The following is a 72,089-nucleotide window of genomic DNA, read 5'->3' on the forward strand; positions in this document are numbered from 1 at the left end:
TTGAAGTTCTTATTGTACAGATCTTTTACTTGCTTGGTTAAAATCACACCGAGGTACTTTATATTGTTTGGGTCTATTATGAAGGGTGTCTTTCCCTAATTTCGTTCTCGGCTTGTTTCTCTTTTGTGTAGAGGAAGGCTACTGATTTATTTGAGTTAATTTTATATCCAGTCACTTTGCTGAAGTTGTTTATCAGGTTTAGTAGTTCTCTGGTGGTACTTTTGGGATCACTTAAATATACTATCATATCATCTGCAAATAGTGATATTTTGACTTCTTCTTTACCAATCTGTATCCCCTTGATTTCCTTTTGTTGTCTGATTGCTCTGGCTAGAACTTCAAGAACTATATTGAATAAGTAGGGAGAGAGTGGGCAGCCTTGTCTAGTCCCTGATTTTAGTGGGATTGCTTCAAGTTTCTCTCCATTTAGTTTAATGTTAGCAACTGGTTTGCTGTATATGGCTTTTACTATGTTTAAGTATGGGCCTTGAATTCCTATTCTTTCCAGGACTTTTATCATGAAGGGGTGTTGAATTTTGTCAAATGCTTTCTCAGCATCTAATGAAATGATCATGTGGTTTTGTTCTTTCAGTTTGTTAATATAATGGATCACGTTGATGGTTTTCCGTATATTAAACTATCCCTGCATGCCTGGGATGAAACCTACTTGATCATGGTGGATGATTGTTTTGATGTGCTCTTGGATTCAGTTTGCCAGAATTTTGTTGAGTATTTTTGCATTGATCTTCATAAGGGAAATTGGTCTGAAGTTCTCTTTCTTTTTTGGGTCTTTGTGTGGTTTAGGTATAAGAGTAATTGTGGCTTCATAGAAGGAATTCGGTAGTGCTCCATCTGTTTCAATTTTGTGGAATAGTTTGGACAGTATTGGTATGAGGTCTTCTATGAAGGTCTGATAGAATTCTGCACTAAACCCATCTGGACCTGGGCTCTTTTTGGTTGGGAGACCTTTTATGACTGCTTCTATTTCCTTAGGAGTTATGGGGTTGTTTAACTGGTTTATCTGTTCCTGATTTAACTTTGGGACCTGGTATCTGTCTAGGAAATTGTCCATTTCCTGCAGATTTTCAAGTTTTGTTGAATATAGGCTTTTATAGTAAGATCTGATTATTTTTTGAATTTCCTCTGGCTCTGTAGTTATGTCTCCCTTTTCATTTCTGATTTTGTTAATTTGGAAACACTCTCTGTGTCCTCTCGTTAGTCTGGCTAATGGTTTATCTATCTTGTTGATTTTGTCAAAGAACCAACTTTTGGTTCTGTTGATTCTTTCTATGGTCCTTTTTGTTTCTACTTGGCTGTTTTCAGCTCTGAGTTTGATTATTTCCTGTCTTCTACTCCTCCTGGGTATATTTGCTTCTTTTTGTTCTAGAGCTTTTAGGTGTGCTGTCAAGTTGCCAACATATGCTCTCTCCTGTTTCTTTCTGCAGGTACTCAGAGCTATGAGTTTTCCTCTTAGCACAGCTTTCATTGTGTCCCATAAGTTTGGGTATGTTGTACCTTCATTTTCCTTAAATTCTAAGAAGTCTTTAATTTCTTTCTTTATTTCTTCCTTGACCAGGTTATCGTTGAGTAGAGCATTGTTCAACTTCCATGTATATGTGGGCGTTCTTCCCTTATTGTTATTGAAGACCAGCTTTAGCCCATGGTGGTCTGATAGTACGCATGGGATTATTTCTATCTTTCTGTACCTGTTGAGGCCCGTTTTTTGACCAATTATATGGTCAATTTTGGAGAAAGTACCATGAGGAGCTGAGAAGAAGGTATATCCCTTTGCTTTAGGATAGAATGATATATATATATATATATATATATATATATCTGTTAAGTCCATTTGGTTCATGACTTCTCTTAGTCTGTGTATGTCTCTGTTTAATTTCTGTTTCCATGATCTGTCCATTGATGAGAGTGGGGTGTTGAAATCTCCTACTATTATTGTGTGAGGTGCAATGTGTGTTTTGAGCTTTAGTAAGGTTTCTTTTATGTACGTAGGTGCCCTTGTATTTGGGGCATAGATATTTAGGATTGAGAGTTCATCTTGGTTGATTTTTCCTTTGATGAATATGAAGTGTCCTTCCTTATCTTTTTTGATGACTTTTAGTTGAAAACTGATTTTATTTGATATTAGAATGGCTACTCCAGCTTGCTTCTTCAGACCATTTGCTTGGAAAGTTGTTTTCCAGCCTTTCACTCTGAGGTAGTGTCTGTCTTTGTCTCTGAGGTGTGTTTCCTGTAGGCAGCTGAATTCAGGGTCCTCATTGTGTATCCAGTTTGTTAATCTATGCCTTTTTATTGGGGAGTTTAGACCATTGATGTTGAGAGATATTAAGGAATAGTGATTATTGCTTCCTGTTATATTCATATTTGGATGTGAGGTTATGTTTGTGTGCTTTTCTTCTCTTTCTTTTGTTGCCAAGACAATTAGTTTCTTGCTTTTTCTAGGGTGTTGATTGCCTCCTTATGTTGGGCCTTACTATTTATTATCCTTTGAAGTGCTGGATTTGTAGAAAGATATTGTGTAAATTTGGTTTTGTCATGGAATATCTTGGTTTCTCCATCTATGTGAATTGAGAGTTTTGCAGGATACAGTAACCTGGGCTGGCATTTGTGTTCTCTTAGGGTCTGTATGACATCTGTCCAGGATCTTCTGGCTTTCATAGTCTCTGGCGAAACGTCTGGTGTGATTCTGATAGGTCTGCCTTCATATGTTACTTGACCTTTTTCCCTTACTGCTTTTAACATTCTTTCTTTATTTTGAGCATTTGGTGTTTTGACTATTATGTGACAGGAGAAGTTTCTTTTCTGGTCCAATCTATTTGGAGTTCTGTAGGCTTCTTGTATGCCTATGGGTATCTCTTTTTTTAGGTTAGGGAAGTTTTCTTCTATGATTTTGTTGACAATATTTACTGGTCCTTTGAGCTCGGAGTCTTCACTCTCTTCATACCTATTATCCTTAGGTTTGATCTCCTCATTGAGTCCTGGATTTCCTGTATGTTTCGGACCAGTAGCTTCTTCCACTTTACATTCTCTTTGACAGTTGAGTTGATGATTTCTATGGAATCTTCTGCTCCTGAGATTCTCTCTTCCATCTCTTGTATTCTGTTGGTGATACTTGTATCTATGGCTCCTTGTCTCTTCCTTTGGTTTTCTATATCCAGGGGTGTTTCCATGTTCTTTCTTGATAGCTTCTATTTCCATTTTTAATTCCTTCAACTGTTTGATTGTGTTTTCCTGGAATTCTTTCAGGGATTTTTGTGATTCCTCTCTATAGGCTTCTACTTGTTTATTTATGTTTTCCTGGAATTCTTTCAGGGATTTTTGTGATTCCTCTCTGTAGGCTTCTACTTGTTTATTCATGTTTTCCTGTGTTTCTCTAAGGGAGTTCTTCATGTCTTTCTTGAAGTCCTCCAGCATCATGATCAGATATGATTTTGAAACTAGATCTTGCTTTTCTGGTGTGTTTGGATATTCTGTGTTTGCTTTGGTGGGAGAATTGGGCTCCAATGATGCCATGTAGTCTTGGTTGCTGTTGCTTGGGTTCCTGCGCTTGCCTCTTGCCATCAGATTATCTCTAGTGTTACTTTGTTCTGCTATTTCTGACAGTGGCTAGACTGTCCTATAAGCCTGTGTATAAGGAGTGGTGCAGATTTGTTTTCCTGTTTTCTTTCAGCCAGTTATGGGGACAGAGTGTTCTGTTTTCGGGTGTGTAGTCTTTCCTGTCTCCTGGTCTTCAGCTGTTCCTGTGGGCCTGTGTCCTGAGTCTACCAGGCAGGTCGCTTGGAGCAGAAAAGTTGGTCTTACCTGTGGTCCCACAGCTCAAGTTACTCATGGGGGGCTGATTTTTAGCTCCCTGTGAGGGCAGCAACTAGCAGGGCCTGCACCACCTTTTCCTGGGGGCTCCGGTGCACCAGGGTCCCAGGTGGCCTTAGGTATTTTTCTCTGGAGTGAGATATGTGGGCAGAGTGTAGTCTCTTCTGGCTTCCCAGGTGTGTCTGCCCCTCTTAAGGTTTAGCTCTCCCTCCCACGGGATTTGGGTGCAGAGAACTGTTGACTGAGTCCCTTCAGGTCTGGGCGGTGTCTGCAGCGCCGATTTCTTTAGTCTTAATGATGATCCTGTAAGAATTCCTAAAATTGTATCAGTGATTATTAAGTTCTTTTTTAGTGGGGATGCTATTAAGTGTCTTTCTGATAGTTAAAACTGCAGTGAAAACTCTGCCAGTCTCCCAGGTGTCACCAGTTAATTGCTCTTAGTAACCAGACTTTCTCCTACTCAGAACACATTCCAAGAGGTTGTAAAACAATTATCAAGGGTCATAAAAAGAGAACAAACGATTTATTATAGGTACAAGGACAGAGGATAAGATATTAACTGGGTTTATCTATACATAACTTCACTAACAACTATGGTTTTAGACCTTCAGTGAACCTGTAAAGAGCTGACACTGGGGGTTGGGGATTTGGCTCAGTGGCAGAGTGCTTGCCTAGGGAGCGCAAGGCCCTGGGTTTGGTCCCCAGCTCTGAAAAAAAGAACCAAAAAAAAAAAAAAAAAAAGCTGACACTGGTGATGAATGTTTAGCCAGATAATCACTCCTGATGGATATTCATGTAAACATTCTCGGTTGTAAACCTCTATTTCAATTTATGCTTTGATCTTTCATATGAACCTTTGAAGAACTTCCAGATCTTTCATCCAGAATGAGTGAGTTCTTTCTGCTCCCATGCTTGGTCTTTTGCTCCGTATGCATATATAAGTATGGATGTCTGTGTAAGTATGTAATTGTGATAATGTATGCACGTGTGTGTGTAAGAATGTAATTGTGAGAATGCATGTAAGCTGGGCCCAGCTGAGTTTGAGTGGAAATGTATCAATGCACATTTATGGAATTTGTGTGTGGAATTATATATGTTTATGCATATTTGGTTATGTAAAAGTTTTTCCTTCTGCAAGTGCTATTCACTTCTCTTGGTTCAATAGAAGTTTATTGCTCCAAACTTCCCCCTGGCCTGACAAGCAAGAGGCATAGAGACAAAAGGGAAAAGGCTCCAGCAATTAATCCTCTACTTGATCTCCAGCTGTTTTAGAATGAGGTACTAAATGCCAGAGACTGCAGTGTTCTGCCTCAGAGGAACACAGAAGGCGGGTCAGTTAGAGTAGCAGAGCATAGTGACTTAGACATAGATAAGTAAATCAGCTACAGTAACATAGTAACTTAGACTTAGATAAGTAAACTTATTATTATACAGCAACCCTAAGTATCTTGTAAGACAAAGTCTTACTCTCCACTGACGCTTTTCCCTATCCGCTGCCTCAAGAAGAACCAACAGGAGAAAGAAGAACAATGTCAGGGCTGGCCCCTGACATACTCACTAATATGTAGATTCATAGTACAGAATGCCCAAGACACAGTCCACAGAACTCAAAAAGGTCAACAAGCTGAAGGGTCCAAGTGAGGATGCCTCAACCCCACTTGGGAGGGAGAAGAAAGCAACCACAAGGGGAGAGGAGGGAGGGACTCGGAGAAAAGGGGACAGGGAGGAGGGGAACATGATCTGGTATTGGGTGAGAGAAAAGGACTGAAGCCCTGAGGGCCAGCAGAAACAATGGAAACAGGTGACCTCAGGAGGAAGGAAGTTGGGAGGACCCTCCAGAATGTACCAGAGACTTGGGAAGTGACAGACTCCCAGAACTCAAAGAGAGTACCCTAGATGAAATGCCCTATAAGGAGAGAGGGAACTTGTAGAGCCCACCTCCAGCAGAAAGACAGAGTATCAAGAGAGGGATAGGGTTGCTATCCCACAGTCAAAACTCTAACCCATAATTGTTCCTGTCTGAAAGAAATGCAGGGATGGAAATGGATAAGAGCTTGAGGAAAAGAAGGTCCAGGGACAGTTCCAAAAGAGCATCCAGCTCAAGGGGAACCCCAAGGCCTGACATCATTATTGAGGCTATGGAGCACTCACAAAAAGGAACCTATCACGACTGTCCTCAGAAAGACCCAACAAGCAGCTTAAAGAGTCAGATGCAGATAATTGCACCCAACCAATCAATGGGAGCTGCTGGCCACTGTGGCTGAACCAGGGAAAAGCTGGCGGAAGCTGAGGACGGCAACCCTGCAAGAGGACCAGCACTCTCAATTAACTTGGACCCCTGAGATCTCGTAAACACTGGATCGCCAAGCAAACAACAGCTGAAATGAGGCCTCCAACACATATGCAGCAGAGTACTCCCATGTCTGGGTTCAGTAACAGAAGATGCATCTAATCTTCAAGAGACTAGAGGCCTCAGGGAGTTTAGATGTCTGGCAAGGTGGGTGGGGTAAGGACATCCTAGTGGAGATGGGGCAAGGAGGATGTATGGGATGTGGAATGGTAGGAGGGTGGACCAGAAGGGGAGTAAAATCTTGAGTGTAAAAATAAAAAAAAAGTTCCTAGAGAATTCTTAGACCTGCAAAATAGTCTGAAATTTATAAATAGTAACTTTAGAGTTGCATTCTTAGGGCAGACCCAGTGAAGGAGGGCCTGAGGCATAAAACTAACCAATGTCTGGAGACCTTGCCTCTGACTCCTGCATTTTAGGTCTTCAACAGAATCTACAAAGGAGCATCAGCTGTGGTAAAGTGAGGCCCCTGGAGGAGGGCAGAAGTCTTATTTATCAGATTTTTTAATATCCAGATGAAATTCAGGTAACCTGTCCAATAAAGGAAGGCATAATTTACATGATAAAGGTTAATTAGATACATTTAAATGTTATTATTAAATTTTAATTGAATGTATATTCCAAATACATGTGTGGGCATGACATACATACACTCAGAGGCCAGAGGAGAATGTTGGGTGCTCTACAGCATTACTCTTTGCTTTACTTTCCTGTGAGGTTTTTTCAGTAACCTGGCAACTAATGAGCCCTTCCTCTCTCTCTGTCTCTCACAGTTCTTTTTTTTTTCTGATCAAATATCTTTATTTTTTTCTTTTTCTCCATCTTTATTAAATTGGTTATTTCTTATTTACCTTTCAATTATTATTACCTTTCCCGGTTTCCAAGCAAACATCTCCCTGACCCCTCCCCCTCCCCTTCTGTATGGGTGTTCCCCTCCCCATCCTCCCCCTATTCCACCCTCCCCCAACAATCCCATTCACTGGGGGTCCAGCCTTGGCAGGACCAAGGGCTTCCCCTTCCACTGGTGCCCTTACTAGGCTATTTATTGCTCCCTATGCAGTTGGAGCCCAGGGTCAGTCCATGTGTAGTCTTTAGGTAGTGGCTTAGTCCCTGGAAGCTCTGGTTGGTTGGCATTATTGTTCATATGGGGTCTCAAGCCCCTTCAAGCTCTTTCAGTCTTTTCTCTGATTCTTTCAACGGGTGTCCCGTTCTCACTTCAGTGGTTTGCTGCTGGCATTCGCCTATGTATTTGCCATATTCCAGCTATGTCTCTCAGGAGAGATCTACATCCAGTTCCTGTCAGCCTGTACTTCTTTGCTTCATCCATCTTATCTAGTTTGGTGGCTGTATATGTATAGGCCACATGTGGGGCAGGCTCTGAATGGGCGTTCCTTCAGCCTCTGTTCTAAACTTTGCCTCCCTACTCCCTCCCAAGGGTATTCTTTTTCCCCTTTTAAAGGAGTGAAGCATTCACATTTTGGTCATCATTCTTGAGTTTCATGTGTTCTGTGCATCTAGGGTAATTCGAGCATTTGGGCTAATATCCACTTATCAATGAGTGTGTGCCATGTGTGTTTTTCTGTGATTGGGTTACCTCACTCAGGATAATATTTTTCCAGTTCCATCCATTTGCCTATGAATTTCATGAAGTCATTGTTTTTGACAGCTGAGTAGTAGTCCTTTGTGTAGATGTACCACATTTTTTGAATCCATTCCTCTGTTGAAGGGCATCTGGGTTCTTTTCAGCTTCTGGCTATTATAAAAGAGGCTGCTATGAGCATAGTGGTGCATGTGTCTTTGTTGTATGTCGGAGTATCTTTTGGGTATATGCCCAGGAGTGGTATAGCAGGGTCCTCAGGTAGTTCATTGTCCAGTTTTCTGAGGAACCACCTGACTGTCTTCTGCAGTGATTGTAGCAGCTTGTAATCCTACCAACAATGGAGGAGTGTTCCTTTTTCTCTACTTCCTAGCTAACATCTGTTGTCACCTGAGTTTTTAATCTTGGCCATTCTAACTGGTGTGAGGTGGAATCTCAAGGTTGTTTTGATTTGCATTTCACTGATGACTAAGGATGTTGAACACTTCTTTCAGTGCTTCTTAGTCATTCAAGATTCCTCAGTTGAGAATTCTTCGTTTAGCTCTGTACCCCATTTTTAAAATAGTATTTTTATTTGGAGTCTAACTTTTTGAGTTCTTTGTATATATTTTCTTAGCCCTTCACTGGATGGAGAATTGGTGATGATCTTTTCCCAATCTGTTGGTTGCAATTTTGTCCTAATGACAGCGTCCTTTGCCTTAAAGAAGCTTTGCAGTTTTATGAAGTCCCATTTGTCCATTCTCGATCTTAGATCATAAGCCATTGGTGTTCTGTTCAGGAAGTTTCCCCTGGTGTCTATGTATTCAAGGTTCTTCCCCACTTTCTCTTCTATTAGTTTGAGTGTATCTGGTTTTATGTGGAGGTCCTTGCTCCTCTTGGACTTGAGCTTTGTACAGGGTGATAAGAATGGATTGATTTGCATCCCGACCGCCAGTTGAACCAGCACCATTTGTTGAAAATGCTATCTTTTTTCTAGTGGATGCTTTTAGCTCCTTTGTGAAAGATCAAGTGACCATAGGTGTGTGGGTCTTCAATTCTATTCCACTGATCCACCTGCCTGTCTCTGTACCAATAACATACAGTTCTTATCATTATTACTCTGTAATACAGCTTGAAGTCAGGGATGGTGATTCCCTGAGGAGTTCTTTTACTGTTGAGGATAGTTTTCACTATCCTGGGTGTTTTGTTATTCCAAATGAATTTGCAGATTGCTTTTTCTAACTCTATGAAGAATTGAGTTGGGATTTTGATGGGGATTGCATTGAATTTCTAGATTGCTTTAGGCAAGATGGCCATTTTTTAACTATATTAATCCTGCAAGTCCATGAGCATGGGAGATCTTTCCATCTTCTGAGATCTTCAATTTCTTTTTTCAGAGATTTGAAGTTCTTGTCATACAGATCTTTCACTTGCTTGCTTAGAGACACAATGAGGTATTTTATTTTATTGGTGACTATTGTGGAGGGTGTCGTTTCCTTAATTTCTTTCTCAAACTGCCTATCCTTTGAGTAGAGGAAGGCTACTGATTTGCTTGAGTTAATTTTATACACAGACACTTTGCTGAAGTTGTTTATCAGGTTAAGTCATTTTCTGGTGGAACTTTTGGGGTCACTTAAGTACACTATCATATCATCTGAGAATAGTGATATTTTGAAGGACACCTGGGACAGGAAATTTTAACAGTGGGCAGAAATTTAGGGAGTACACATGATCATGATCATGATCATACACTTTTCTTGGCATAAAAATGACCAGATGTGGTATCGATACATGGACTGTAGTTAATGATTTGGTTGGATGGCCTGGGACTTGGAAGTATGAATAGAAAATTGGCATGAAAGACATTTGGGGAAGGGGTATGTGGGTAACCACTTCAGATGGGCAAAGGATGTGAAGATAATTTTGTGCCCTATAAATGCTCACCGAAAGGTGACTTCAGAGGAGGAGGAGTTTAATAATCAAGTGGACTACTCTGTGGACAGTTAGTTTCTTTTTGTGGCCATCCCTGTCCATTTCCTTGGTGACTGTGCCGTCAGAAAAGTTATGTATTGGCTAATAACATGGACTTTTATTCTACAAGTCTGTCCTTGTGGTGCTTGCTGCATGCCAAACCTCCCAATAGAAGAGATTCACAGTAAGGTTTTGATACGGTATCTACCCTGGGGTTATCAGTCAGTGTACCTGGGGGCAAGTTGACAACACTGCACCAGTTTTGTGGTGGAAAAGACAGCATTTTCCTCTTACTGAAATAGAAAATTACGCTTGCTTATTTTCTTTTCTTGATATATATATATACTGTAGCTGTCTTCTGACACACCAGAAGAGGGCATCAGATCCCATTATCAATGGTTGTGAGCCACCATGTGGTTGCTGGGTATTGAACTCAGGACCTCTGGAAGAAACATTCAGTGCTCTTAAGCACTAAGCCATCTCTCATGCCACTTTTCCTGCTTTTTTTAGTTTTTCTATCAAAACTATTTATGGACTTACAGAATATCTTATTCACTCTCCATATAGCATTGCTTCTGACCAAGGAACCCACCTTACAGCCAATCAAGATTGACCATAGACTGGAGGATATGGATCCTGAGGCAGGATTTTTGATATAATAGTACAATGTTCTTTCTAAAATAGTAATGATTTCATTTACTTTTTTTTGAAAATTTCATATAATATATTTTGATCATATTCTTTTCTTTCCCCAGCTCCTTCTAGGTTCTCTCCTACCTCTGTAAATACTCAACTTCCTATTCTTTCTAAAAAACAGAACCAAATGTAGTAAACCCTGGAGTCCAATTTATGCTGGCAGACTACTTCTGAGCATGGGGCTTGTCCTGAAATGTTGTTAATCTACCCAATGACACTTCCTTCATGAAAATAGATTTTCTCCCTCCCAGGAACTATCAGTTATAAATAGTTTCTTGGCCAGGAATGGGACTTCCTGCCATCTTTCCTCTTTCATGCTGGAACCTTTTCTCACTTGAGCTTGGCCGTCTGTGTATTCTGTAACAGTATCTGAGTTCTTATACACATATGGCCTATAATGTCTAGATAACACGGCTTCTCTGAAGTCATCCACTCACTCTGGCCCTTACTGTCTGTCTTTCTGTCTTTTCCACATAGATTCTTGATCATGAAAGGGATGGTATAATGTAGATATCTTATTTAGGGCTGAGCACTACAAAGTCTTCCATTTTCTGCATATGGACCAGTTGTGGATCTCTGTGTTAATTGCTATCTATCACAAGAAGAAGATTTCACTGATCTGTGGATATAGCAATATATCACCAGGGGTCAAGTTACTGCTGTGTTCATTTAGCAGAATAATAGTGGTAGGGTTTCCTCTATGGACTATTACATATCAAAACTTGTCAGTCTGTGTCCCATAGGCTGTCCATAGAGACCTCTGCTCCATCTCACGCCCCTTGAGGAAGGGTTCAAGAGAAGGAGAAAGGACTTGAGCAGGGGGAAGTGCTGCAGCCTCCACTGATCTGGTGCCTCTGCCCCAGCAGCTGCTGTTGCTCCAAGACACTGCACTGAACTATGCTGAGCCAAGCCAAGCTGGGCTGAGCAGAGGTTAAAGTGGGGCGAGGGGTGATTGGGGGAGGGTGGAGTGAGGGTGGGGACTGGGTGAGTGGTTGGTGCGGTTAGTAAGCAGAGTGCTACAGGGGAGCTTCTGGTGGCAAAAGCTTCAGAAAGCATTCTTTTCCCAGGCAGTGTTACAGTTCTGATAACAGATGCTCTCAGACAAAGGAGTAATTCTCACACACCTTCATTCTATCTGGATAGAATCCTATATACAGCTCTGGGGTAGGTTGGGTCTGACAGCAGGTGCTTCCTGTTGGCTTGGCCTGAGATGTCTCATCTACATGAGGAAAGACTCGTGGGTGCTGCCCCTATGTAACTGATGGCCATGGTTCTGTCTATAGGTGTGGGGGTTGTGGTTGTGTGACAGGGGCCTGGAGTCAGGTGCAGGCAAAGCTCCTACCATCACTTCTGGGTCTTTGCAGCTTCAAGCCCTAGCTCGACCTTACCGGGCTTCCTCTCATAGTCCACCGTCCTACACAAACAGATTTTTGAGCTTATTGACATGTCAGCTATGGGTTCTATCTTGTAGAGAGGGCTTTAATCCAGTTTAAAGAGTTATTACTCCTGTAATAGTCATACTATCACTGCACCAGTGAGTATATCTGGTAGGCAGATCATTGCTATGGCTTGCAGGATGCATAACTAGGAGAGATTGATGATTTTCTTATTCAGTAGGAGGCATAACAACTTGCAGAACCTTGAACACTATTGAGTATATCTGGTAGACAGGTCATTTCTGTGACTTGCAGGATGCATAGCTAGGTGAGGTTGATGATTTTTCTCCTTCAGTAGCAGGCAAAACAACTTCTAGAACCTTGAACATTAGATAGTAGATAAAGCTTCCAGAGGACCATTATGTATTTCACCATGTTCTATGACATAGGTATCTGGTGCTTTCAGCAATACAGTCTTGTCATCAAGTTGTAGGGGACAATCAAACAGCATTATCATTAGCCTGTAAGGTTTGGGGAGGGTTCCATGGGAACCCACTTGTAAACAACTCTTAATAATGTACCCTATTCCCAGTAATAGAGCTTTTATTTGATAACATATGTCTAGTTGAGATACTGTCCCTCTACCCCATTATATGGTAACACTATTTAACTCTATTACATATGTATGCATTTTAGGAGAATTTAAAAGAATTTGGTTTCCATATACCATTTTCAAAGACCCTTACTGTTAGTTATTCTCATAGTTTGCATATGCTTGGCCCAGGCAGTGGCACTATTTAGAGGTATGGCCTTAAAACCCTCATCCTAGCTGCCCAGAAGCCAGTATTCCGCTAGCAGTCTTCAGATGAAAATGTAGAACTCTCAGCTCTGCCTGAACTATGCCTAGATATTGTCATGCTCTTGCCTTGATGATATTGAACTGAATTTGTAAATCATCCCCAATTAAATGTTGTCCTTATCAGAATTACCTTGGTCATGGTGTCTGTTCACAGCAGTAAAACCCTAACAAAGACAGTTACTTATTCCCATATCCCCTCTTTACACTGCCCTCCCATCCTATACTCCATTTAATCACTTATTATTTTTCCTTTATCTTTTTATAGCATTACATTCTATTTAACTTTCCTCGGAGGATTCCCCTTTCCATGATACGTTACTAGATAATTAACCTCTGTGGGTATTCCAAATGAGATACACACATCTAAAGTATAAAAGCTACCATCCATGTATGGAAGAAAACAAAATTTTTTTAAATGTGTGTGGAAAATTCATCATGCATGTATATCTGTGTATCACTTGCATGCAGTGCTTGTGAATGCCAGATAGGGGCATTAGATCTCCTGAAATTGGAGTTAGAGATGACTGTGAGCCTAAATGTGGATGTGGGATCAGAACCTGTGTCTTCTGTAAGAGCAGCCACGGCTCTTAACCTCTGAGTCTTTTCTCCAGGCCTTTATGTCCCATTTTTAAGGTGCGTTGTTTTCTTGATATTTAGAGTAATCTCAGATCCAATGCATTTCCCATAAAAGTCTAACAAATTCATTGAAATAATTGAAAATAGTTTTTCATAGAAACACCAAAACCCCAAGATAGCTAAAATATTCTTGAATAATATAAGAATTGCTCAAGGTACCACCACTCTTCATTTTTAGCTGTACTATAAAGCTATGGTTAATAAAAATAGCATGGTATTAATATAAAACCAGATATAATACCCAATGGAATAGAATTGAAATCCTGAATATAAGTCCACACAACTACAGGCTGTTCTTTTAAATCTCAATTAAAATCTGTTGATTTAAATCTCAATTGTTCAATTTTACCAATAATGACTGGGAGTCAGATGAAAGTCTGCTAGCCCAGAGAGGCAGAGAAAGCACCTAACTGACGTTCCTCCTGAGGCCACATACCAAAAATCCAGTTCTCCTTCTACATGCGTTCTTAAAACCCCACAAACTGAATGTCCCTCCCTTCTACTTCCTGTGTTTCTCTCTATATATCCTCCTGACTTTTTCTTACTCTTTATATTTTTTCCTATGATCAATAACTGTCAATGAACTGCAGCAACAGATGCCTGCTTTTTGACGAAGAAGCCAAAAGTACACATTGGATGTGAGAGTTTGTATATGTTTGGCCCAGGGAATGGCACTATTAGGAAGTGTGTCCTTCACCTACATACATAAAATAAGCCTTACTAAAGCTCAAAGCACACATTGCACCTCAAACAATAATAGTAGGAGATTTCAACACCCCACACTCATCAATGGACAGATCATAGAAACAGTAATTAAACAGAGACATAGACAGACTAAGAGAAGTCACGAACCAAATGGACTTAACAGATATTTATAGAACATTCTATCCTAAAACAAAAGGATATACCTTCTTCTCACCACCTCATGGTACTTTCTCCAAAATTGACCATATAATGGTCAAAAGACAGGCCTCAACAGATACAGAAAGATAGAAATAATCCCATGCGTCCTATCAGACCACCACGGTCTAAAGCTGGTCTTCAATAGCAATAAGGGAAGAATGCCCACATATACGTGGAAGTTGAACAATGCTCTACTCAATGATAACTGGGTCTAGGAAGAAATAAAGAAAGAAAATTAAAGACTTCTTAGAATTTAAGGAAAATGAAGGTACAACATACCCAAACTTATGGGACACAATGAAAGCTGTGCTAAGAGGAAAACTCATAGCTCTGAGTGCCTGCAGAAAGAAACAGGAGAGAGCATATGTCACCAGCTTGACAGCACACCTAAAAGCTCTAGAACAAAAAGAAGCAAATACACCCAGGAGGAGTAGAAGGCAGGAAATAATCAAACTCAGAGCTGAGATCAACCAAGTAGAAACAAAAAGGACCATAGAAAGAATCATCAGAACCAAAAGTTGGTTCTTTGAGAAAATCAACAAGATAGATAGACTAACCAGAGGATACAGAGAGTGTGTGTCCAAATTAACAAAAGCAGAAATGAAAAGGGAGACATAACAACAGAGCCAGAGGAAATTAAAAAAAATAAGATCCTACTACAATAGCCTATATTCAACAAAACTTGAAAATCTGCAGGAAATGGACAATTTCCTGGACAGATACCAGGTCCCGAAGTTAAATCAGGAACAGATAAACCATTTAAACAACCCCATAACTCCTAAAGAAATAGAAGCAGTCATTAAACATCTCCCAACCAAAAAGAGCCCAGGTCCAGATAGATTCAGTGCAGAATTCTATCAGACCTTCATAGAAGACCTCATACCAATACTATCCAAACTATTCCACAAAATTGAAAGAGACGGAATGTTACCGAATTCCTTCTATGAAGCCACAATTACTCTTATACACAAAGACCCAACAAAGAAAGAGAACTTCAGACCAATTTCCCTTATGAATATCGATGCAAAAATACTCAATAAAATTCTGGCAAACCGAATCCAAGAGCACATCAAAACAATCATCCACCATGATCAAGTAGGCTTCATCCCAGGTATGCAGGGATGGTTTAATATATGGAAAACCATCAACATAATCCATTATATAAACAAACTGAAAGAGATAATTTCATTAGATACTGAGAAAGCATTTGATAAAATTCAATACCCCTTCATGAAAAAAGTACTCTAAAGAATAGGAATTCAAGGCCTATACCTAAACATAGTAAAAGCCATATACAGCAAACCAGTTGCTAACATTCAATAAATGGAGAGAAACTTGAAGTAATCCCACTAAAATCAGGGACTAGACAAGGCTGCCCACTCTCTCCCTACTTATTCAATATAGTTTTGCTAGTTCTACCTAGAGCAATCAGAAAACAAAAGGCGATCAAGGGAATACAGATTGGAAAGGAAGATGTCAAAATATCACTATTTGCAGATGATATGATAGTATATTTAAGTGATCCCAAAAGTTCCACCAGAGAACTACTAAACCTGATAAACAACTTCAGCAAAGTGGCTGGGTATAAAATTAACTCAAATAAATCAGTAGCCTTTCTTTACACAAAAGAGAAACAAGCCGAGAAAGAAATTAGGGAAACAACACCCTTCATAATAGTCCCAAATAATATAAAATACCTCGGTGTGACTTTAACCAAGCAAGTGAACGATCTGTATGATAAGAACTTTAAGCCTCTGAAGAAAGAAATTCAAGAAGATCTCACAAGATGGAAAGATCTCCCATGCTCATGTATTGGCAGGCTTAATATAGTAAAAATGGCCATTTTACCAAAAGCCATCTACAGATTCAATGCAATCCCCATCAAAATACCAATCCAATTCTTCAGAGAGTTAGACATAACAATTTGTAAGTTCATCTGGAATAAGAAAAATCCTAGGATAGCTAAAACTATCCTCAACAATAAAAGGACTTCAGGGGGAATCACTATTCCTGAACTCAAGCAGTATTACAGAGCAATAGTGATAAAAACTGTATGATATTGGTACAGAGACAGACAGATAGACCAATGGAATACAATTGAAGACCCAGAAATGAACCCACAAACCTATGGTCACTTGAGTTTTGACAAAAGAGCCAAAGCCATCCAATGGAAAAAAGATAGCATTTTCATCAAATGGTGCCGGTTCAACTGGAGGTCAGCATGTAGAAGAATGCAGATCGATCCATTCTTATCATCATGTACAAAGCTCAAGTCAAAGTGGATCAAGGACATCTACATCAAACCAGATACACTCTAACTAATAGAAGAAAAAGTGGGGAAGCATCTCGAACACATGGGCACTGGAGAAAATTTCCTGAACAAAACACCAATGCCTTATGCTCTAAGATCAAGAATCGACAAATGGGATCTCACAAAACTACAAAGCTTCTGTAAGGCAAAGGACACTGTTGTTAGGACAAAGTGGCAACCAACAGATTGGGAAAAGATCTTTACCAGTCCTACAACTCATAGAAGGCTTATATCCAAAATATACAAAGAACTCATGAAGTTAGACTGCAGGGAGACAAATAACACTATTAAAAAATGGGGTTCAGCAATGTTTAGAACAGAGGCAGAAGGAACACCCACTCAGATCCTGCCTCACATGTGGCCCATGCATATACAGCAACCAAACTAGATATGATGGATGAAGCAAAGAAGTGCAGGCCGACAGGCCGGATGTTGATCTCTCCTGAGAGACACAGCCAGAATACAGCAAATACATAGGCGAATGCCAGCATTAAACCACTGAACTGAGAACGGGACCCACATTGAAGGAATCTTAGAAAGGACTGAAAGAGCTTGAAGGGGCTTGAGACCTCATATAAACAACAGTGCCAACCAACCAGAGCTTCCAGGGACTAAGCCACTACCTAAAGACTATACATGGACTGACCCTGGACTCTGACCTCATAGGTAGCAATGAATAGCCTAGTAAGGGCACCAGTGAAAGGGTGCCCTTGGTCCTGCCAAGACTGAACCCCCAGTGAACGGCATTGTTGGGGGAGGGTGGTAATGGGGGGAGGATGGGGAGGGGAACATCCATATAGAAAGGGAGCTGGAGTGGTTAGGGGGATGTTTGCCTGGAAACTGGGAAAAGTAATACCAATTGAAATGTAAATAAGAAATACCCAATTTAATAAAGATAGAGAAAAAATAAATAAAAAAGAGGAAGTGTGCCCTTGTTGGAGTAGGTGTCTCTGTTTTCATGGTCTTAAGACCAATATCTTAGCTGCCTGGAAGTGCGTCTTCCACTAACAGCCTTCAGTTGAAGATGTAGGCAGCTCTGCCAGCACCATGTCTGCCTAGATGCTGCCAGTTTCCCACCTTGATGATAATGGACTGGACCTCTGAGTCTTTAATTCAGCCTCAATTAAATGTTGTCCTTTTTAAGACTTGCCTTGATCATGGTGTCTGTTCACAGCAGTAAAACCCTAACTAAGATCTCCTGGAGCTGGGGTTACAGGTGATTGTTAGCCAATGGATGTTGATGCTTGAGATCGAACTCTTGTCCTCTTCCAGAGCAGGAAATGCTTACTCACTGAGCCATCTCTCCAGCACCCCCACTTTTTTTACCATTTATTCTAACATTGAGATAATATAAGTCGTTAAGTGTTGTAAATATGTATTATCATATTCAGGTTATGGGACACTAAGAAACTAAATGTTTCCTAAGCAAGTTTGCCACCTATTGTGGAAGAAAAAAAATATGCTTATGGCTTTAATGTGGGACAGTTACATCATGCTAGGCAGATTCATGATTTAGTTACTGTTTTTATTTGGGAATTAAGCGTGACAGAAAGACAGGTGAGTGGGTATCAAGTTGTCAAGGGGCAGACTTCTGATGGTTAATCTTGGTTGTCAACTTGACTGGATATGAAATCAACTTTATTTTTTTGATGCAAGAAGCTAGGCACACCTGTGAGGAACTTTCTTGACCAGATTATTTGAAGAGGGATGACCCATTGTTAATGTTGACAGCTTTTTCCAATAGCATCCCAGGTATAAGAAAGAAGGGTACTGGAGAGACTGACTGTTCAATGGCCAAGAGCGCTGGCTGTCTTCCAGAGGACCCAAGTTCTTTTCCCAGCTCTCACACTACAGCTCACAACCATTTATAATTCCAGTTGCAGGGGGGATCTGACATCTGTGACCTTTTTGGGAACCAGGCCATACACATCCTTTAGTGACTTTTACTTCCAGATTGTGGTTAATTCTTTATCCTGTTTGTTGGGGGACGGGCTGTGTAATCTAAGTCCAATGGGCAGTCCTTGGTTCATTGTTCCCAAAGTCAATTTTATGATTAATTTTATGTCAATTGCATCTGACACAATCTCCCATCTCAACTGATCAGGGAGAAACAAGGTCCCTGTGGCAGTTATCCAAGTTTGAAAGTACTTCCTCAAACAGCACAGTAATGGCTTGACTCACACAAACTTAAGAACTCCCTAATAATCATGGTGTCCCCAAAAGTACAGTAGTCACTGTGTCAACTTCTTTTTTGCTTGATCACTATAAGCAAAGGAACTTCAGAGAATGGAAAGGAAAGTTACATTGAATTACTGTAATAGAGAGTCAAGGTCCCCTCAACTCATTTGCAATCTGGAGTCAGTTACAGACATAGATCCCCTCAGATCAATGGGAGGACAGGTCTCCTTGAACAGAACCTACTACAATGTCAGAAATTTTCCGTGTTTCTTTTTCTCTTTCCCTCAGGAAAGTAGAATTTTTATGTGGGTAAAGTCACATTGAAGTAAAGGAGGTGATCAAACTTCCTCTGGTCCAGGAGACACTGCTCTGAATTGACATTGCTTTCAGAAGATGGCAAACTGCATTTTGCTCAGAGTCAAAGAAGAGGCTTATGGGAGTCAGGCCATTGATAGAGTTTTAGCCAAAGTGTGACTCACACTGAGTCCAGAGTCTCCCTATATTTATGCTATTGTTATTTTCCAGTCCCAGAATGCATAATTGGGATAGATACATTTAAGTGTTAGCGGATTCCCCACATTGGTAACCTGACCTCTGGTTGGCAAGGCCAAATGCAAGTGAATAGAGCTGCCCCTGTCAGGGAAAATGCTGAGTCAAAACTGGTGTGCAAGGCCCAGAGGATTACAGAAGTTTGTTCCATCATCAAGGAATTGAAAGATGCAGAGCAATGGCTCCCACCTCATCTCCTACTGGCCTGTGCAAAAGACACAGGGATCTTAGAGAATGACAGTTGTCTATCACAAACGTAATTAAGCAGTGACTCCAATTGCCACTGCTGTACCAGACATGGCTTCTTTCTCTCAGTAGACTAGCATACCTCCTGGCACCTGGTATGAAAACATGGACCTGGCAAGTGCTTTTATTTCCTTGACACTTTTTACTTTAAGAGCTCACTAATTCTCCACCCCAGTGTCCTAACCTAGTTTGCAATAATCTTGATCGCTAGAATCTTCCACAGTGATCACATTAGTCTATTTTATTGAGGACATTACTTCTATTGGACCAACAGAATAGGGAGAAGACATCACTTTGGACTTGTTCTCATCACATGATGGGAAAGAACGTGGACAAAATGCAAGGATCTTCTACATCGGTGGAGTTTCTTGGAGCCCAGTGGTGTGGGGCAGGTAGAGGCATTTCTTTTAAGCTAAATGGTAAGATGTTGTATTTGGTCCTTTCCACCACCTAGAAATAAGCCTGCTGCTTGTTGGCTGTATTTGGATTTGGAGGCAGTCTGTTCTTTACTTGGTTGTGTTATTCCAGCACAGATTTCAAGTATCTTAACAGGCTCCTTATTCTGGATAGTTTCTTGGAATAAGAGACCCTTTCTCACAGGTGCAGATTACTGTGCAGGCTGCTAGTACAATTGTGCTGGATGACTAGCCGACCTGATATTACTTGAGGTATCAGTGACAAATAGTGATACTATCTGAAGTCTTTGGAAGGTCCCTGAAGGTGAATCCCACTGGAGGCTTTTGGAATTTTGGCAAAAAGCCCTACTGTAATCTGCTGTTCTGCCTTTGAGGAACAGTTCTTGACTTGCTAGCATGACTTCATTAGTGGAAACTGAGCACTTGACAGTGATCTACACAATTTTCATGTGATATGAACTATCAATCATGAGCTGGGTGCTACCCAACACACCAAACTGTATCCTTGCACATCAAGAGCAGCAATATATTATATACATATGAATGGATCTAAGCTGGTTCTTGGGGAACAATGACATTACATGAAGAAGTTGACCAAAGCCTGTGTATTACTGTTAATGCCTTCTGTCCCCAAAGGAGGGTGTACCTTTGGCCTGTTGGATGTGCTCTATGATTGATTGACCAAGAAACAGAAGACAACGGCCTACTTTACAGATGGTTCTGATTGATGTGCAGGGTCCACCCAAAAGTGGATATCTGTAGCTTCACTATACCATTCTGGAACAGATATGAAGGACACTAGGGAAGGGAATTTTCACAGTGGGCAAGCACTTTGGGGAGTACACATGGTCATGATCTTATAATTTGCTTGGAATAAAAATGATCAGATGTGGTATTCTATACTGATGTTTACATACTGCTGTAGGTAATGACTTGGCTGGATAGTCAGAGACTTGGACATATGATTGGAAAATTGGAGTGAAAGACCTTTAGGGAAAGAGTATGTGGACAGACTACCCCAAATATGAAGATATTTGTGTCTCTCACAATTGCTCACCAAACCTAACATCAGCAGAGGATTTTAATAACCAAGTTTAGGTTGACTGTTCTGTGAGTACTAATTCACCTCTTATTCCTTCCTCATTATTGTCTCATGGACACATGAACATACTTGTAATGGTGGCACAGATGGATGGTATACATGGGTTTAGCAGCGTGTACTCCTTTTCACCATGACTGACCTGGTACAGTTTCTGCTCAGTGTTAAATCTGGCAACAACAGAGATGAACGCTGTGTTCCTGATGTCACACCATTCTGCAGCATGACGAGCCAAAACTAGGTGACAGGTGGACTGCATCAGTTTACTTCTATAGTAAAAATATCAGTGATTTGTTCTTACCAGAAGAGATACTTCTTCTGGCCATGGATTTTCCTTTTCTGAAGGCAATGATTCAGATAAAGTACCATTTTTGGATTAATAAGTGCTTCTATAGTATTCCACATATTGTTTCTGACCAAAGAAACATATATATGTAAAGAAGTATGATGATGGTGGTATTAGTAACATTTCCATCGCTGTGAAAAAATACCATGACCAAAAGTAACTTAAAGAAAGTTTATTTTTCCTTAAGCTTCCAGATATCTACATCCATAATGGCAGGGTCAGCATGGCATCAGACAGGTGTGGCAGCAGGAGCAGGGAACTGGAGCTTACGTCTCAGTCACACACAGGGAGCAGAGAGAAACAGGAAGGTGGGTGAGCCTGTAAGCCCTGAAACACCACGCCTCGAGATGTCCTTCCTTCAGCAAGGCTAAACATTCCATAGTCTCCTCAAATAGCACTACCAACTGTTGACCACTCGGAACATTTCTCACTCAAACCGCCATGTTCTCCATCATCTTGAAGTAGCTGACTTGAGTAAATCGCTTTGTAAAGACACAGTTACTGTGCCAAAAATGAATAGGAGGAGAAACTATACTGAGGTAACTGGAACTCAGGTCTCCCTCAAGGTGGATCCTGTCTTCTAACCTTTAGATATGTACATTTATGTGAAAGTAACTGTGTAGATCCCAGGAAACTAGAAAGGATCACATGCTGAAGGGGGAAATAGAATCTTTAGTGGAAGTAGAATGCCCGTGATATGAAAGTGGAAAGGGGAATGCTGGGAGTGAAGAGGTATGAGGAGGTGTGACCGAGACACAGAGGAAAGGAGTCAACCCAAACAAAGGGTGCATGAAAACACCACAAAGAAACATGAGTCTTGATAGAGGAACAAAATTTAATTAATAGTTTAAATAGACTTATTTTATGTAGGTAGAAAAATCTGTTAAATAACCCTGAGTCATGGGTTACTTAGCAAAAGCCTGTGTCAGGGATGATACCTCCCTATGGATTGCTGATCAGGGAGTCTCATGGAAGGGGGGGGGGGCAAGACAGGCATCTGCTATTATTTGCTCACCAGGACTAGATAGTAAAATCAGATTGCTGAAGATGCCCCACTTCTTGATCACCAAGACATAGAAAATCAAGCTACAACTTGTCTGGAAAACTCTTCCTTGCTGGTGATCACTTAAGAAGCTAGAAGGTGTTACATAGGCTGTTGGAGAGAATTGTTACCAACACTCTTACTTAGCTGTGGACCCTGTGTGCAACAGTACTGACAGGCTAGATAAGATAAGCCCACTACTACATCAGTGGTAGGGGATACCCAACTGCTATCTGGTTACATTTTATGTCCACCACCAGGAAGGAATTCATAGCCTGTGGTTAGGGAGGTTATATTTCCCAATGGGGAAGTACTGCTGTTGCTTTGCTAAATGGACATGATGTTCCCATTAAGTTGCGCTGTAATATAACTGTTTATGTTCATAAGATAGTAGCTTCTGCAGTGTTCAGTGGTGTGTGAAGAGAGGCAACTGGTCAATGTACTCAGAGCAAATGACCACTGATTGTCCAGCAATAAATGAGATAGCTATTCAGTCACATATAAGACTTCTGAGTATCACAGAAAGAAGGAGGGGAAGAATCTATGAGTTTGAGGAAGGGAGTTGGTGATGTTGATATGGTGATGACTTCTGGGCATGGTATAATTGCTGCACTCCTGGACTCACTACAGTTATGATTACTTAGAAAAACTTATCAGTATCCTGTGCTGTTGATAATCTATTTAGTGGAGTCCTACCGCTTCCTGAGGATTTATCTTTATCAGGTAGTGGTTGATAGGGGAAGGAGACACCTCTTTTTCAGGTATAGCCATTGACAAGGTGCTCATGGCCCTGTCAAGAAACCCTAATGAAATCCACTGGGTTGTTACAATAAAATTGAGACGTGGAAGCAGAGGAGTGGCTAGTTTGGAAGAGAAGGAGTATTAGTGGGAGTGGAGGAGACAGAATAGGATAATGGGGCTGAATAGGATCAAAGTACATTATGTTCACATATGAGAATATTAAAATGAACTCCATCCTTTATATGTAATTGATATATGCTAATAAGAACTAATCTTCAGTTCCACCTTGAAAAGATGCAGTTATATAGCCAGCCAATTGGCAGTAGGTTGGAATGTCGAGGTTCTCCAGAAGGTGTGATATGCTCCAATCAGTGCCCAATATATGGTTTCTTCCATTACTCAGGTCCAGCATGGAGATGTGGAAATGGAAAGGGTACCTCATCAGCATCTGCAGTGAGCCAGTAGCCAAACTTGTGTTTTGTGTTCCCACACGTTTATGCTCTTTGTCTTTATTCCAGAAGTGGGGTTGCTTTAGCGAGAAGACACAGGAGACATTCCACTGATCTGGAAGCTAAGACTACTCTGTAGCCACTCTGGAAGCAAAATAGTTAGGAGGAGTGGTTGACCCAGACCAAAGGGAAAATGGACGTTTTCCCACAATAGAGGTAAGCAAGAGCATATCAAACGCAAGGGATCTGCATTGTGATTAAAGCCAATGGGAAACTACACCGCTCAACCCAGGTAGGATGATACTTAACTGAGACCCTTCAAGAGTAAAGGCATCGATCACTCCTCCAGGTAAAGGACCAAGAGAGCCTGAGGTGCTTGCTGAGGGTGGAGGGACTAGGGAACGGGTATAGAAGATAGTTATAACTCCAGCTAAGGCTACAAGATCTGTTATAGAAATGAGGATTATTATTGCAATGAGTATTTCTGTCCCAATTTTGTTCAGAATATGCTTGACTAAAGAGATGCATATATTAAGCAAATATCTGTGTTTTCTTTCCTTTTCTGTTCTTTTAGCTAGTAATGACTGAGATGATATCAGTAATTAAATGTTCTTAAATTTATATTGTCACAGTTAAGCTATAAGACACTAAAGACTGCATTCCTCCAGGGAGCTTGCCAGTTATTCTTTGGGAAAAATGGTGTATTTTCACTGGTAATGAGATAAGTATATGTTAAGCTCAACTAAGAAACACGTTTTCAAGAAGCCCCTCCCCTAGAGTGGGTGGCACTTTTCAATGGTAACCACCTACATAAAAGGAAGTCTTGTGGTGAAACTGTTCTGTTCCCTGCACAGAAGTCTTGCTGAAGGGAAACCTCCACTTCCTGCTTGTGAGAGTACCAATCCCTGCTGCAGCTGTCCATCCCCACTGACATCAGACTCCAGTTTCTCCAGGATCCAGTGTGTTCTGAAGATCAGCAGCTCTCCCGGAGTCTTCAAGGCGCCAGATTTGGAAGTCTGAGGCATCTGGCTTTGTAACCTGAGCAGCTCCCAGGTTCTAGGCATTGTCTGACTAGGTTGTGCGGCCCCACCTAGCACATTGTAAGTCATTCTTGGAAGTCCTCTCTTCATACACACTCTATCAGGTCTGTTCCTTAGAGAACCCTACCTAAAGCAGTCTACTGTTCTCTCCTGTTTTTCCCCCAGCAATACTGGACACCCAGGGCTTCCTCAGATATTCTCTTCCCTCTTGTTCCTTTCAGCATAGCTCAGTGGGGCCTGTTAGGAAACAGATAAAGAACATTGGTATGTGACCCTTGATTTCAGGGACTAAATGGGTTATATTTTAACCCAGGTCTTGGGGCCCTGGGAGGCCCATGGATTCCTTCCAGTTCCTCCCTACCCTTTACTTCTTGCCTGCCGAATTGCCTTTTTTTTTTCTCCAAAATCATTTGCAGCAAGAAATCAAATTCTACCTTTTGTTATTTATTATATTATTCTGTTCCCAATCTCTCCGGTTCTTATTCTTAATGGAAGCATCAGACTCTTTAGAGAGGTTTGGTTTGTTTTCTGAGAGGACCTGACCTTAAAACGTCTCCTTTTCCCCACATGACTGAGTGACAAATGAGCTAGCCTTAGGCCTGAGTTTGTTTTTCAGCAGAGGATAACAAAAGATGGTGAAGTCAGAGGGAAGAAAATCCGTTTCCCAGGACACATCGGAGAATGGCATGGAGAACCCAGGCCTGGAGCTCATGGTATTTCAGTATGGTGGCTGCTGTGTGGCTGCTTTCCCAGGCTCTGGATTCCCTGGCTGCACGGCTGATCTCACCTTTACCTGTGCTTCTAGGAAGTCAGAAACCTTGAGCAAGGCAAAACATTGGAGGAAGTGACACAGGGACATAGCCTGAAGGATGGCTTGGGGCATTCCTCTCTCTGGAGGTAAGGGTGTTCTAGAGTTCAACTGAGTAAGCAACAAAACCCTGGGGGATGGGAGGGCAGGGAAGAAAGGTGACTGGGAACAGATTGAAGCGACTCATTCTCAGATTGCTTAACTCACAGGCAGGACCAGGGTCACTGCATGTTACCATGTGAACGTGTGTATATTTTATAGAATTAACTTAGTGTAAGGCCTTGACATAGACAAGCCCATCAGTGCCTGCCAGGATGACATTCAGAAAAGAATAGCAACAGCAGTGGTAATGACAGTATATGGCTAACATTTACTGAGCACTACTATGTATAATTATCTAGATGAACAGTCGACTTTGTAATTACAGTCGATTTTTGTAATTACAACATTTCATCCTTTGGTTAGCAGTTTAACAGTCAATAATGTAAATTCCATGGAAGTTTGCTTGGAGCCATAGCAGAACTCTGCCCAGGAATGTCCTGGTTTGTTTGTTTTGGTTTGCTTGTTTGGTTTTGGCTCTTTTTTCCCTCTCTTCTTTTTCTTTCTTCTGTTTGCTTTGTGATAGAGTGTTACTATGTAGTTACTGCTGGCTTGGTATTCACTGTATAAGCTAGGGTGTCCTTGGATTTACAGATATTCTCTTGCCTCAAACTCCTGAGGGCTGGGATTATATTCTTGCTGTTAAATACATGAGTGGAAGTTCATGCTGTACACACCTGTCTTCTCTGGACCTTGAAGGCAGATACAGGAAGATGAGTTCTGTTCTTATTGAGTGTGAGAATAATCTGGGAAGTATCGTAAGATGCTCTTTCATTCCCCCAAGTTATTTTTCCTCTTTAAGCATAATTTAGACAAGAATGTTATAGATATTTTTGCTCACCTACCAAGGATGATTACCAATTGGCACACTAATGTGCTGCTCTGAGACCGCCACCATCACACACAGCAGGAGTGATGGTCCTCCAGCGCTTGAACTCTTGAAATTCTAGTAGCGCTTCAGACTTCCCACCCAGGCTTACTCTCCTTTCCTTCTGAACACGACTTACCTGTCATCCATTGTGGTAGGTGCAGGACTTATACCCTCATATTTTGTTCCTTGGTTATTCAAATAGCACCTATAATTTTCCTTGCAAAAGAAATAAACACAAGGGCCCAGCCTGAGATGTGCACGGAGCATAGTCATGAGATAGAACATCTTCCCTTGGAAATCTCCACTCTCTGTCAGAACAAATGCAACTTGAAGAGAGAGGAGTTATGGAAGAAGAAGATGAGGGTAGGTTGGAAACCCCACTGTATAGATTCTTCATGTCTGCTTATCCGTCTACTTATTTTTGTATCTATATATCTGTGTATATATGTACGTATGTGTGTATTTATGTATGTGTCTATCTATCTATCTGTCTGTCTATCTATCTATCTATCTATCTATCTATCTATCTGTCTATGTATCTGTTTTATTTATCTATCACCTATCTATCTATTTATCTATGTATAATATATCAGTCTATCATCTGTCTATCTATCTATCTGTAGGATGATGTCATTATGCAGGTGAAGGCAAGTACAAGATAGAACCAGGCCTGTCGTTGAGAAGGAAGGACAGGCAGGAGAAAAGTTTTATGGAGGAGGAGGAGGAGGAGACTGGAATGGTAGAAAAGCAGTCGAGAGAACACGATGTTAAGATTCCTCTCTGCACATCTACAGGTTGTTATGATTATTCTTAAGGGATGGATGTATACAGGGCTTTGTATGTCTAGATGAGCAAATGACATCTTATTTAAGTGAGCAATTATATCTTATGGATTGGATCAGAGGTTATTGTGTTGTGTGTTCTTTCGTGTGATGATTTAATTTAATTCAAGAGAGTGTGTGGCAGCTGTAGACACTGGGCTGCCACAGAATTGAGATGTGTATGTCTGGCTTGGTGGCAACCTGCTTTGGGTACTAGCCACGTAGAGAGAGATTGTTGCCAGGCTCAGAGAGTAGCTATCTGCGGGTGAGACACTTTACTGACTGATATGAAAATATCAAACAAATGTCATGGGGCACTACAGTGTTGGATTTAGTGCAGATTAAAAGAGAGCACTTTTTTAATTTTACAGAAACAGGTGGTGCCCATTTTACCTCAACATCTATCTGTCTGTCTATCTATTTATCCATCCATCCATCCATCCATCCATCCATCCATCCATCCATCCATCCACCCATCCATCCATCCATCCACCCATTCTCCCATCCACCCACCAACCCTTCTATCTATCTATCTATCTATCTATCTATCTATCTATCTATCTATCTATCTATCTACCTACCTACCTATCTATTGAGGCACTCTTATTCTGTCACCCAGGCTTGCCTCAAAAATCTTATGGGCTCAGCTGGGCATACAGCAGTGACTCACCACACCTAGCTTGCCTGGTACTTTGTTTGTTTGTTTTTTTAAAAGATTTGTTTATTTATTATATGAATACACTGTAGCTGTCTTCAGACACATCAGAAGAGGGCCTCAGATCTCATTATAGATGGTTGTGAGACGCCATGTGATTGCTGGGACTTGAACTCAGGACCTCTGGAAGAGCAGTCAGTGCTCTTAACCACTGAACCATCTCTCCAGCTCAGCACCTTGTTTTTTAAAGACTTTTGGTCTTGCTTCTTTTCCATAGCATGGTAAAGATCAGGCATTTGCTATCTTCTGTGAGGACTGTATCAAGCAAGGATGTGGGTATTTTGGGACAGAAAGTCCTCTCCCAGACAACACATCTACTAAGACTCAGTAGTGACTATGTTCTGGTTTAGGTCTTGTCTCATTGGTTTAGGTCTTGTGTCACTGAATTTGGACTCAGAACCTTTAGAACTTGTTATCTCCAGCTTCTCCAGTTCCTTATAGCTATCACCTCTGAATTAAACATGCTGGCCTTCCCTGATAGACTTTACACTGGCTCAGTTTTTTCTTGGTTTTACACACTGGTTATTCGCCTCTGTTTGTGTTTGAGACTCAGTTGGCATTCTCCTTTGGATGACTTTGTAAATTTCTGTTTCCTATGCAACAATATCATTCAGTTCTTAAGTTCAGAACCAGTTGTGTAAAAAGAATTACTCAGTCTAGCTAGCATGTATTAAAGACACACAATTCAGGTATTTTATTTTCCATCTGTAAGCCTAGATTGGGTAGGCTTTGGAGTTATTTTAAGTAATATCTCAGTCATATGTATCTTGTTACCGGTTGTTTCTCTTGGCCATATGCTCATGGTCCATCTTCCCTCAGGAGGCCTCTTGAAGAGCAAGAAGGAGGAGGAAGAAGGAAGGTGTCATGGTGTGCTGTGGGCACATGGCCATGAGGGCCAGGCAGTTGGAGCAGGAGCAGCCCAGGGAGAACATGGCAAGTGATATCTCGAGGCCATTGACAGGGAAGTAGACAAAATAGCATAGAGCTCAGCTCTAGTGATTTAAGGCTTATTATAAACATGAATGGATGTTTCTTTTATTTGGGAACTAAATGATCTAAGGTGGGTTAGAAACACCCAAATAATATTTAGCACCACACAGTTGTGTACATAACTTTGGCTATGGAAACTGATACTTCAGACGGTGGGTTTGTGACAACAACAACATCTCTTTCCTGTGACTTATTTTTTACAGTACCAGAGTATATCCCCTCTTGCTTTGTAGTAGCATGTCTAATTGGTATTTAACTGGGTGTAATATAAGACCTTTGTTCTAGTGAAAGTTCCTAGACACCTGTGCTGGGCAATCCTCACTGTTTTCTCACACCATCAGGTGATTCTGAATTGACTTCTTCAGTTCCTGCTTTTATTTCTTTCTTCAAGCCAGTGTAATAAACCGGCTTTCTTCAGCCAGGGCTGCACTGTCTGCATTCACAGACACTGAATTGTCTGAAAGCTGCCTCACGTTTTCCACAGCTTGACCTGAACGAATTAAGAGTTAAATGAAGAGCCCCAGATCCCAGCAGTTATGCAGGGCTCTGTGTCCCTGAGTTAGGAGAGTTTCTACACCTGGCAGATAGTTTGACTAAGAGAACTCATGGACACCTTTGCTGCTGGTTTGCTGCTGGATGTGGTGACCACCAAAGTCATGCTTAGCTAGAGCTTCTGACCATGCTCACCCATTTGACTTCCACCTATCATGTGTGGGTGGAGCCAGTAAGCCTGCAGGAAGGTTGTCTTTAGTCAATACCAGAGGCTTCCATAGAAATGTGTGGAGGTAGAGGCAAAAAGTGTCAGTGTTCACTCACCTAAGAGCTAAACCTCTCAATTCAGTGTCTAGCTATAGCACAGATACTAAGCCTCAAACTGTACCATTATGTAGGGTAAAGGGCTTACTACTGTTGGCAAGATGCTGGACCAGGCAAGATACAGAGCTCTCGGACACTTGTGTATGTGCTTCTATGACTGCTTGATTAGTTTAAAAGGTTGAGTTCTTCCTCTTTTTATTTTGGATGTATAGTCCATCATCGTTTTCTTTTTTTTTCCAGTTACTACTGTACTTTATTGTGTTCAACCAAATCACCATGTTACAAAAATAGCAAGCTGCCATAATAAAAAATAAGGCTCCTCTATCCAGCACCAGATAGCATCATTTTACTTTCAAGCCTAGAAATTGCACACTTGTATATAAACCAACCGAAGATGAGGATTGAGAGTTCATCTTGGTGGATTTTTCCTTTGATGAATATGAAGTGTCCTTCCTTATCTTTTTTGATGACTTTTGGTTGAAATTGATTTTATTTGATATTAGAATGGCTACTCCAGCTTGCTTCTTCTGACCATTTGCTTGGAAAGTTGTTTTCCAGCCTTTCACTCTGTGGTAGTGTCTGTCTTTGTCTCTGAGGTGTGTTTCCTGTAGGCAGCAGAATGCAGGGTCCTCATTGCGTATCCAGTTTGTTAATCTATGTCTTTTTATTGGGGAGTTGAGGCCATTGATGTTGAGAGATATTAAGGAATAGTGATTATTGCTTCCTGTTATATTCATATTTGGATGTGAGGTTATGTTTGTGTGCTTTTCTTCTCTTTGTTTTGTTGCCAAGATGATTAGTTTCTTGCTTCTTCTAGGGTACAGCTTGCCTCCTTATGTTGGGCTTTACCCTTTATTATCCTTTGTAGTGCTGGATTTGTAGAAAGATATTGTGTAAATTTGGTTTTGTCATGGAATATCTTGGTTTCTCCATCTATGTGAATTGAGAGTTTTGCAGGATACAGTAACCTGGGCTGGCATTTGTGTTCTCTTAGGGTCTGTATGACATCTGTCCAGGATCTTCTGGCCTTCATAGTTTCTGGCGAAAAGTCTGGTGTGATTCTGATAGGTCTGCCTTTATATGTTACTTGACCTTTTCCCCTTACTGCTTTTAATATTCTTTCTTTATTTTGTGCATTTGGTGTTTTGACTATTATGTGACGGGAGGTGTTTCTTTTCTGGTCCAATCTATTTGGAGTTCTGTAGGCTTCTTGTATGCATATGGGTATCTCTTTTTTTAGGTTAGGGAAGTTTTCTTCTATGATTTTGTTGAAGATATTTACTGGTCCTTTGAGCTGGGAGTCTTCACTCTCTTCTATCCCTATTATCCTTAGGTTTGATCTTCTCATTGAGTCCTGGATTTCCTGTATGTTTTGGACCAGTAGCTTTTTCTGCTTTACATTATCTTTGACAGTTGAGCCAATGATTTCTATGGAATCTTCTGCTCCTGAGATTCTCTCTTCCATCTCTTGTATTCTGTTGGTGAAGCTTGTATCTACAGCTCCTTGTCTTTTCTTTTGATTTTCTATGTCCAGGGTTGTTTCCATGTATTCTTTCTTGATTGCTTCTATTTCCATTTTTAATACCTTCAACTGTTTGATTGTGTTTTCCTGGAATTCTTTCAGGGATTTTTGCGATTCCTCTCTGTAGGCTTCTACTTGTTCTCTAAGGGAGTTCTTTATGTCTTTCTTGAAGTCCTCCAGCATCATGATCAAATATGATTTTGAAACTAGATCTTGCTTTTCTGGTGTGTTTGGATATTCCGTGTTTGCTTTGGTGGGAGAATTGGGCTCCGATGATGCCATGTAGTCTTGGTTCCTGTTGCTTGGGTTCCTGCGCTTGCCTCTCACCATCAGATTATCTCTAGTGTTACTTTGTTCTGCTATTTCTGACAGTGGCTAGACTGTCCTATAAGCCTGTGTGTCAGGAGTGCTGTAGAACTGTTTTCTTGTTTTCTTTCAGCCAGTTATGGGGACAGAGTGTTCTGCTTTCGGGCGTGTAGTTTTTCCTCTCTACAGGTCTTCAGCTGTTCCTGTGGGCCTGTGTCTTGAGTTCACCAGGCAGGTTTCTTGCAGGGGAAAAGTTGGTCCTACCTGTGGTTCCAAGGCTCAAGTTTGCTCGTGGGGTACTGCCTAAGTCCTCTCCGCGGCGGCAGCAACTGGGAAGATCTGCGCCGCTCTTTCCGGGAGCCTCTGTGCACCAGGGTTCCAGATGACGTTTGGTGTTTTCCTCTGGTGTCTGGATGTGCACAGAGTGCAGTCTCTTCTGGTTTCCCAGGCGTGTCTGCCTCTCTGAAGGTTCAGCTCTCCCTCCCACGGGATTTGGGTGCAGAGAACTGTTTATCCCGTCTGTTTCCTTCAGGTTCCGGCGGTGTCTCAGGCGCAGGGGTCCTGCCGCTCCTGGGCCCTCCCCTACGGGAACCCAGAGGCCTTATACAGTTGCCTCTTGGGCTAGGGATGTGGGCAGGGGTGGGCAGTGTTGGTGGTCTCCTCCGCTCTGCAGCCTCAGGAGTGCCCACCTGATCAGGCGGTGAGGTCTCTCTCCCACAGGGTTTGGGAGCAGAGAGCTGCTCCATCGTTTTCTTTTTAATACTCAGTTCTAACCTGGTATTCTAGAATTCCATTGTTCATGAGTTTTGCAAACATTTTGGTAATTTCTGAGTACTCATTGACCTTTCCAGGAAATGGTGGTTTGTGGTGAAGAGGTGAAACCCTAAGCCTGTGCTTTCTAATGACTCTTAGGCTCATGTATATTCCTTTCTTTTTTGCAGTGGCTTTGCCCAATAGGTACTTAATTGGATATAGTTTCAAGTCAGCTTCACCTTGTGAATTAGGAGATAGGTAGCATATTTAAAGTAGAGAGAATTTACTCATAAAGAGACTACTATGTGCAATTAAAGTATAATGACAGGCATATGAAAATAATATAATAAAGCCCAAAACTAACTTAAAGAGAGAATTAAGGGAGAAACAAAAAGAGTGCTGGGGAGTTGGCTCAGTGGTTAATTAAGTACATGCACTGCTCTTTCAGAGGTCCCACATTCAGTACCTAGAAGGCACACCCAGTGGCTTACACTTGCCTGTGATCCTAGCTCCATGAATCAGGGAGCACAATCTAACCCTAGACCAGAAGGGTGTAGTGCAAGAGAACCTGGTAGTGTGCTCAGACCAGAATCCCTCCCTGCTTAGATGGGAACTTTCTGTATTGTGATGTCTTGTGAGGTCCCATGGGGGAAACCCACTAGATAAGCCAAAGGGTTTGGAGTTCAGTGGTATGTCCTCACTGATTGAACTCTCAGGACCTAAGCAGGGTGGAGAGAGGACCTGTAGGAGCAAGTTAAAAGCTGGAACTTACGGGTCAAAATGAGTGCTTTGTGAATGATATTCAGTTGGCAAGAACAACCTCCTCCAGTGTTATAAGAGTTTCACTGCTGTCAAGTGCCGACACTGTAAACTTTCTGACTCCCTACTTGTCCACTAAGCACAGATGGTGGCAGGGGCCTGTAGATCCCAAACGTCCTCCTGAGGTGAGGGCCTTAGACAATCCAAGCATGATACGGATAGTTTCCCTCTCTCTTTTACTTCCCTGTATCTGAGAATGTACAACTTGCTGAGACAACCCAGGGTCAGACTTCATTCAGAAGTTAAGGGGAGAGAGGTGGAACTGAAGAAGGAAGGGTGTAGGACCTATGGTTACAATGGGTTCAACCCAAGATAGGTAGGATGGGCACCAATAGACTCCAAACTGTGTGGACCAAGACCCCAGACCATTTAGCTGCTGGTACCATCTGTAGCTAATACCTTAGCACCACAGTCTCAGACAGGTCACTTCTAGCTGGGCTCACTTTCTTTGGAGTTTCCAAAAGTGTGGGATTCGGATCTATTTGCACATATAGGTCCAGTGTGCTCCTTAGGAGTTGCAAAGGCAGATGATGGGGTCAGGTAAGGTGCAGCTGGGATGGTGATGGAGAGTTTAAGTACAGAATCCAGGCTACTCAGAGACAAGTTCTGTTGATAACCTCTGTGACCTTGGGAAAGTTACTTGGCTTCCTGGCTTTCAGATTGCAACAGCACCCACCCCCAGGGTCATTAGAGGGTCAATGGTGTTAGTATGTGCGAGTCCTTTGAGCCCAGACACATGAAACATACCACACAAAGCAATCTTGAGTAGTTCTTGCTGAATGTCTTCTCTCAGTCCTGTCAACCGAGAGACTGAGCTTGGTGCTGTTTTCCCTCCTACCTGCCAATGTGTGAAGAATTACTCAAAGTACTAGCTTTGTGTGGTTTTAGGGTACTGTGATAGAATATCTTCTAAGAAGGACAGGCAGAATATGGAAGCCAAGCAATGCCTGTCCTTAGGAAACACAGACCACCACCAGCTTCTGTGGTAGTAAATCACCAATGACGTAGCTCCTCCAGGCTGCCTCAGCCTTTCTGACCTGGGGCGCAGGCACAAAATTTGAGCTGGCCTTTGGGGACCTTGTTGGAGAACTATCGAATATCTGCATCTGATTAATTTTCTTTATTAACTAAGAATAAACTTTGCCTGGTCTATCAAATTCAAAGTCTTGCACACAGGATGAAGTAATGCTCACATTTAAATTTGTCTTCTCATCAGGAGGATTCTTCAGCCTTTCACCAAGGCCAGAAGTTTCTACGAAAGACATGCTGCTTTATTCAAAAAGATCCTGCTTGGTCTCTTGTGTTTAGGTGAGATCATGAGAATTCATGAATTGGGGGGAAACAGGAGCATTTTTACAGTTGTCAACTTGTGTCAAGATTGTTGCTGGGAGAAAATGAATAGTACTCAGAAACTAACCTAAAGGCTATGTGAGGTGCAGATCGTAACTGCCTGTAGGTGAAGACAGTTTATTGTCTTAGACCCAGAAGGATAAGTAAAATCCAAAGAAAAACTATAGTTTAAAAGCACACTATTTGACAGGTTTAAAGTTTTAACAAAAAATTTTTTGGTTCACCTTGTTTTTAGTGCTTAGATTTGATTCAGAGCACATGTCTGTAGTATTTATGAAAGATGCCTTTATACATAACATATTTACTGCGTTGTACTTAAAATCAGTGCTAGATATTATTTTTGAGAGACAGAAAACCTTGCTTATGGTATGCTGTCAGTGGAGTGCGGAGCTTTGATTAGGTGCAGCAGGGATGCTGAGATCATAAGTTATTCTTCTGGGTGAATCCGGGGGCACAGAGGAAGCTTCATGTGGCTTTCCCTCCTAGAGCCAGCCTCCCTACACGGCTTTACTCAAGACAAAGTTTGATCATTGTCATTTCCACACAGCTGGGGTAAAAAAGAAGAAGAAGAAGATAAAAAGCCTGATTTCCAAAGAGTCTGACAGTGGCTGTGGACCACATCTAAGGGAGAGAGCAAGAGTTAGGACAGCAGCTAAACTGGAAGGGTTGAGACTTCCCCAGAGCAGAGAGGAATGGCCTCCTTCCCTGTGGAAGCTCAGCCTTCCTGACTCCCACCCTTCGCCTTCTCTTCACAGCGTATGCTGCCTACCTCCTGGCAGCTTGCATCCTGAACTTCCGGAGGGCACAGGCCTTGTTTGTCATCACCTGCCTTGTCATCTTCATCCTGGCTTGCCACTTTCTGAAAAAATTCTTTGCTAAAAAGTCAATAAGATGCTTGAAGCCCTTGAAAAACACCCGCCTGAGACTTTGGCTTAAGAGGTAAGTGTGCCAACTTTGTTGCTGTTCACTAAATCCCTAAGAACAATGAAAAGGCTCTTCTGGCTCCCTGGTTTAGAGGTTTAGCTGTGGTCTCTTAGCCCCATCAATGTTGGCTGGTGATAGAGCAGACTATTATGGTGGGAAGTGAGCAGGTGAAGTAAAGCTGTTCACATCATGGAGGCCAGGAGGCAAGGGTGTCAGTAGGGCAGAGATCAGCACAAGGTGTAACCTTCAAGGGTTGCCCTGTGATTGACTTCCACCAGTTGGGTCTCAGCTCCTAGAGCTTTCTCCACCTCCTAACAATCCTTTTAACTGTGAACGTGTCCGTGGATTAACTCACTGATGACGTCAAAGCCTTCTTCTTGTCTCCTTTTACCTCCCTTTCTTTTTCTTTTCTTTGTCATGAAACAAGGTCTCTTGCCCATGCTGGTCCCAGAACTCTTTATCTACATATAAAGGATTTATATACATATCAAGGATGTAGCAAAGGATGTCTTTGGACTGCTGATCCTCCTGCCTCCACCTCTTTAGTACCAGAATTACACATGTACTTAGTTCACGGAGTGCTGGGATTGAGCCCATGGCCTTGCCCATCCTAGGGAAGCCTCTACTTGGACAAGAGGTGGCTGAGCATCAAAGCCATCTCTTTAGTATGTTCCCTTTTGACAGCTCCTGAGTGGGCAGGCTCTCACCTTATACCAAGGCAAGTGCAGAGAGCACAGAGCAACAGGCCTTTGAGCCCCACTCCAGTTTCTCATAGACTTGGGTCAGCATTGCTGGTGCAGATGGGACTCCGTATCAGGGAGGAAGTTCAGTCTGAAATCCCAAGCGGCCATGACAGAAGTGAGAAAAGCCATGCTTCTCCTCAGTGGAATGGTCAGAGCAGATGCTCGCACTTACATCAACCTATTAGCCAGGTGGCCTCTCCCTGCCCTGTGTTAGCCCCTTTCCCTCCAGTCCTCCCAAGCGCCTCTATGTGATTTCATCTTTACAGCCCCTTAGAGCAGTGGTTCTCAACCTTCCTAATGCTGTGACCTTTTAGTGTACTTCCCCATGCTGTGGTGACCCTCCAACCAGAAAATGGCTCATCGCTATCTAGTTGTAATGTTGGCAGTTATGCATTGTAATAACATTAGTGTTATCATAATGTAAATATCTGTTTTGTATGATATCTGATATAAAACCTCTAAAGGGGTCTTGACCCACAGGTCGAGAGACACTCTTAGAGTCTAGGAACAACTTCCTCACATGCATAGATGAACTCATTTTCAATGTTATGTGTATGAGTGTTTTGTCTACATGTATGTGTGTGTGCCACATACATGGCTGGTGCCTAGTGTGTTCAGAAGCTCGGATCAGATCCCTTGTGACCTGTGTTACAGGTGGTTGGTGAGCCACCATGTTGGTGCTGGAAATTGAACCTGAGTCCACCACAAGTATAAGTGTTCTCAGCTGCTCAGGCAGTTCTCCAATCCCCAGTCTTGCAATCACATTCCTCCTGCCTTCCTAAGGTTTGCACTCCATGACTGTCTCCTTATTCATTTTGGTAGGCTAGGGATTAGACATAGGGTCTTGTACATTCTAGGCAAATTCTCTGTTAAGCTACATCCACAGCCTCTAGTCTATGTAGTAAAGGCCGTAAGTCCATAGATGATGTATTTGATTCCAATATTTGGAGTGGTCAAAAAGGAGCAGCAGTCCATAGGGGACCAGCTCAATATTGTCTTCTGTTTTCAGTATTTTATTGGTCACTGGAAGCACCTTCATGGATGAGTCTGCATATCACATTTCAATGATATGTCTGTATGAGAAATGAGACATTATGCGGTTTGTAGTCTCTGATTAGACACTTATTCATGTAAATTGGGGAGCAGAAGATAGGGAGCTGCCAGAGGATTCTCAAGGTTCATCTCTGTGTAGTGAATGAGCCCTTGTGTTCTCTCACTGAGCCTCCGACTAAGGGAGTTCTCTGTTGCTCATTGCCTGAGTCGGTGACTGAGCTTCGTCATCCCTCCTCCAGGGTGTTCATGGGAGCCGCTGTTGTCGGCCTTATTCTCTGGCTGGCTCTGGACACAGCTCAAAGGCCAGAGCAGCTGATCTCCTTTGCGGGCATCTGCATGTTCATCCTCATCCTCTTTGCCTGCTCCAAACACCACAGTGCGGTGAGTTTGGGGTACTTAGGTTGGGCATAGAAGCACAAGCAAGGGCTACGTCAAAATTACAAAGTTCTCATGTCAGGTATACATGGCAAAGACAGAGCTAAGCAACCTTTCTTGGAATCTTCTGACAGGTTTATTCTTATGCAAATTTGAAAGCTTTTAGAGACCTTTGGACTGTTAATTGTTATTGTGGTATATATGAAATCTAGTCAGCATTAAAGACATATAAAATCAAATAGAAGGAAAAAAAGAAAGGAAGGAAGGAAGAGAGAAAGAAAGAAAGAAAGAAAGAAAGAAAGAAAGAAAGAAAGAAAGAAAAAAGGAAGGAAGAAAACAGCATGGCAGAGAATCAGATGTCATTGTACAGGAATGATGTTTGCAGAAGTTATTTGCATGCATGTGTCATTGCTATAATGTAGCTTATTTAAAAATTAGTACAGACATACTTGCATCTCCACAATATCACCATATTTTTTTGTACCAGTCTCCCTGTTCCCTGTGTCATTTTCCTGGTGGAACTCCATGGCTGAGAGCCTTTGGGAGAATGGGGTTTTATTTGTCTCATACTTTTCCATCACTGTTCATCATCGAAGGAAGTCAGAACAGAAACTCAAACAGAGCAAGGATCCTGGAGGCAAGAGCTGATGTAGATCCAGTGGAGGGGGCTGCTGACTGCCTTGCTCAACCTGGCTTGCTCAGGGTGCTTTCTTATAGAACCCAGGACCACCAGCACCCCTCACAATGGACTGGGCCGTCCACCATCAGTCACTAGGTCTCCATCAATGCCCTATAGTCTTGTCACCAGCCCAATCTCATGGGGGTATTTCTCAACTGAGGTTCCTTCCCCTTAGATGACTTTAGTTTGTGTCAAGTTAACATAAAACTAGCCAGCACAGCTACATTACCCCAGACTGTTCACACACTCCCTTAGCACCACTCCCAGGACATGGTTGAATTAGGCAATGGCTGAACAAAGTCTGTAACTCATGCATGGAATATTTTCTTTTTGGTCTCAGGTGAGCTGGAGGACAGTGTTTTGGGGCCTGGGCCTTCAGTTCGTCTTTGGGATTTTGGTCATCAGAACTGAACCTGGATTTAATGCATTTCAATGGCTGGGAGATCAGATCCAGGTACAGGGAATTGGATGTCAGAGTTTTCTTTACCGGGAACCTCAAAGAATGTGGATTTGAGGAAGCAGGAGGCTTTGGGACTATGCCTTAATGATGCTGTGGCAGAATCTGGTCGGTAAAGAGAAAGAGTAATGGGGTTCCGGTGAGAATACGGAATCCAGTTAGGTAGAGAGTAATAAGGTTCAGGCAGTACACAGAATCGGGTAAAGAGAGGAAGAAGAAGGGGTGAGGTGAGAATGTAACTGAAGAGAAGTTGATTGGCTGAGTCTGTCATTTCATGACCAATTTTGGGACATGGCTCACAGGTGGTCACACCTGAGTCATATCCCGTCTTCCTGTGTCCCACCTATCCTAATTCTCATCCCTTTTCTTTCCACTTCAGACTTTCCTGGCATATACTGTACAAGGATCCAGTTTTGTTTTTGGTGACACACTGGTCCAAAATGTGTTTGCTTTTCAGGTAATACCCATTTGTGGGCAGGCATGACAATGTCAGCAAAGGGCAGGGGCAGAGAGCCGGGGATTATGTGTGCCCCACACCGCACACTCACTATAGTGTCTCACACACTGCCTCCATTCTTGTTGCAGTCTCTCCCAATCATTATTTTCTTCGGATGTGTGATGTCTATTCTCTACTACCTGGGCCTTGTGCAGTGGGTGATCCAGAAGGTAAGGCATTTGGTTTCCATGAAAGGACCTTCAGCTTGAGTCTGTCAGGAGAATGAATGAATTCATACTTACGTTGGGGGAGAAAGTTCATATGTGGGATGTGGAGAAACAGAACCAATTTGAAAAGTCCATCTCTCTGAAGCCTCCTGGTATCAAATGATTACCCAGGCCTGAGATGGGCTGGAGGCAGAACATGGTAAAAAGTTCTTTCATACTGGGCTGAATTTGCTTGTTCTAGAAACCCCAAGGCCTGAGTTCTGTCTGGCTAATGTTTGCAACTTCTTCTGTTACTCTAGGCCATACTATTTTTTTGGGCCTGCGTTTCTTTACCACCCAATGGAATAGAGGGGAGGGCTTTTGCTGGAGAATATCCAAGACTCCTACTAATGTTGAAGATTTATGTGTCTGGGTTCTTGTAGATTGCCTGGTTCCTGCAAATCACCATGGGTACCACAGCTGCAGAGACCCTGGCCGTGGCAGGAAACATCTTTGTGGGAATGGTAAGTTCCCTGGAGCCTTCTGCTTTTCTAATCTCTCGAGAACCAAGAACTTTAAACAGAACAAATTTACAAAGAGGATTTTCCCTTCCATTCCCTCCACACCTCCTTCTTTCGTGTTTTTCTTTCTCTTTTTTCCCCCATCTTTATTAAATTGGGTATTTCTTATTTACATTTCAAATGTTATTCCCTTTCCTGGTTTCCATGCCAACATCACCCTAACCCCTCAACCTCCCTTTATATATTGAAGTTCCCCTCCCAATCCTCCCCCCATTACCTCCCTACTCCCAACAATCAAATTCACTGGGGGTCCAGCCTTGGCAGGACCAAGGGCTTCCCCTTCCACTGGTGCTCTTACTAGGCTATGCATTGCTACCTATGAGGTTGGTCAGTCCATGTATAGTCTTTGGGTAGTGGCTTAGTCCCTGGAAGCTCTGGTTGCTTGGCATTGTTGTTCATATGGGGTCTCAAGCCCCTTCAAGCTCTTTCAGTCCTTTCTCTGATTCCTTCAACGGGGGTCCCATTCTCAGTTCAGTGGTTTGCTGCTGGCATTGGCCTATGTATTTGCTGTATTCTGGCTGTGTCTCTCAGGAAAGATCTACATCCGGTGTCTGTTGGCCTGCACTTCTTTGCTTCATCCATCTTATCTAGTTTGGTGGCTGTATATGTATGGGCCACATGTGGGGCAGGCTCTGAATGGGTGTTCCTTCAGCCTCTGTTCTATCCTCCCTATCCCATCCCAAGGATATTCTTGTTCCTCTTTTAAAGTAGAAGTGAAGCACCCTCATTTTGGTCATGCTTCTTGAGTTTCATATGTTCTGTGCATCTACCATATTTCTAGTATTGGTGCTAATATCCACTTATCAATGAGTGCATACCATGTGTGTTTTCCTGTGATTGGGTTACCTCACTCAGGATGATATTTTCCAGTTCCATCCATTTGCCTATGAATTTCATAAATTCATTGCTTTTGATAGGTGAATAGTACTCTATTTTGTTGATGTACCACATTTTCTGTATGCATTCCTCTGTTGAAGGGAATCTGGGTTCTTTCCAGCTTTTGGCTATTATAAATAAGGCTGCTATGAACATAGTGCAGCACATGTCTTTGTTATATGTGGAGGCATCTTTTGGGTATATGCCCAAGAGAGGTATAGCTGGGTCCTCAGGTAGTTCAATGTCCAAATTTCTGAGGAATCTCCAGACTGATTTCCAGAATGGTTGCTACAGTCTGCAATCCCACCAACAGTGGAGGAGTGTTCCTCTTTCTCCACATCCTTGCCAGCCTCTGCTGTTGCTGTAGTTTTTGATCTTCGCCATTTTGACTGGTCTGAGGTGGAATCTCAAGGTTCTTTTGATTTGCATTTCCCTTATGACTAAAGATGTTAAACAAATTCTTTAGGTGCTTCTCAGCCATTCGGCATTCCTCAGCTGTGAATTCTTTGTTTAGATCTGAACCCCATTTTTAATAGGGTTATTTGTCTCCCTGCAGTCTAACTTATTGAATTCTTTGTATATTTTGGATATAAGCCCTCTATCAGTTGTAGGATTGGTTAAGATCTTTCCCCAATCTGTTGGTTGCTGTTTTGTCCTAACAATGTTGTTTGCTTTACAGAAGCTTTGTAGTTTTATGAGATCCCATTTGTCAATTCTTGATCTTAGAGCATAAGCCATTGGTGTTTTGTTCAGGAAATTTTCTCCAGTGCCCATGTGTTCAAGATGCTTCCCCACTTTTTCTTCCATTAGTTTGAGTGTATCTGGTTTGATGTGGAGGACCTTGATCCACTTGGACTTAAGCTTTGTGCAGGGTGATAAGCATGGATCAATCTCCATTCTTCTAAATGCTAACCTCCAGTTGAACCAGCACCATTTGCTGAAAAGGCTATCTTTTTCCCATTGGATGGTTTTGGCTCCTTTGTCAAAAATCAAGTGCCCCTAGGTGTGTGGGTTCATTCCTGGGTCTTCAGTTCTATTCCACTGGTCTATCTGCCTGTCTCTGTACCCATACCGTACAGTTTTTATTACTATTGCTCTGTAATCCTGTTGAGTTAAGGGATAGTGATTCCCCTATAAGTCCTTTTATTGTTGAGGATAGTTTTAGCTATCCTGGGTTTTTTGTTATTCCAGATGAATTTACAAATTGTTCTGTCAAACTCTATAACGAATTGGATTGGTATTTTGATGGGGATTGCATTGAATCTGTAGATCGCTTTTGGTAAAATGGCCATTTTTACTATATTAATCCTGCCAATCCATGAGCATGGGAGATCTTTCCATCTTCTGAGATTTTCTTCAATTTCTTTCTTCAGAGGCTTGAAGTTCTTATCATACAGATCTTTCACTTGCTTGGTTAAAGTCGCACCGATGTATTTTATATTATTTGGGACTATTATGAAGGGTGTCTTTCCCTAATTTCTTTCTTGGCTTGTTTCTCTTTTGTGTAGAGAAAGGCTACTGATTTATATGAGTTAATTTTATACCCAGCCACGTTGCTGAAGGTGTTTATCCAGGTTTAGTAGTTCTCTGGGGGAACTTTTGGGATCACTTAAATATACTATCATATCATCTGCAAATAGTGATATTTTGACTTCTTATTTTCCAATCTGTATCCCTTTGATCTCCTTTTGTTTTCTGTTGCTCTGGTTAGAACTTCAAGAACTATATTGAATAAGTAGGGAGAGAGTGGGCAGCCTTGTCTAGTCCCTGATTTTAGTGGGATTGCTTCAAGTTTCTCTCCATTTAGTTTAATGTTAGCTACTGGTTTGCTGTATATGGATTTTACTTTGTGTATGTATGGGCTTGAATTCCTATTCTTTCCAGGACGTTTATCATGAAGGGGTGTTGAATTTTTCAAATGCTTTCTCAGCATCTAATGAAATGATCATGTGCTTTTTATCTTTCAGTTTGTTTATACAGTGGATTACGTTGATGTTTTTCCGTATATTAAACTATCCCATCCATGCCTGGGATGAAGCCTACTTGATCATGATGGATGATTGTTTTGATGTGCTCTTGGATTCGGTTTGCCAGAATTTTATTGAGTATTTTTGCATTGATATTCATAAGGGAAATTGGTCTGAAGTTCTCTTTCTTTGTGTGGTCTTTGTGTTGTTTAGGTATAACAGTAATTCTGGCTTCATAGAAGGAATTTGATAGCGCTCCATCTGTTTCAATTTTGTGGAATAGTTTGGATAGTATTGGTATGAGGTCTTTTATGAAGGTCTGATAGAATTTTGCACTGAACCCATCTGGACCTGGGCTCCTTTTGGTCGGGAGATCTTTAATGACGGCTTCTATTTCTTTAGGAGTTATAGGGTTGTTTAAATGGTTTATTTTGTTCCTGATTTAACTTTGATATCTGTCTAGGAAACTGTCCATTTCCTGCAGATTTTCAAGTTTTTTTGAATATAGGCTTTTGTAGTAGCATCTGGTGACTTTTTTGAATTTCCTCTGATTCTGTAGTTATGTCTCCCTTTTCATTTCTAATTTTTTAAATTTGGACATACTCTCTGTGTCCTCTCATTATTCTGGCTAAGGGTTTATCTATCTTGTTGATTTTCTCAAAGATCCAGCTTTTGGTTCTGTTGATTCTTTCTATGGTCCTTTTTGTTTCTACTTGGTTGATTTTAGCTCTGAGTTTGATTATTTCCTGCCTTCCACTCCTCCCGGGTGTATTTGCTTCTTTTTGTTCTAGAGCTTTTAGGTGTGCTGTCAAGCTGCTGATATCTCCTCTTTCTTTCTGCAGGCACTCAGAGCTATGAGTTTTCCTCTTACCACAGCTTTCATTGTGTCCCATAAGTTTGGGTATATTGTGCCTTCATTTACATTAACTTCTAAGAAGTCTTTATTTTCTTTATTTATTTCTTCTTTGACAAGGTTATCATTGAGTAGAGAATTGTTCAACCTCCATGTACATGTGTGCGTTCTTTCCTTATGATTATTGAAGACCATCTTTAGCCTGTGGTGGTCTGAATGGGCATATGGGATTATTTCTATCTTTCTGTACCTGTTGAGGCCCGTTTTTTGACCAATTATATGGTCGATTTTGGAGAAAGTACTATGAGGTGGTGAGAAAGTGGTTTGTTTTAGGATAGAATGTTCTATAAATGTCTGTTAAGTCCATTTGGTTCATGGCTTCTGTTAGTCTGTCTATGTTTCTCTTTACTTTCTGTTTCCATGATCTGTTGATTGATGAGAATGGGGTGCTGAAATCTCCTACTATTATTTTGTGAGGTGAAATGTGTGCTTTGAGCTTTAGTAAGGTTTCTTTTATGTATGTAGGTGCCGTTGTATTTGGAGCATAGATATTTTGATTGAGAGTTATCTTGGTGGATTTTTCCTTTGATGAATGTGAAGTGTCCTTCCTTATCTTTTTTGATGACTTTTGGTTGAAAATCGATTTTATTCAATATTAGAATGGCTACGCCAATTTGCTTCTTCAGATCATTTTCTTGGAAAGTTGTTTTCTCGTGAGGTATTGTCTGTCTTTGTCTCTGAGGTGTGTCTCCTGTAGGCAACAGAATGCAGCGTCCTTATTGCATATCTAGTTTCTTAATCTATGTCTTTTTATTGGGAAATTGAGTCCATTGATGTTGAGATATATTAAGGAATAGTGATTGTTGCTTCCTGTTATATTCATATTTGGATGTGAGATTATGTTTGTGTGGTTTTCTTCTCTTTGTTTTGTTGCCAAGATGATTAGTGTCTTGCTTTTTCTAGGGTCTAGCTTTCCTCCTTATGTTGGGTTTTACCGTTTATTATCCTTTGTAGGGCTGGATTTGTAGAAAGATATTGTGTAAATTTGGTTTTGTCATGGAATATCTTGGTTTCTCCATCTATGTTAATTGAGAGTTTTGCTGGATACAGTAACCTGTGCTGGCATTTGTGTTCTCCTAGGGTCTGTGTGACATCTGTCCAGGATCTCCTGGCTTTCAAAGTCTGTGGTGAGAAGTCTGGTGTAATTCTGATTAGTCTGCCTTTATATGTTACTTGACCTCTTTCCCTTACTGCTTTTAATATTCTTTCTTTCTTTTGTGCATTTGGTGTTTTGACTATTATGTGAATGGAGGAGTTTCTTTTCTGGTCCAATCTATTTGGAGTTCTGTAGGCTTCTTGTATGTTTATGGGCATCTCTTTCTTTAGGTCAGGGAAGTTTTCTTCTATGATTTTGTTGAAGATATTTACTGGTCCTTTGAGCTGGGAGTCTTCACTCTCTTCTATACCTATTATCCTTAGGTTTAATCTTCTCATTGAGTCCTGGATTTCCTGTATGTTTTGGACCAGTAGCTTTTTCTTTTACATTATCTTTGACTGTTTTGTCGATGATTTCTATGGAATCTTCTGCTCCTGAAATTCTCTCCTCTATCTCTTGTATTCTGTTGCTGATGCTTGTATCTGCGGCTCCTTGTCTCTTCCTTTGGTTTTCTATATCCAGGGTTGTTTCCCTTTGTCCTTTCTTTACTGCTTCTATTTGCAGTTTTAATTCCTTCACCTGTTTGATTGTATTTTCCTGGAATTCTTTCAGGGATTTTTATGATTCCTCTCTATATGCTTCTACTTGTTTATTTATGTTTTCCTGCATTTCTCTTAGGGAGTTCTTCATGTCTTTCTTTAAGTCCTCCATCATGATCACATGTGATTTAAAATCAAGATCTTGCTTTTCTGGTGTGTTTGGATATTCAGTGTTTGCTTTGATTGGAGAATTGGGCTCTGATGATGCCATGTTGTCTTGATTTCTGTTGCTTGGGTTCCTGTGATTGCCTCTCGCCATCAGGTTGTCTCTGGTGTTACCTTTTTCTGCTATTTCTGACAGTGGCTTGACTGTCCTATAGGCCTGTGTGTCAGGAGTGCTGTAGACCTGTTTTCCTCTTTTCTTTCACCCAGTTATGGGAACAGAGTGTTCTGCTTTCAGGCATGTAGTCCTTCCTGTCTATTGGCTTTCAGCTGTTCCTGTTGGCTTGTGTCCTAAGTTCCCCAAGCAGGTTGCTTGGAGCAGAAATGTTGATATTACCTCTGGTCTCAGGCCTGTAGTCGTTCCTTGAGGCTGGGGTTCAGCTCTCTGTGAGGGCAGTTACAAGAAAGGCCTCCCCCTCTTTCTCCCGGGTCCCTGTGCACAGGGGGCCCAGATGGCGCTTGGTGTTTTCCTCTAGTGTCAGAAATGTGGGCAGAGCGTAGTCTTCTCTGGTTTCCCTGGTGTGTCTACCCCTCTGAAGGTCTAGTTCTTCTTCCCATGGGATTTGGGTGCTTGGAGCTGTTTGACGGGGTCCCTTCAGATTCGGGCCCAGTGTGGACTGTAGGGCTCCTGCAGCATGAGTGCACCTATCTTCCTGTTCCCAGCATCCCTATACAATTTCCTCTTGGGCCAGGGTTGTAGGCAAAGTGCACAGTACTGGAAGGCTCTCCTGCCCTGCGGTCTCAAGAGTCCCCACATGTCTGGGCAATCAGCTCTCTCTCCCATGGTGTTTGGGAGCAGGGAGCTGTGGGCCAAGATCAGCGAGGTTCAGGCAGAGCTAGAAACCACAAGTGTCTGGTCCCAGAGGAATTTTGCCTTTGTGTGTCCTAAGTCCACCAGGCAGGTCACATGGAGCAGAAAAGTTGGTCGTACCTCTGGTCTTGGGCCTAAAGTCGCACCTTGGGGTTGGGTTCCAGCTTGCCGTGAGGGGAGTAACCGGAAACCCTTCCTGGTTTTCTAAGACATGGTGTTATGTAGCCCAGACTGACCTCATAGTCACTATGTGGTTGAGTTTGAACTGGAATTTCTGAACTTCCTGCCTCCCTCTCCCAAGTGCTGGGCATATAGGCATGTGTCACCAAGAATCTTGATGTGCTCATTTTTCTTGTGAAAAGCAGAGAAATGAAGACTGTGGGGTAGTCAATCCCTTATGAAAGTCCTCATAGGGTCTTGGAAAACTCAGTTCCTTGCTTGACCCTAGATGACTAACACACAGTCAAGACACACTATTTAGAAGGTTGTTCTTAGCCACTGATGCAGCTTCTCACACAGGATTGTAGGTGAAAGTCCTAGTCTCCTAACCTTATTCCCTCTTGAGCTAGGAAGAATGGCTGAGCTACCTCTACTTTCTTGCTGTGAATTCCTGTGGCTTTCCAAGGTGTCTGGGGAGGCAATGGCTTGTCTTTCTCAGGACTAGCAGGGCTCTTCTTCACACAGCATCTTTCTCAGTGCATCTATCTGTGTGGTAGAAGAGGAAGTGTTTGTGTGGAATGGGTGTCTTTCCCCTTTGCTGTGATCAAGTACCATGGAAAAAGGCATATAAAGAGAGAAGGGAATTATTGTACTCATAGTCTGAGAGTACAGCCATCCTGTGGGGAAGAGCTTGGTGACAGGAGCTTAAGGCAGCTGAAGAGTGATGTTGGTGCCCAGCATCCAGGATCCAAGCCTAGGGAGTGGGTCTTCCCACTTCAATTCACCTAATTAAAATGAGCTCACACAGGCTGACCTATCAAGATAACCCCTCACAGGCATCCCTAGAGTCATTTTTAAGGAGATTCTATCAATTATTGATAATGAACATTAACCATTCCAGTGTTAAATCTATGCTATCGACTGGTCAAATCAACATTAGGGACAATTGTTTTTCAAATGAGTAAGAAATTAACATTGGGGTCTTTCTCTCCCAAAGCTTTGGGTTACTTATCTGCTTTTGATCTATTTTCAGAATATGTCTAGATTTTTTCATGATCTTACATATTGCTAAAATCATTTATAATCAGTTGAATTTTTCAACCTAGACTCTAATCTTCTAGGAATCTTGCATGAATGTTCTTAGTAGCTAATAAATCCTTTTGCTGACACTTATTAAAGGATAAATGACCTCATGGATTGAGTTAGGAAATTTCCTCTCTGAATCTTCCTAATTAATAGGCAATTACAGATGTTTCATTAAAAATTGCATTGTGCTTATTTAATACCTCTCTCTCTCTCTCTCTCTCTCTCTCTCTGTGTGTGTGTGTGTGTGTGTGTGTGTGTGTGTGTGTGTGTGTGTGTGTATGTGTGTAAGTGCTCTTGTATCATGGCTCTCATGTGGAGGTTAGAAGACAACTTGTAGATGTTGGTTTCTTCTTTCCTTCTATCTACCATGTGGGTTCTAGATATTGTCCTCAGGTCTTCTGGCTGAACTTTCTTGCTGGCTTGACAGTATTTTCTTATTATTTCATAAAGCATTTGCTTACACAAGCTATTTTCAGTTCCTTTAATGCATGCTTTATAGGCATCTAGTGTGCGATCAACAAGTGAGCTCTATGCTATAATTTATTCGCTAGGTGCATGGATTTAGGCATGGCAAATAAAGTGAATGATCACCAGTTGTCTACAGTATTCTATAACATGATATAGAAACACTTGAAAACAGACCAGCAAGGAGATGATTGGGTAGGACTTTGTCCACTAGCTGGAAGGGCATGTATCTGATAGGCCCATTCCCTTCCTGGGCTAAGCAGTTTGACATGAGGAGTAATACTCTCTCGGTATGTGACTATTTCTCTTTGTTTTTAGACAGAGGCACCTCTGCTCATCCGTCCCTACCTTGCAGACATGACCCTCTCTGAAATCCATGCAGTGATGACTGGAGGCTTTGCTACTATAGCAGGCACAGTGTTGGGAGCCTTCATATCCTTTGGGGTGAGGCACAGTCAACAGAATCGCTCTTGGTGCACCCATGTTGAGCCCTATAGTGGTGCTAATCCCCATCTGGCTTTACAGATTGATGCATCATCCTTGATTTCTGCCTCAGTGATGGCTGCCCCTTGTGCACTTGCCTTGTCCAAACTGGTATATCCAGAAGTAGAAGAGTCCAAGTTCAAGAGCAAGGAGGGAGTGAAGCTGCCTCGAGGGTGAGCAGGGGACAATTCAGGAGATGGTGATGTGTGCTACCTAGAGAAGCCTAGTGCACTAGAGACTTCCAGTTTCCCCAAAGGAAGAAGGTCTGTTACCCCATGTCCCCTTTTGCTATTTTGGCTTCCCAGCTAATCATTTTCAATTTTTGTTTTGTTTGGGTTTAACTTTCCCACCTGTATTAGTGCCTTATATAAAAATATTACAAGTTCTAGGCATCAGACTTTCATAGCAAGAGCATCTGAATCACTTCAGAGAAAGAATTGCTAAGGAGTCACATCACCCCTCACAGTGGCTGGCTGCCCACTTCTTCCACTTTAGGGTCAATGGAGCTTCTCCTCTCTGAGGAGCTGAGACTACTGTAGGTAGCATATTCTTTCTCTATGCCCAATAACCACAGGGAAGAGAGGAATATTCTGGAAGCCGCGAGCAACGGAGCCACAGATGCCATAGGCCTTGTTGCTAATGTTGCAGCCAACCTGATTGCCTTTCTGGCTGTATTGGCCTTCATCAATTCTACCCTTTCCTGGCTGGGGGAAATGGTGGATATCCATGGACTCACTTTCCAGGTAAAGTCTTATATGTGTTGGGCTTGTTTTCCTGACCCTCTGTAAGCTGAAAGCCTGAGGCAGAGAAGGTGGTGGAGAAAGGAGAGGAGCCTAAGTGTCTGGAGTGACTCCTGGCACCTGACCTTTGTTGTCTTCTCTTCCTTTCCCTTCTTTCTCTCTCCCTCAGGTCATCTGCTCCTATGTCCTAAGGCCAATGGTTTTCATGATGGGTGTACAGTGGGCAGACTGCCCATTGGTGGCTGAGATAGTGGGAGTCAAATTCTTCATAAATGAATTTGTGGCCTATCAACAACTGTCTCAGTACAAGAACAAACGTCTCTCTGGAGTCGAAGAGTGGATCAATGGCGAGAAACAGTGGATTTCTGTAAGTGACAATCCAGCAAATAACAGAGCGAGAAGCATATCTGAGGGAAGGCACAATGTGCCACACAAATATTGGGGGCCCAAGGTGTTTCTTAGTGTCCCAGCCTAAGCACGAGACAAGCAGAAGCATGTGTGTCAGTACTCCAGCTTCTGCTTCAGGTCTGTGTTCTTTCTCTTTTGCATTCTGACCCAACTTTGATCTATGAGCTGATTGCTGTTCCTTACATTGGGACTGTCCAAAGAACATATCTTCTCCTGGATGTCCTACTTCCATTTATGTGCACATTCAAACGTCTATGAAACAACCTTTCTTGCCTCTGCCTTTGCATCTAGGTCATTTTCTCTGTCTCTTTAATAAGAATCCTGTTGGGTCAGGAGTTGTGTAGTATTACCATATCATGACAGTGGTTGTAACTGGGGCTGGTTGTTTTCTGAGCACCATTTGTGATTCCTTAGAGCACTGTAAGAAAGTTTTGGTGTGCCCTGGAACTTCCAACCTGGTTCTGAGCCTAGGTTGGAATTTACTAGAACTAAATTTATCTACTTGTTTCCCCCCCAGGTGAAGGCTGAAATCATTGCAACATTTTCTCTCTGTGGATTTGCCAATCTTACTTCCATAGGGATCACACTGGGAGGCTTGAGTGAGTTGTTCAATTCCCCCAGGTCCTCTACATGCCAGGCAGATCCAGCCTTAGCTCACTGCAAAGCTGAGGTTCCCTAGAGAAGCTGGAATGAAGTGGCCTTCTTAGGCCACACATAACTCAGAGCTAACGCAGTCAGTCTGACTACCGTATATCCTTTATAATCGATGTCTTATCTCCCTCTTCTCCTTTCTCCAAGGCACAAATGGGCTTTATTTTTATCTTCTTTTTAAGAAAGAGGTTATGAAAATTATATTTCTATCTTGCTCCTTAAACTGCCAAAAGTACTTTCTGAAATTAACCTACTCAACAGTTTTTAACTTTATAGGAGCGATATTTGTGCAGGAATTTAAAAATGCCAAATATAAACACGAGACATATCAGATAAGTGGAGTCAGTGAGTATCATATCTCGTTGGGTAAAAGCCGAGAGTCCCGGAGTACTGAGGAGTAGTTAGTACTTGAAGCAGAGGTATTCAGGGTGCTGACTCTGGGTGATGGTTGGAGGAATACCAAGAGAGAGGGAGTGGTCCTGCAGGGCCGTGTGTGTGTGTGTGTGTGTGTGTGTGTGTGTGTGTGTGTATGTGTGTGTGTGTGAGAGAGAGAGAGAGTCTCTGTGTATGTGTGTGTGTTTGTTTGTGGTGTGTGTGTGTGTGTGTGTGTGTGTGTGAGAGAGAGAGAGAGAGAGAGAGAGAGAGAGAGAGAGAGAGAGAGAGAGAAAGAGTCTCTGTTTATGTGTGTGTGCTGTGTCTGAGTTTCTTTCAAAATCTCGAGTTGAGCCCTTGGAAGAGCCAAGTTAGAAATGGGTCTAAGAAGCAATTAAATATGAAATGAATGTTAAAATGTCATTTATGGCTATCATATTCTGGGATAGATTCACTAAATTTATGTCATTGATAGCTGATTAAATCGTGTGAAGATGAAACAATTTCCTTTTGGGTTATCTTTTTTCTCTCTGTTAAACACTCATCCATATTTCTGTATGTTTGTCACATGATAGCTGTGACTCTGAGCTGGGTTTAAAATGGTCCATATAGTTCCAGTCTGGACTTAACAGTGTAGATCTCAACTGGCCAACACAGGCACCTGTGCCTGCTTGAGGTGCTCAGAGCCCAGCTTGATTCAGATTTATCTTGAATGTGTTCCAGAACCACTGAGGTAAGCGTCAGATATACAATCCTTGATCCAGGAGAAGTCTGAGTTATAAATCAAGACTAACTTATGTATACACCTCTTAAGGAAGGTTAACAGCCTTAGATGATTTGTCAAAGAACACTATTCATTGGACCTGCTTTTTTTCTTTTTTTGCATTCTTCTATTGGGGACTCATGGGCTACACCTCCTTGCTGTGTGAGGAAGATATCAATTGCTTTCTATTGTTTCCTACAGCATCCATGGTTCCCCAACGGAAGAGTGACTTGTGCAAGCTTGTGGTCAGGGCCCTCTTCACAGGTGCCTGTGTTTCCTTCATCAGTGCCTGTATGGCAGGTAGGTGGCCAAGCATGGTCTCTTGCAGAGATAACAGGATCTCTCTCAGAAGGTTTATTTAACTAACCATCCATCCCACAGACACCTAATCTACATCCAACCAAGCAGTACAGACCTTTGGGGGCCATGTACCAAATCTTCCTCCTTGAAGTCATTCTTATCTCCTCCATGCAGGAATCCTCTATGTTCCCAGAGGTGCTGAAACTGACTGTGTCTCATTCTTAAACACAAATTTCACCAGTAGAACCTATGAGACATATGTGTGCTGCAGAGAGCTCTTCCAGAGGTAGGCGAGCACCAGGGTTACTGCTCCTTCTTAGCATATCCTCTTACACGAAGGGGACTTCTGTATGTTGGGAGAGCAAGGCTGTGAGTACAGCGCCATGGAAGCTGTATGGGGTGCATGAGACACAACAGAGGTTAGCTCTATAACAGGTTAAGAAACCAAGTAAAAGTAAGCGAGTCACTAAATTCCTTTACTGCTAAAGCGGAATTTATAAACTGGATAGATTGTTCTTCTGTTTGTCGGTCCTAATTGGTGTTCTCAGTGGATTTTCTAAAGGTATAATCTAAGAGTCATTGGCATCTAGAAACCAAAAGAAATGTTTTCAGGGGCTGAAAACACCAAACAATGCCACTCACAAGTCAACTGGCATCTGGCTCACGTAGTTCAGATGCTACTCTTGCAGAGGGACTAGGAGGCTGCTGTTGGGGAGGACCCGAGTCCTAGTTCCCCATGCATACTGGGTGCTTCCAACTATCTGAACTCCGGCTCTAGAGGGGTCCCATGCTTAAGTCCTCTGCAGGCACCTCCACTCACATGCACACACCCACTCCTGCCCATGGACATATAATTGGGATCTGTCTGTCTGTCTATGCATGTAAGAATAAAGGGTAGGATTTGAGGGACGGTAAGTGGGAGGGGGTGGAGGGAGGAAAAGTGGGTGAAAGTGACATAATTCTGTTTCTGTTTGAATGAAATGAAAATCAAAAAATTGAAAAGAGAAATACCTTTGTCTAATTAATTTATACCAATGAAGTATAGACAGTTTTTTCTTTCTCAAGAGGAAAGTGGCCCTAGGTAGTCAGCTTATATTTTTATTAAATTGAATTCTGAATCATTTATAAGGCCTTTTCCCTCTCAACTGTGTGTAAATGACATTTCTAACTGGATGAGTTTAGGAGCTGGGCCCCGTGCAGACAATGGTCAGGGTTCTGTACTAACATTAACTAAAGGGGCAAACTTCGTTCGGTTGGGTCTCATTTCACTGGTTATGACAACAGATCTACTCAGAGTAGGTTTGCTTTCTGCTACTTGGAAAACTTGTTGATATATTGCGCTGCCTTGTTTGTGTCTCACCCATGTGTCTGGTTTTATCGTTTCAGTACTTTGCTGAATGGCACCAACATGGCTTCTTTCTTAGGCCCTTGGCAAGACAAGGAGTCCAGCCTCAGGAATCTTGCTAACTGCTGTTACCTCTATACCAGTACTGTGTGTGCCTGAGGCTGGTGGGGCCATTCCATGACAGTTCTTATAGAACAGATTTGTATTACCAAATACATATTCATGTACTTAGGCTTCCCATTCTCCGAGAACTGCACTAAACTCCACAAAATGAAAGTCCTGATCTCACTGTGGCACTGTATAAAAACGAGCACCCACCTTTCCACTGGCGTGCCACATAGCAGATGTGAAATTCATTATAGACCCTCTTGAGCCAAAGTATGGTGGGAATGTAGCTAAGGGGGAAATATATGTGTGGTAAGTTCTAGGATGGAGATTCAACCCCTGGCCAGGGCCAGAGTGGGGAGATGGGGAAATCCAAGTAGATGCTTAGATTTAACTTGGGGATGGTGGCACACCCCTGTGGTCGCTTACCTTTAAGCTCAGAGCTAAGGGGATTGCCCCAGATCCAAATCAAGCCTGGCCTGAACCCCAAAGTCTTTCACAGAAGTAAAAGAGTAGAGGCCATGTCCTCGGGCAGGGGTGGAGGTGAGAGAATATATTTTTAAAATTATATGGGAAACACATGTGAATACTTAATGATAACATTTTTATTGACAAAGATTTATAAACTTTAAAACCATTTTCATTTTCATACAGTAATAAAATCTTTCTGTAATAAAGTGTTTTTTAAAAGGTATTTTTTAAAAATTGTGTGCATGTGTGTGTCTCTGTGAGTTTGTACTTGTAAAATGCAGATGCCAGAGGAGCCCTGAGGTGGGGGCCACCTGCACCTGGAGTTACATTGGTCCTGAGACACCCAACATGGGGGCTGGAGACTGCACTCCTGTCTGCTGCAGGAGCAGTACACACATAATCAGGGAACCATCTTCTAACCCAACGTGTAAAATCCCAAGGAATGCTCATTCTTGAAAAGGCCCTTACTTTGTTTTGGCATTCTCGTTTAGTGCCAGTTACCTGTACTTTGGGTTTAGATAGAACCCTTTAAAATAGTTTTTGACCATCTAAATGAATCACCCTGTAAAAAGCTGAGTTAGACCCTGAGATGATTTCTCTGAACAGAAATGGATAAGGGGCTCTCACCGGGGCTACTCAACAGTCACTCCAGCTCCCTCACCTCTCTTGAATTCAACTCCTCAGTAAGGGGCCACGTTTGGGTGACACATGCCTTGGATCTCTGTGAGTTTGAGGCCAGATTGGTCTATGTGGTGAGTTTCAGGAGAGCCTGGGCTACATAGAGAGACCTTATTTCCAAAATTTAGAAGAAATAAAAAACAAAAATGCAATAGAGACTCTGTGGGACTTATGGTCTGGTGCTGGTGCCGTGCTGAAGAACCCGGGAGCTGTCAGGTGTACAGGTGACAGAGGCAGTGCCAGAGACAGCAATGCTTCCATGGAGTTACTCAGAGCCACAGGTCACAGAGAGACTGGGTGTCCAAGAACACTTGGCATGATTGGGTCATCATCAGTAGGCTAGAGGCCATGGAAGACACCAAGAAAGCCAATCGTTTGTCACACTCTCAGTGTGGGTTTTGGGCATCGAATCCAGGGGTTCAGCAAGCAGTTTACCGACTGAGCCATCTCTCTAGCCCAAGATTAGCTTTAAAATAATTAGTTTATTTTACTGTGTGTGTATGTGTACATGCCTCTGTGTGTGTGTGTGTGTGTGTGTGTGTGTGTGTGTGTGTGTCCTGTTTGCTCGAGTGTATCTGTCTGTCCAAGTATGCAGGCCAAATCAGCAATCAGAGCATTGCAGTGTGAGAAGTCAGGTCTGTCCTGCCACCTTGTGGAATCTGGAGATTGGTGTCAGGTCTCCAACCTCTGTGCTAGCTCCTCTACCCACTAGTCCATGTTACCAACTGTGGATTGGTGTCTATATGCAGGTGAGGGCAGGCTCATGATAAGGCCAGGCCTGTGAGTGGCAGTGAAAAAGTAAGGCAGGCATAGAGTTTTGGAGGAGAGAGGAGGAAAAAGAAGAAGAAAAGATGGGGGAGGAGTAGGATGACCCATCCCTGTGTGGCTTTAATTAGCCACAGGAAGCTATGAAAATCTCATAAGGGATGGATAATTTCAGGACAATTTGTTTCATGTAGGTGGGTAGTTTATATTAATATTAATTGGCTCTGAGTTTATTGTGTGTACGTTTTGTGGGATGAGAATTTACTGATATAAATCTGATTGATGAGTTAGAAGCCTCCAGAGTTTTGATTTTAATGAGTTGTTGGGAATGTGAATTCCCAGCAGAGAGCTGGGAGATGGAAAGTCTCTGTATGGGACTGGTGTGGCAGAGACCCGCCTTGGGAACTAGATGAATGGCTGCTGGTGGGGCTAGTCATGGAGGAGAGGTCGAGAGATCGCCGCAGGCCCAGAGAGTAGCCAGCGGTAGTGTGGGATGGAAACTGGGAACTGAGTGAGTAAGGTGGGGATGTTTTGAGAACTCTGGGCCAGAGAGTCTGCCAGAGTCTGTCTGGCAGAATGAGACCTCTGACACCATGTGGCCCACTGGTAAAGGTGCTTGCGTGAGTTGGAGTTCTTTTTAAAAATATTTACAGTAACAGGTAACCCTAGACTAACGTTGTCGTCACCATACACTGTCTCCTGCCACCTAGCCATAAGCCTGATCACTCACCACACACAGCTACTGAGTTTCCTTAGAAATCTATACCTTCCTGCTAAGTGACCCTCCAAGGTCCCACCCTCTCATGTGAATATAACTACAGCTTGGCAGAAGGGTTCTGTGGAAGATGTATCTTCTCTCCAGCATCGTTGCTGGGACACAGAGAGGCATATCCAGTGTTCGCTCTCTTTTCTCCTGCATTCATTTTCTTCCACATCTCCTGTCCTAACATTTAACACTGCTAGAATCTGAATGTTTGTACCCCACTGAATTCATATATTGAAATCCTGCCCAGACGCGGTGAGAGAGAGACCCAACCGCCTGGTCAGGTGGGCACTCCTGAGGCTGCAGAGCGGAAGAGACCACCAACACTGCTCACCCCTGCCCACATCCCTGGCCCAAGAGGAAACTGTATAAGGCCTCTGGGCTTCCGTGGGGGAGGGCCCAGGAGCGGCAGGACACTGGCCTGAGACACCTCCGGAACCTGAAAGAAACAGACCGGATAAACAGTTCTCTGCACCCAAATCCCGTGGGAGGGAGAGCTAAACCTTCAGAGAGGCAGACAAGCCTGGGAAACCAGAAGAGACTGCTCCCTGCACACACATCTCGGACGCCAGAGGAAAAAGCCAAAGACCATCTGGAACCCTGGTGCACTGAAGCTCCCGGAAGGGGCGGCACAGGTCTTCCTGGTTGCTGCTGCTGCAGAGAGCCCCTGGGCAGCACCCCACGAGCGAACTTGAGCCTCAGGACCACAGGTAAGACCAAATTTTCTGCTGCAAGAAAGCTGCCTGGTGAACTCAAGACACAGGCCCACAGGAACAGCTGAAGACCTGTAGAGAGGAAAAACTACACGCCCGAAAGCAGAACACTCTGTCCCCATAACTGACTGAAAGAGAGGAAAACAGGTCTACAGCACTCCTGACACACAGGCTTATACGACAGTCTAGCCACTGTCAGAAATAGCAGAACAAAGTAACACTAGAGATAATCTGATGGCGAGAGGCAAGCGCAGGAACCCAAGCAACAGAAACCAAGACTACATGCCATCATCGGAGCCCAATTCTCCCATCAAAACAAACATGGAATATCCAAACACACCAGAAAAGCAAGATCTAGTTTCAAAATCATATTTGATCATGATGCTGGAGGACTTCAAGAAAGACATGAACACACTTAGGGAAACACAGGAAAACATTAATAAACAAGTAGAAGACTACAGAGAGGAATCGCAAAAATCCCTGAAAGAATTCCAGGAAAACACAATCAAACAGTTGAAGGAATTAAAAATGGAAATAGAAGCAATCAAGAAAGAACACATGGAAACAACCCTGGATATAGAAAACCAAAAGAAGAGACAAGGAGCTGTAGATACAAGCTTCACCAACAGAATACAAGAGATGGAAGAGAGAATCTCAGGAGCAGAAGATTCCATAGAAATCATTGACTCAACTGTCAAAGATAATGTAAAGCGGAAAAAGCTACTGGTCCAAAACATACAGGAAATCCAGGACTCAATGAGAAGATCAAACCTAAGGATAATAGGTATAGAAGAGAGTGAAGACTCCCAGCTCAAAGGACCAGTAAATATCTTCAACAAAATCATAGAAGAAAACTTCCCTAACCTAAAAAAAGAGATACCCATAGACATACAAGAAGCCTACAGAACTCCAAATAGATTGGACCAGAAAAGAAACACCTCCCGTCACATAATTGTCAAAACACCAAATGCACAAAATAAAGAAAGAATATTAAAAGCAGTAAGGGAAAAAGGTCAAGTAACATATAAAGGGAGACCTATCAGAATCACACCAGACTTCTCGCCAGAAACTATGAAGGCCAGAAGATCCTGGACTGATGTCATACAGACCCTAAGAGAACACAAATGCCAGCCCAGATTACTGTATCCAGCAAAACTCTCAATTAACATAGATGGAGAAACCAAGATATTCCATGACAAAACCAAATTTACACAATATCTTTCTACAAATCCAGCACTACAAAGGATAATAAATGGTAAAGCCCAACATAAGGAGGCAAGCTATACCCTAGAAGAAGCAAGAAACTAATCGTCTTGGCAACAAAACAAAGAGAATGAAAGCACACAAACATAACCTCACATCCAAATATGAATATAAAGGGAAACAATAATCACTATTCCTTAATATCTCTCAATATCAATGGCCTCAACTCCCCAATAAAAAGACATAGATTAACAAACTGGATACGCAACGAGGACCCTGCATTCTGCTGCCTACAGGAAACACACCTCAGAGACAAAGACAGACACTACCTCAGAGTGAAAGGCTGGAAAACAACTTTCCAAGCAAATGGTCAGAAGAAGCAAGCTGGCGTAGCCATTCTAATATCAAATAAAATCAATTTCCAACTAAAAGTCATCAAAAAAGATAAGGAAGGACACTTCATATTCATCAAAGGAAAAATCCACCAAGATGAACTCTCAATCCTAAATATCTATGCCCCAAATACAAGGGCACCTACATATGTAAAAGAAACCTTACTAAAGCTCAAAACACACATTGCACCTCACACAATAATAGTGGGAGATTTCAACACCCCACTCTCATCAATGGACAGATCATGGAAACAGAAATTAAACAGTGATGTCGACAGACTAAGAGAAGTCATGAGCCAAATGGACTTAACGGATATTTATAGAACATTCTATCCTAAAGCAAAAGGATATACCTTCTTCTCAGCTCCTCATGGTACTTTCTCCAAAATTGACCATATAATTGGTCAAAAAACGGGCCTCAACAGGTACAGAAAGATAGAAATAATCCCATGCGTGCTATCGGACCACCACGGCCTAAAACTGGTCTTCAATAACAATAAGGGAAGAATGCCCACATATACGTGGAAATTGAACAATGCTCTACTCAATGATAACCTGGTCAAGGAAGAAATAAAGAAAGAAATTAAAAACTTTTTAGAATTTAATGAAAATGAAGATACAACATACTCAAACTTATGGGACACAATGAAAGCTGTGCTAAGAGGAAAACTCATAGCGCTGAGTGCCTGCAGAAAGAAACAGGAAAGAGCATATGTCAGCAGCTTGACAGCACACCTAAAAGCTCTAGAACAAAAAGAAGCAAATACACCCAGGAGGAGCAGAAGGCAGGAAATAATCAAACTCAGAGCTGAAATCAACCAAGTAGAAACAAAAAGGACCATAGAAAGAATCAACAGAACCAAAAGTTGGTTCTTTGAGAAAATCAACAAGATAGATAAACCCTTAGCCAGACTAACGAGAGGACACAGAGAGTGCGTCCAAATTAACAAAATCAGAAATGAAAAGGGAGACATAACTACAGATTCAGACGAAATTCAAAAAATCATCAGATCTTACTATAAAAACCTATATTCAACAAAATTTGAAAATCTTCAGGAAATGGACAATTTCCTAGACAGATACCAGGTATCGAAGTTAAATCAGGAACAGATAAACCAGTTAAACAACCCCATAACTCCTAAGGAAATAGAAGCAGTCATTAAAGGTCTCCCAACCAAAAAGAGTACAGGTCCAGACGGGTTTAGTGCAGAATTCTATCAAACCTTCATAGAAGACCTCATACCAATATTATCCAAACTATTCCACAAAATTGAAACAGATGGAGCCCTACCGAATTCCTTCTACGAAGCCACAATTACTCTTATACCTAAACCACACAAAGACACAACAAAGAAAGAGAACTTCAGACCAATTTCCCTTATGAATATCGATGCAAAAATACTCAATAAAATTCTGGCAAACCGAATTCAAGAGCACATCAAAACAATCATCCATCATGATCAAGTAGGCTTCATCCCAGGCATGCAGGGATGGTTTAATATACGGAAAACCATCAACGTGATCCATTATATAAACAAACTGAAAGAACAGAACCACATGATCATTTCATTAGATGCTGAGAAAGGATTTGACAAAATTCAACACCCCTTCATGATAAAAGTCCTGGAAAGAATAGGAATTCAAGGCCCATACCCAAACATAGTAAAAGCCATATACAGCAAACCAGTTGCTAACATTAAACTAAATGGAGAGAAACTTGAAGCAATCCCACTAAAATCAGGGACTAGACAAGGCTGCCCACTCTCTCCCTACTTATTCAATATAGTTCTTGAAGTTCTAGCCAGAGCAATCAGACAACAAAAGGAGATCAAAGGGATACAGATCGGAAAAGAAGAGGTCAAAATATCACTATTTGCAGATGACATGATAGTATATTTAAGTGATCCCAAAAGTTCCACCAGAGAACTACTAAAGCTGATAAACAACTTCAGCAAAGTGGCTGGGTATAAAATTAACTCAAATAAATCAGTTGCCTTCCTCTATACAAAAGAGAAACAAGCCGAGAAAGAAATTAGGGAAACGACACCCTTCATAATAGACCCAAATAATATAAAGTACCTCGGTGTGACTTTAACCAAGCAAGTAAAAGATCTGTACAATAAGAACTTCAAGACACTGAGGAAAGAAATTGAAGAAGACCTCAGAAGATGGAAAGATCTCCCATGCTCATGGATTGGCAGGATTAATATAGTAAAAATGGCCATTTTACCAAAAGCAATCTACAGATTCAATGCAATCCCCATCAAAATACCAATCCAATTCTTCAAAGAGTTAGACAGAACAATTTGCAAATTCATCTGGAATAACAAAAAAACCAGGATAGCTAAAGCTATCCTCAACAATAAAAGGACTTCAGGGGGAATCACTATCCCTGAACTCAAGCAGTATTACAGAGCAATAGTGATAAAAACCGCATGGTATTGGTACAGAGACAGACAGATAGACCAATGGAATAGAATTGAAGACCCAGAAATGAACCCACACACCTATGGTCACTTGATTTTTGACAAAGGAGCCAAAACCATCCAATGGAAAAAAGATAGCATTTTCAGCAAATGGTGCTGGTTCAACTGGAGGTCAACATGTAGAAGAATGCAGATCGATCCATGCTTATCACCCTGTACAAAGCTTAAGTCCAAGTGGATCAAGGACCTCCACATCAAACCAGACACACTCAAACTAATAGAAGAAAAACTAGGGAAGCATCTGGAACACATGGGCACTGGAAAAAATTTCCTGAACAAAACACCAATGGCTTATGCTCTAAGATCAAGAATCGACAAATGGGATCTCATAAAACTGCAAAGCTTCTGTAAGGCAAAGGACACTGTGGTTAGGACAAAACGGCAACCAACAGATTGGGAAAAGATCTTTACCAATCCTACAACAGATAGAGGCCTTATATTCAAAATATACAAAGAACTCAAGAAGTTAGACCGCAGGGAAACAAATAACCCTATTAAAAAAATGGGGTTCAGAGCTAAACAAAGAATTCACAGCTGAGGAATGCCGAATGGCTGAGAAACACCTAAAGAAATGTTCAACATCTTTAGTCATAAGGGAAATGCAAATCAAAACAACCCTGAGATTTCACCGCACACCAGTGCGATTGGCTAAGATCAAAAACTCAGGTGACAGCAGATGCTGGCGAGGATGTGGAGAAAGAGGAACACTCCTCCATTGTTGGTGGGATTGCAGACTGGTAAAGCCATTCTGGAAATCAGTCTGGAGGTTCCTCAGAAAATTGGACATTGAACTGCCTGAGGATCCAGCTATACCTCTCTTGGGCATATACCCAAAAGATGCCTCAACATATAAAAGAGACACGTGCTCCACTATGTTCATCGCAGCCTTATTTATAATAGCCAGAAAATGGAAAGAACCCAGATGCCCTTCAACAGAGGAATGGATACAGAAAATGTGGTACATCTACACAATGGAATATTACCAGCTATCAAAAACAACGAGTTTATGAAATTCGTAGGCAAATGGTTGGAACTGGAAAATATCATCCTGAGTGAGCTAACCCAATCACAGAAAGACATACATGGTATGCACTCATTGATAAGTGGCTATTAGCCCAAATGCTTGAATTACCCTAGATCCCTAGAACAAACGAAACTCAAGACGGATGATCAAAATGTGAATGCTTCACTCCTTCTTTAAATGAGGAAAAAGAATACCCTTGGCTGGGAAGGGAGAGGCAAAGATTAAAACAGAGACTGAAGGAACACCCATTCAGAGCCTGCCCCACATGTGGCCCATACATATACAGCCACCCAATTAGACAAGATGGATGAAGCAAAGAAGTGCAGACCGACAGGAGCCGGATGTAGATCGCTCCTGAGAGACACAGCCAGAATACAGCAAATACAGAGGCGAATGCCAGCAGCAAACCACTGAACTGAGAATAGGTCCCCTATTGAAGGAATCAGAGAAAGAATTGGAAGAGCTTGAAGGGGCTCGAGACCCCAAAAGTACAACAATGCCAAGCAACCAGAGCTTCCAGGGACTAAGCCACTACCTAAAGACTATACATGGACTGACCCTGGACTCTGACCCCATAGGTAGCAATGAATATCCTAGTAAGAGCACCAGTGGAAGGGGAAGCCCTGGGTCCTGCTAAGACTGAACCCCCAGTGAACTAGTCTATGGGGGGAGGGCGGCAATGGGGGGAGAGTTGGGAGGGGGACACCCATAAGGAAGGGGAGGGGGGAGGGGGATGTTTGCCTGGAAACCGGGAAAGGGAATAACACTCGAAATGTATATAAGAAATACTCAAGTTAATAAAAAAAAAAAAAGATACTAAAAAAAAAAAAAAAGAGAAATCCTGTCCAGGAGATGTTAGTAATAGAGGTGAGAATTTAGAGTGTGGTTAGGTCATGTGGGTGGAGTTCTCATGAATGGGATCCATGCCCTGATGAAAGAACCAGGAAACACGTTGTCCTTCTGCCTGTTGGTGGGTGATGGGCATGTGTATGGAAGGGGGTCCACCAACATCAAACTCTGCTGCTCTCATCTGGGACTCCTCAGCCTTCAGAAATGTGAGGACTATATTTCTATTGTTTAAATGTCATTTGATTTAAGATATTTTGTTCCTAATCAGGTAGATGAAGATGAATACTTTTTGCATACGTCTACCATAGACACGTTTTATTTTCTGCAGTGGTACCTGGCACTCTACCCTGCATATGCCCAACTCCTGTCCTACCTAGTCTCAGAAGGGCAGGGTTAGAGGCATTTGGGCTGGAGTTTGTTCAGGGGTACAGACTGGAAGTCCTTGTTCTGATTAAGGTAAACTCTAAAGTTCAGACTTGATGGAACCATGTACACTCTTTTTTAATCTTTCTTAACTTGAGTATTTCTTATTTACATTTTGATTGTTATTCCCCTTCCCAGTTTCCGGGCCAACATCCCCCTAAGCCCTCCTCCTCCTCTTCTATATGGGCTTCCCCTCTCCATCCTCCCCCCATTACCACCCTCCCCCCAACAACCACCTTCACTGGGGGTTCAGTCTTAGCAGGACCAAGGGCTTCCCCTTCCACTGGTGCTCTTACTAGGATATTCATTGCTACCTATGAGGTCAGAGTCCAGGGTCAGTCCATGTATAGTCTTTAGGTAGTGGCTTAGTCCCTGGAAGCTCTGGTTGGTTGGCATTGTTGTTCATATGGGGTCTCGAGCCCCTTCAAGCTCTTCCAGTCCTTTCTCTGATTCCTTCAACGGGGGTCCCTTTCTCAGTTCAGTGGTTTGCTGCTGGCCTATGTATTACTGTATTCTGGGTGTGTCTCTCAGGAGAGATCTACATCCGGTGCCTGTTGGCCTGCACTTCTTTGCTTCATCCATCTTGTCTAATCGGGTGGCTGTATATGTATGGGCCACATGTGGGGCAGGCTCTGAATGGGTGTTCTGTCTGCCTCTGTTCTAAACTTTGCCTCCCCATTCCCTGCCAAGTGTATTCTTGTTCCTCTTTTAAAGAAGGAGTGAAGCATTTGGATTTTCAACTTACTTACAATTATAAAAATTTGTACCAAATAAGATTATGGCTGTACAATCAATTCTAGCTAATTTTTCCCTGTTAAATTATGACCATTTCTAATTTCCCCATAAAAACAACCTTAGAATAACCACCTCCAGCCTCCCAAAATTTAGGTAATTGTGTAGAGGACTCTTTATAACTTCTTCAAGCTTAACATAGGTGTTGAGATCCCTTGGTTGGGGAGGGGAATAGTGGAGTTGTTTGGCTTTAAGAAGGCCACACCAATTGTTGTAGACTCTGGTATCTGTCTTGACTGGATCTGGCTGAAAGTTGCTGAAATCAGGAGTTCAAGCAGGTCAGTTCGGCATGTCTGACGATGAGATTCACCAAAGCTATACATTCTGTAATATATAAATCTCAAAATTTTTTTTTAGTACTATCAAGATATCTGGGTTTTTTTTTTCTCATTCTCTGGAATCTAGTTCTTCCGGGAGTCTCCCTCTATCAAATCTGATCTATATAACTCTGGAAGATGTCCAGAGCCTAATCACCTTTTCTAAAATACAAAGACACACCCTTCTTCCCAAATGAGCATATCCTATAGTCAGCAAACAGACAAGTTTGTATCTTGTATTCTCTCCCAGAGAAATAATGTAACCACAAAACTCAACATCACACCCAGTTTGAAAATTAAAACAATCTAAAACAAATGAAGTAAACTAAAATACTGTAGGATCTGATTCTTAGGTTTTTTCTATTCTGTCATGTCAGGAAATTAACCCAAAATTCCTGTGGTGTCCACCAACAGAGAATATGAGTTTCCTGCAGACTATAATATACCATCTATCTGTTATGCTCTCTACCTGTAGTTACAGACTTCTATTTTTCCTGTGTTAATTTTGAACCAAGGTCAAAATTCCCCATGTGATTCAGTCAAAATTTCTATATAAGTCTATTCTAAAAGCAAATAAACTAGACTTTGCATTAATCATACTCTAATCAACATCTGTCAAGGAGGTAGGCAGCTTCCATTTTCCAGTTCTCTGACTCAGAGCTGTGAGCTGAGCCCTGTGTTTCTTTGTTTTATGGTACCCGTGCCTGAGTCCACGTGACTCATCCGGGCTCCACCTTTCTCTCACTTAGAAGATAAAACTCTAACTTTTAGGCTGATAATCTTAAATTTATAATGGCTTCTTGCCCCACATTGGGCACCACCTGTAGCATTAAATAATCAAAAAGGATTTTTTCCATCCCATGCTAATGCTGGTTACTCTCTGGCCCCATTGATCTTCCTGCCTTTATGGCTAGCTCCATGTAGAGACCACCAATGATCATGGCTCTCTTGATACAGACTCTGCTCACATTCCAAGCCAGACTCGGCAGACTCTCTAGCCCTGAGCTCTCACAACATCTCCACCTGCCTCGCTAAGTTCCCTTGGCAGGTCACTGCCTCACCAGCCCCATGCATCAACAGACCATCTCATGTTTAGTTGTCACTCATCCCTGCAACCAGGCAAAATCAAAAGTCTAGGGGCTTGTAATTTATCAATCAGATATATATGAGTAAATTCTCACCCCACAAAATGTCCACACAATAAACTCAGAGCCAATTGGTATTGATATAAACTGCCCATCTAGATAGAAAAATTGTCCTGTAATTATCCACCTCTTATAAGTTATCCATAGCTATCTGTGACTATTTAAGCCACACAGATCTGGGTTGTCCTTCTCTTCATCATCCTTCCTTCTCCTCCGTCTGTACTCTATGTCCAGTCTCTAAGAATCTCAGCACACTGCCCAGTCACAGGCCTTGACTTGTCTTGTGCCCACCCTCACCTGCATATAGACATCAACCCACATTACCATCAATACACATTACTGTATTCCATAGGCTGACTTTGATCCTTACAAAAACTATAAATGCAGCCCACAGAGAGACTGACAACATTATAGTGTACCATTACAAATTATTACAGGCTTTTGTAGCTTAGTTTATTCAAATAGCTAAAGCTTAACAAAGGCAAAGAGTAGACATATATCTTTAAATCAACTATTGTTAACCTGAGTGACCTCAGGAATTTACAAGCCTTATTTATGAAATATATTTTATTTATTAGACATTTTTTTGATTTTTTAAAATAATATTTAGTTTTAGGATAAACATTTTCATTTCAAAACCTACCCTAAATCCAAAATATCTTATAGACCTATAGTTGTCACATTAGTCTTAAAATGAGATAACAGGAGAGTTATTTCAATTTACATATAAGCATGTAGCAGCAAATTAAGATTACCAATGTATAGATTTTAACCTTTTTGTTACAAATTTTATAGTAGCTGTTTTGGCTTGGAATTTTACAGGTCCTCTGTTCTATGCTGTACCCACTTTTCCCAAGCAATGGTCTTACAGATACTGAGAGAAAGATAGTTTACATTTTAGCAATAGCTTTAGATATCCATGGCCTTTAAAGGGAGAACATTTTATTATATATATATGTATATGTATATGTATATATATATATATATATATATATATATATGAATGAACCAAGAAAGAAGTCAAAAAGTTAAACACTTGTAATTATTTAGCATCTTAATTTTTTTTCTTATTTTTCCGGAGCTGGGGACCGAACCCAGGGCCTTGAGCTTGCTAGGCAAGTGCTCTACTATTGAGCTAAATCCCCAATCCCCTTAATTTTTACATAAATCTTTTTTATTAAAAAATTTAACTAGGTGAGCAGGCAGAGCACTAAAAAGGCCCCACCCTCCACCACACCTGGACAGAGCTGGCCCTGTCCCTTATTGGCTTTGTTATTTAGAATAGCCACCAGGAACCTCATCTGGACAGCATAGTAGAGCTGTCCCTGGTGCCATGGATGCGTGAGAGCTGGCAATGATGGAGTGACAAGAACACAGGAGAGAAAGCCGTGCCCCTCACCTGGGCAAAGTAAGAGAGCCAGCTCTGTTGGCAAGGGCTCAGGAGAGTTGGTGAGCTGATCAGCTCAGTTACTACCCAGGCTGAGATCCAGGGCTTTGAGTTGGCCCACCTCAACATCTAGTCCGTCTATGAACTGTTGGAGCTTGTGAAGTGATCTTCATGACACAACAGCAGGTTATCTTAGAAGAGTCCCAGTGAGGACTCTCTATTGATGGTGCAGCAGAAGCCAGAGGCTTCAAGACAGATCAGTGACTCAGTGCAAGCAACATTCCTTTGCATGCAAAGCTGTTTGGGCAAAAGGACATATCATATAATATACTACAGCTTCCACAGTAAAATTTGTTTTGTTCTTTATTTGTCAAATTTTTGTTTTCTTTCGTGAGGAATGTTCCAAGGGTAGAGGGTGGATATAGATGGAGGGGGAGATAAATGGATTGGGGTGCATGATATGAAATTCATAAAAAAATCAATAAAATAAAAAAGACAAATTACAAAAAATAAAATAACATGAGACATAACAGTAACTAATTTACCATTTGTTGTAAGACATCTTTCCTAAGGGGCTGTTAGAGAATATCTGGAGTCTTTACTCAGAATACATAACTGCTTTCCCCCTGGTGTATGGGTTCCCTCCTTATACTTTTAGCTTTTAGTCTTATACCCTAGTTTCCCCAGAAAACCTTGAGCCTTCATGCAGTCAGAAGTTAATGGCATACAACCAGTTGGAAGGAGTGACCAGATACTCAGGTGAAGGTTCAAGGGATTGTGGGACGGAGTAGCTGGGAATGGGGGCAGTGAGTGTATGTAAAGTGAATTAGAAAAAAAGAAAAGAACTATTTTCCCAGAAGTTTCACCCTTCGTTTTGGGGTGGAGCCTCTCATATCAATTATTGTTCAAGAAAGTGACTAAGATTTGCTTACAGACGTTTTGATGGAGGCATTTGCTCAGTTGAGGTTCCTCTTCTCAGATGACCTTAGGTCATGTCAAGTTGACTAAAAACTTACCATCACTGTAAACTTTTTTCTTCTAGGGTTTAGTACAAGACAACATGACAAACAGCAGGACTAGAAAGAAATACAAATGACACCACATGTTTGTTGTATGAATAGCTCACATTATAAGAAGACAGTACATGAGGGTCCTGGACTGCAGCCCAAAAGCTGAAATCAGGACAATAGAGGATCTTGCGTTGGGTCTTAAAGAATATGTGATACTGGGGCAGGAAGGGAAGCAGTAGGGTTAGGGGCCTGAGGCAGGATGAAGAGTGAAGTCTGGGTTAGCTTTGAGGACTCTGGGCTCAAACAGTATTGTCATTTGTTCTCTGGATGACTTCTGCAAATTTCTCCACTCCTTTGCTTGAACTGGAAAGCTGCCATAATACCAGGTACCTGCCTAAAAATTCATGGGTGGGGATAAGGGAGAAAACACAAGTAAACTGAAGGGAAACAATACTGGAAATGAGAAAGAATAATCTAGCTTCAGTTAAAACAGAGAAAAAAGTGATATTACTGACATCGTTGTACTTAAAATGGCTATTGAAATAATGTTTTTGGAATGACTATTCATGTTTGTTATGTCCTTAATATTTGCTGTAATTAATGTCCCCAATAAACTTTTTAAAAATTATGTGTGTGGGTGTAGGGATTTGTGTGTGTCTGAAGACAACTTGTGGAGGTGTGTTGTTTCTTTAAGCTAGGTGAGTCATAGGGATTGAACTCAGGTCTTCGGGCCCAGGATAAAGAACCTTTATCAACTGAGTCAACTTCTCCAATAACCTTACAGGAATAGGTGGTGACGTCACTTCCATTTTACAGATGTGAAGATCGAGGCTCAAGGAAGTTCAGTAGTCTCCTCACAGTCATTAGGGTATTCTGCCCACAGTGCTTCATAATTCAAATCTTTGCATTTGTGTTTTGCATTTGTATTGTTTTACTATTAAAGTAAAACAATAAATGGAAGAAACCCATGGGCTCAAGCTCTGAAATTCTTCAGAGCAGATAGTTTGGCTAAGGAGTACATCCTGATAACTTGTTTTTCAAACAGAGGTAGATTTTTATCAATGGGATGCAGTTAGAAAACATAGTGAGAAGGCCAGGAGTTGGTCAATTAAAAACAATATTCTTAGACTTTGTCCCCTTACAGTAGTCATGCAAATGATTAGTCAACTCCAAATCAATAAAGAACTGATTATAATTAAATAAGGAATGCTTGAAGTCAGGCTTTTAGAATCAGAACACAACTCAAAGTTTCTTAAGAAGAGTAACTCCTGGGAACAAAGATATCAATCTCCCATAAGATGGTACAGAAGGTCGTTGACGTTGGATCTCTAGACCTGATGAATAGGCTTACAGTCCTGCCTTGTCAGGCCTCATCCTTCCCTATCACAAGCAAGAGACAAGAAAGAAGATGAGGCTCAGCACCACAGAGACACTAGCTCCTCAGGAGTTGCCGTATTCCCATTCAGCTTTCTGTGCTCAGAAAACAATGAGTTGCTCTTCTCTGGGGAGATGGTGGTTTGAAACAAAGTAAAAAACAGGGGCTGCCATCTATAACCCAGACTGACTTGAGAGGCTCTATATAGACCGGACCTCAAACTCTGGTGATCTTCCTGCTTCTACCTCTTCAGTGCTGAGATTGCTTGTGTGAGCCACCATACTTTGCTGGAGAAATGCATCTCCAGATGCTTCCCTTTGCATTCCATTCCATGTCTCCTTTTCTTCTTCACAAGCTTTTTGGAAGCTCCCAGTGAGAGCACAGGAGGGACCCCATGTCTAGCATTCCCACAAGGCCAGATCAAGAAAGTGCTGTCAGGGTGACAGAACCCCAGAAGCAAGCAGGGCAAAAAGAAAGAAGATGAACAGTTGTATTGTTGTGACAGAGAGGGGAGCTCCAGTTTTCACTGTGTTGCTCAGACTTGCCTTGAACTCTCCTGGGTTCTACTATGCCCAGCAGGTATAAGTCCAGGCTTTTGGAAAATCAGGGGTATGTATGGGAGGTGAGGGTGGGAGAGATGGATACATGCTGTCTTTGATAAGTGAGTTGCGTGACAGTTTTACTCTTGGCCTGAGTGAGTGACATCCTTGTGATGCTATCACACATCTTCAGCTTGATGGCCGGTGTTAACCCAGACAGTGAGATTGGTATAATCAAGAACATGTCCAAGGCTCATTTTGTTGTACCTCGGTTCCACACCCATTGATAACAGTCATTTTGGGTGGTGCAGATGTAACTGGAACATCATCTTCTTGACAATATTCAACACCCCTTCATGATAAAAGTCCTGGAAAGAATAGGAATTCAATCCCCATACCTAAAGATAGTAAAAGCCATATACAGCAAACCAGTAGCTAATATTAAACTAAATGGAGAGAAACTTGAAGCAATCCCACTAAAATCAGGGACTAGACAAAGCTGCCCACTCTCTCCCTACTTATTCAATATAGTTCTTGAAGCTCTAGCCAGAGCAATCAGACTGCGAAAGGAGATCAAAGGGATACAGATTGGAAAAGAAGAAGTCAAAATATCACTATTTGCAGATGATATGATAGTATATATAAGTGATCCCAAAAGTTCCACCAGAAAGCTACTAAACCTGATAAATGCCTTCAGCAAAGTGGCTGGGTATAAAATTAACTCAAATAAATCAGTAGCCTTCCTCTACACAAAAGAGAAACAAGCCGAGAAAGAAATTAGGGAAACAGCACACTTCATAATAGTCCCAAGTAATATAAAATACATCGGTGCGACTTTAACCAAGCAAGTGAAAGATCTGTATCATAAGAACTTCAAAACTCTGAAGAAAGAAATTGAAGAAGAGCTCAGAAGATGGAAAGATCTCCCATGCTCACGAATTGGCAGGATTAATATAGAAAATGGCCATTTTACCAAAAACGATCTACAGATTCAATGCATTCCCCATCAAAATTCCAATCCAATTCTTTATAGAGTTAGACAGAACAATTTGCAAATACATCTGGAATAAGAAAACACCGAAGATAGCTAAAACTATCCTCAACAATAAAAGGACTTCTGGGGGAATCACTATCCTTGAATTCAAGCAGTATTAAAGAGCAATAGTGATAAAAAACTGTATGGCATTGGTACAGAGACAGGCAAATAGATCAGTGGAACTGAATTGAAGACCCAGAAATGAACCCACACACCTATGGGCACTTGATGTTTGACAAAGGAGCCAAAACCATCCAATGGAAAAAAGATAGCATTTTCAGCAAAAGGTGCTGGTTCATCTGGAGGTCAACATGTAGAAGAATGCAGATCGATCCATGCTTATCACCCTGTACAAAGCTTAAGTCCAAGTGGATCAAGGACCTCCACATCAAACCAGATACACTCAAACTAATAGAAGAAAAAATATGGAAGAATCTCAAACACATGAACACTGGGGAAATTTCCTGAACAAAACACCAATGGCTTATTGTATAAGATCAAGAGTCGACAAATGGGATCTCATAAAGCTACAAAGCTTTTGTAAGGCAAAAGACACTGTTGTTAGGACAAAACAGCAACCAACAGATTGGGAAAAGATCTTTACCAATCCTACAACTGATAGAGGGCTTATATCCAAAATATACAAATAACTCAAAATGTTAGACTGCAGGGAGACAAATAATCCTATTAAAAATGGGGTTCATGCAAAATAATGTGACTACTCATCAAGTGACATTAGGCTGAGGCACCTGAGGTACAGTCAGGGCTTCTCAAAGGTATTTGCAGTTAGGGAATGCAAAAGTGAGTTTCTATCTTTAGAAACAGAAATCTAGAAGGAGCTGAAAGGGCTTGCAACCCCATAAGAACAACAATATCAACCAAACAGAGTTCCCAGGGACTAAACCACCATCCAAAGAGTACACATGGACAGATCTATGGCTCCAGCTACATATGTAGCAGAGGATGGCCTTGTTGGGCACCAAAGTAGAACCCCTAGTGTAGGGGAATGTCAGGGCAGGGAGGTGGAAAGGGGTGGGTGGTTGGGTGGGGGAAAGGGGATAACATTTGAAATGTAAATAAAAAAAATCCAATAAAAAAAGAAATAGAAACCTAAAAAAATGGGGTTCAGAACTAAACAAAGAATTCACAGCTGAGGAATGCCGAATGGCTGAGAAACACCTAAAGAAATGTTCAACATCTTTAGTCATAAGGGAAATGCAAATCAAAAGAACCTTGAGATTCCACCTCAGACCAGTCAGAATGGCGAAGATCAAAAACTACTGCAACAGCAGATGCTGGTGAGGATGTGGAGAAAGAGGAACACTCCTCCATTGTTGGTGGGATTGCAGACTAGTACAACCATTCTGGAAATCAGTCTGGAGATTCCTCAGAAATTTGATATTGAACTACCTGAGGACGCAGCTCTACCTCTCTTGGGCATGTACCCAAAAGATGCCCCAACATATAACAAAGATACATGCTCCACTATG

At 41.8% G+C, this 72,089-nt stretch overlaps 1 protein-coding gene across 2 annotated transcripts; it reads left to right on the forward strand.

The window, feature by feature from the left end:
* Window positions 1–24,396: 24,396 nt before the first annotated feature.
* LOC120101643 (sodium/nucleoside cotransporter 2-like) lies at window positions 24,397–53,925 on the forward strand. Of its 2 annotated transcripts, none has more exons than XM_039106537.2 (18): window positions 24,397–24,666; window positions 25,223–25,319; window positions 25,412–25,503; window positions 34,343–34,434; window positions 35,232–35,415; window positions 37,436–37,577; window positions 38,591–38,704; window positions 39,087–39,164; window positions 39,293–39,373; window positions 39,793–39,873; window positions 48,383–48,508; window positions 48,590–48,720; window positions 49,122–49,290; window positions 49,457–49,654; window positions 50,213–50,294; window positions 51,683–51,781; window positions 51,956–52,067; window positions 53,168–53,925. In XM_039106537.2, the coding sequence occupies exons 2-18, from the start codon at window positions 25,239–25,241 to the stop codon at window positions 53,283–53,285; spliced, it is 1,980 nt and encodes a 659-aa protein (XP_038962465.1). In that variant the 5' UTR covers window positions 24,397–24,666; window positions 25,223–25,238; the 3' UTR covers window positions 53,286–53,925. The 2 variants fall into 2 exon arrangements, with proteins under 2 accessions (XP_038962465.1, XP_038962466.1); XM_039106538.2 differs by having other exon boundaries at window positions 25,226–25,319.
* The last annotated feature ends 18,164 nt before the right edge of the window (window positions 53,926–72,089 follow it).

Source organism: Rattus norvegicus, chromosome 3 (genome assembly GCF_036323735.1).
Source record: "Rattus norvegicus strain BN/NHsdMcwi chromosome 3, GRCr8, whole genome shotgun sequence".
NCBI classification, from domain to species: domain Eukaryota; kingdom Metazoa; phylum Chordata; class Mammalia; order Rodentia; family Muridae; genus Rattus; species Rattus norvegicus.

What these genes read in the sequence shown, in the direction of transcription:
- LOC120101643 (XM_039106537.2), top strand. Translation starts at nt 25,239, where the DNA reads ATGGTGAAGTCAGAGGGAAGAAAATCCGTTTCCCAGGACACATCGGAG. An exon ending in GATCACACTGGGAGGCTTGA is followed by an intron (nt 50,295 to 51,682) that starts GTGAGTTGTTCA and finishes TGTTTCCTACAG; the next exon opens with CATCCATGGTTCCCCAACGG. An exon ending in CATCAGTGCCTGTATGGCAG is followed by an intron (nt 51,782 to 51,955) that starts GTAGGTGGCCAA and finishes TCCTCCATGCAG; the next exon opens with GAATCCTCTATGTTCCCAGA.